Below are 72,089 nucleotides of genomic sequence, written 5' to 3'. Positions count from 1 at the left end.
TGTGTCCTCACGGTAACTTTGAATCATTACATTCTAGGTTTGTGTTTGCAGCAGTGAACGTTTCAGTGTGTGCAGCGAGTCACATGGCCTCTCGAGATTTTATACCACAGATCACCCAGGACAAAGTCTTATACAAAGGACGCAGTACACCAGCCTTCCTGAACCGGTTTATTATCTCTGTGAAGCGACCTTGATCTATCGATTCTTATCTCGAGTCATTCACAGTGCTGAAAGGCCCATTGAATCATGTCAGTCATTTCAATATCGCACTTCTCCTGTGGCTTTCGTTCAGTTTTGGGACAGGCCCACATAATTGGATTTCCTAACCTCAGACTGCCAACAATGCCAAAGAGGTTTGGGGAAATTAAAATCTTCCTTGTGCAGTGAATCAATATCAAGAAAACATCCCCTCCACACTCTTAAAATGTGCTACACATGCACAGAAAAGCAATTAACCCACTGCAGGAATTGATTTGGTCCACTTCAGCTTATCTCTTTTGGCATGGCCAAGCTTTTACATTCCCACTGGGAAGATCAAAAGTTTTTTTTTCTTGTTTCAAACCTGACAACACCACAGGATTAGCGCTGATTTTATCTTCACCAAGCAATTACCTGCTATGGTAATCAATGCAAAGCTACTGTCTTTAATAGTCCAGCATCGCCTCTTTGGCAGGATGTGCAAATTAGAGTGATTCATCAAGACCACTCTGCATGGCAAGCAATGCTAAATCAATTAACATTAACTGCAGACACACACTGCTGCTGCTAACTTGAAAACTCACTAGCTCCTGTATTCTAGTGGCTGTGGAGAGGCCTAGTTATATATTTAGTGTTTGAAAAGGAAATGTTTCAGCCAATAGCCAGGAATAAGTTAATTAACAGCAAGAATGAATGTTTCACCAGTTTTTATTCTGGCATAAGAAAACCCACACAGACCCCACATTATGACATTGTATTTCAGTTTACTACATCAACAAAATGTCATAATGTGGTGTAGCCGAGCCGAAAAGTCAACAGGTCAGAGAGACGTGAAAAAGCCCATTCATTTAGAAATAGTCTATCTACCCATGATAGAAGCACAAAACTCCAAAGCCAACAGCTTCACGTGTTTGCTATGTTTTTATAGCACTTGGTCTCATGGGCCGAGTCCAGCAGTGCTGCACACGGAAAACGCAGTTGGTGAGTGTCTCTCGCTCTTTGAACCCCCTTGTTTAGAAACGACCCATCACTACTGCATACCAGTCACACTTCTCTCGTCTGTAAGAGAGCTGCTAAATGACTTTCTGTTTGCAAAAACTTGCACAATGGTGTTGCTGATATAGAGGCCATCTGTTGTACACTACTTTTGACAACGCATTGTGGGAATCTAGTATGTAGAGTTTACTGACGCAGCCCCGTTGAATCCGTCCAAGCTGTGTGACAGACTGCCGTGCTTCACCCACCTCCTCTTTCACTTGCATATATGAAAGAGGAGGATTTTCCAATTAAAAACCTCTCTAAAAGGTTTATTTTCTAAACAGAAAACCCCTGTTGTTATTTGATGTATGCATTTCACATATTGTGGTAGAACAGGTGCGACACATTCCTTTTTTACACTGCAAGTGATGCTTTGTAAGAGGCTAACCAGGAAGGTGTGACCACTTTTAACAGCTTTTCCTCCAAATATATAGAATTCATCCACAAAATGTAAACGGTGATTTATTATTAGTAAATATACCTTACAATATAAAAGGCATATTTCCTGTACTGCACTATACTGTAAGAAGTGTGTGATCTCAATGACAGCATTTCCATTAGATGTAAAGTAAACCTCTGGCTAACGTAAAGTTGGCTTTTTGAATTCTTCGAAAGAGGATGGTTCAATGCTAGCAACAGCGACAACTGTTTTAACAAGTTATTCAATATGTGTTTCCCATTGAAATAAGACCAGATCTTCATTTTCATTATCTTCTGTCTTTACAGTTTCAGTTCAGTTGTTTATTAGGATGTGTTTAAATTATGACTATTGTCAGATATCCTCAGTTTAGCATGCTGTTAATCTTCAGTGTAACATCATGTTATCATTTAACTTTCTACTTTGAGCGAGGAAGCTCGAAATGTTCAAACATGGTGAATGTGAGTGCAAATTAAACTCCCCTTATTGCTCTGCAGTCATCAAATATGCATGGTTTAAAAAAACAAGGAAGCTGAGAAATCCACAGAATGTCATGGAGGCACGTATCCACCTCATAGCAGAAGAGTCTGAAATTTATTCAGACTAAAGTCTCTGAGCTGAGTAGAATTAGAGGAGGCCTCTGAGTTATTAGATGGGGTTGGAGGTTAGAGAGGTAGCCTCAGAGAAACTGATTATCTCCAGGACAAGAGCTTCTGCTCCAGTGAGCTGCAATGAGCACATCTGGCCATTCTTCCCTTTTCAAATTTGCCCTAAATCTTTTATGCATGTGCACCAGCTCATGGAGAAAAAAAAAATCAATAGCAATCCCACCTGTTTTTGTCTCTGGGTGACACCCGTCAACTCCCGCAAATGTAACGCATCACATTCAGAGTTTTTTTTAGACAAGCACGCAGCGGCTTAACAGTGAACAGGAAAGAGTGGAGACAGGAAAAGTCAAAACAGGAAAAGAGCTGTATGTTTCTATATCTGACAGGCTGGAAACATTCACAGGAAAACAGAGAGGGATACAGAGAGCCTGGGGACACTTCCTCTTCTAGTGTCACCGTACTATCTAAACTGTGTTGTGCACAAATCACAGACTTCAGGAGGTAGTCAGGGTTCACTGTGAGGTTGAGGCTTTAAAAAATGATTTATTTCAATCAGTTTGATTTATAGCATTGAAGCTTTGAAACATGATGATGCAAAGACTGCACAATTATAACGATGTATCATACGGTTTTAGCACAGTGTGAGGGGATAACTTTGTAGGGAACCGTATCTTTGTGTTTCACACAAACTTGATCCTTCAGAAAACTTCCTGAAAATTTTAAGAAAGGTTTATGTGTGCATTCATTATCTTGATATTACCAGGAGTTTTTCCCAGCAGCTCGCTTGTAAATTTTCCAGTTGAAGTTTCACTGCAGATGTAATATTCAGGAAAATTAACCATGAGCAAATGGGCAGGGGGCAACAATGTTTATATTCTTTGACTGGCTCATATTAAGAGCAGTCTATTTGTGTATGACGAGGTTGCTTCATGATGTTTCCTGTTCACCAGCATGTCCTTTTCCACTCTTTTAATGGTAGTGAGTATAACAAAGTACTTGTAGCATTGATTTAGAGACAAAAAGTGACTGAATTTATAGTGTCAGACTCTATTGCTTTGCTCACAATTTTATACACTTATCAACAGGGAAAATCTCGTTGTGAGCAACTTACTCAGACTTTTATGAATTATTTTGAGTTTTTCTTTTCTGCCTTTTCTGGTTAGGACAGCTTAAGAAAGACAGGGAGTGAAGAGAGGGCAGAGTGGGAAATGTCAAGCAGCAAAGGGCTGAGGTTGCATTTAAAACTCATGGCTGCTGATGCAAGGACTATAGCAGGGGTCAGGAACCTTTTTGGTTGGGAGAGCCATTTCTGGTCGCACCCTCTTCCAGAAAATCTTTGAAAAGCTGCAGAACACATTTGAACCTTCCAATGAAGGTGATGCAGTTAGTTAGTCAAGTCTTTGTCTTTCAACATAACTGATTGAGCAAAGGTATGTGGCAATCCACATACTTTTGCTCAATCTGACTGATAACTAGTAGTTATCTTATTCTTACTGGTCGTTCTAATCATTTTTTTAATTTTGATGCATTTATGGATTTAGAGCTACAATAGCAACAACTGTGTACATATTTTTATTTTTATCTATACGTGCTATTAACAGCCAGTAATTATTAAGTTGTATCCTCATTGGTACTGATCATTATCATTATTTCTTTATTCATCAAAACACACTCCTTACACCTGCTGTCAGACAGAGTTAATACAGGATTTTGTAGTAGCCTACTGCTCACCTACAGATGAAATCTCCACTTCATCTCCTCTCTATGCTGCTGTCTGTCAATAATAACAATCCATGATCACTGGGTCACAGACTTCATCGATAATACAGTCAAGACAAACGATCACAGTAATCACTCCTAATATCCATGAGAGTAGAATCAGCTGTTAACAGCCTTTCTCCCTCTCTGTGAGTGACATATGTCAGCACCGTGGACAGCGCCACATTAACGAGACATTTTTAGCTCAAACATCAACAATCTGATCTTTTACCACACAAATGCACACTCTTACACTAAACCTTACATTCATTACACACCAAAAATATTTAAATAATCATCAAATGTATCAATCATCTGAATGATAATATCGACTTCACAGCAGCAGAGTAAAAAAATAACAACAAAACGTGAACTTACCTGTTTATTTTGCTCACACAGGCCTCTGTTGATCTCTTGGCCTCCTCTCTCCCTTTCTTTACCTGACTGATACTGTAAAGTGTGAACTTGTATAAGTTTTATATGCTGTTTTTATCACCATTCACATTCTCCGCTGACACTACTTTAGTCCGATGGACGCACCGGCTTAGTATGAAACGTATCAAAGTTGATTGTCATTTTCACAGTCCGACCTTCTCTCTTGCTGTGCCAAACCAGATTTCAGATATTCAAAACTTAACTCATGCGATGAGCACAAAACTCTTGCTTCAGGTGTCATAAGACCGCACCCAGATCCCCAAGAGAGGAAAGTGGAAGGCTTGTTAAGGTAGAGGGTAAGCACCAGTACATGCTGCATCATAGAGGCACGATATGATCCATATTTAAGTTGAAAAATAGGCCTATTTGTAAAAGTAAAGCTAGAAGTGAATGAAAGAGCTACACGTTTTATGGATAAAATACACAAAACTATCTCAATATAGCATTACAAAAAATATTCATTGAATGTTAATTAAAAAAGTGTCCTTTATTTTAAATTTGCCACAGCTGCTGAGAGCCACTTGGGAGGGGCAAAAGAGCCACATGAGGCCCCGGAGCCTCCGGGGGTTCCTGATCCCCGGACTATAGCTTCTGTACATGGAGAGGGCAACATAACCTGCAGCCAGATATGATACCCCAATTAGGAAAATATCAAGGGACACCCATCCTGAAATTTTCTAGATTTTTTTCAAAAGCTTCAGAGATCACTGTGAATTATGTTTTTGGGTTGTCAGTCTGTGTGGGCCATTCTTATGAACTTGTTTTTCTTCAAACTTAGCACAAATTTTGGAGATCAAAGGGATGTATTTCACATTTGGGATGAGCCTAAACTTGGATTTGAGGGTAAACTAGTCATATTTGGCAAGACACTCTGGCTGCAGATGGTTCATCTCTCACAGACCGTTCGTCTGAGACACCATATATCTCAGAACACTACATTTTTCAAAATAAAATCAGACTTAAGTTCCTAGTTTAGGGTTAAGGTAATGGTTAGGATGCTAAGGGGTATATGTCAAAAACCTGACCTGCACGGCCTAACTACAAAACATTTAATAAAGCCAAATACACCGTCTGATAACACGAAAAAGCTCATCCTTTAGGAAAAGATCCTAACACAGCAAGCATAACTTACATAGCTCTGTTAGCTGCATAAGCTATGTATATAATATATAACAGCTACATAGCTAACATAGCTAAAGCTAAGCTCACAAAGCAGTTAAGTAAGCTACCAATCAACATTATCTTTGTAGCTAAATTAGCTTAATCTACATTTTCTAAAGCTAACGTAGCTCAAGCTAAACTAACAAAGCGGCAACGTGTTTTCTTCTGATACTTCTTTTTTAACAGAGATGTAAACAGATGTCAGGCGACTACAATTCAAAGTTGACATCTTTTTTTACTCACTGTTACATTAATGTAAGTAGTATTTAACATTATTAGCTTAAATAAAACTTACTTATTTGGCCTTAAGTGCCTTATTCTTGATTGAAATATGCTGCTGTTGCTAATAACACGTAAGCTAGCAAGCGGATGCTAACACCAGGTAGTGTTTGCTTACAGTGTATTATCCACTACGTCACCAATGTGGCCATCATCGAGGGGGAGAGTGTCCATCGTTCAAACTTATTCTTGGATGGTTTTCAGTTCACTAGTAGTACATTCAAGTATACTTCTTAGTGTGAACACACTTTGCACACTTAAGCACTCGAAAGATTAAATATTTAGTGTAGAAGTATACTATTTGGGACATGCAACTGTTTTTTGTTTTCTTCTGGGGTGGCTACTGTAGAAACATGGCGCAGAATAACGGAATCTGTGAAGAGGGACCCTTCTTATGGATAAAAGGCATAAAGGCATCAAGGAATTAAATTTTAATTCAAAAACAAATAAAATGAGTTCTATATGTTAAGGTGCATAACACTAATGTAAAAAATACACCAAAATATTTTGTTCCATTATTACCATTTTTTTTTTCCCAACATGCTACTACTTTTTAATGTCCCAGTCTATATGCTTGTGTTTCCTATACATGTGTTACTGTACTTGGTTGCAAAACCAGTTTCCCCTTAGGGAAAATGAAGGAGCCTGGTTATGTATGAAATCTATGCTGTAGTGGCGTACACCATCAGTAACAGTACTTGTGCATTAGTGTGTCTATATGGCTCTGCCATGCTCCACCTAAATACACGTTTCAGGTCCCATTATGTTCTCTGCTTGCAGAAAACCATGGCAACTGAAACCAAGCATAATATGCTGGAGCAGCAGTAGATTAACTGCCATTTCGGTAAAGCAGAAAGGAGAGGAGACATCAGAGGAGGTGGAGTGTATGGCCATTGAATCAGGAGAGGCACAGGATGCAAAGTTCTACTCAAGATGTGGATGAGGAAATGCACTTTGATGTTTTTGGATGTTGGCAAGAAGGTTTGATGGATTGGTTTGAACTGTGTAGCCATTTATCTCACAAATGAACACAATATGTCAGTGAGACTGGCAGTGACTCGATGCTACACAAAGGACCAATCACAGAGCTTGTGGGATATCTTGTTTCGACGCATAATCCAGTTTTTTGAGGAGGTGCACGTTCACAGGCTTCTGTACAGGTTAGGGTTATGCAAACGTTTCATATATTACAGCATGGATTTGATACAGAATGCACTCAGCAGTTAATCAGCTTTGAATATCTTTTAATGGAAAGTAGTGCTTATAAGGCGAGTTTAGCACACATTGTATCTTTTCTGTTAAAACATTTCCCTCCGAAAAAAGGAAATGAAAGCAAAAAAGCCTCTGCTTTTATGCATAATTTCAAGAAAGACATATCAAATCAGATCATATCAAATATTCATCACTGCACTCCCACATACTGTGTAAGTGAAATTAAATAATAACACCATTTTAGGGCAGAAATATTTAGCCTGAAATGTAACAGAAATGTATCTAATTTATCAGACTATGGAACAGCATTGTTAAATTTTTAGTTGACAAACAATTTCATTTTATTTTACATTTAAGACATGAATAATTCAAGATCCAAGAATAAAGGAAGTCCTTGTTTTTGGTCAATTATTCAGACCTCATCCATCAAATTCAGCTGTCCGCTGGTTTACTGTCCTGTCATCCCATATCTTCAACTCCAACACATTTTCTCGTTCCTGTTCGATGACTCTCAGGGCCTCACACATGATGAAACTGTCTCCTCACTGCTTTTGGTGTGGGTGGATTACATCAGTATTCCCCGTCCTCCACTCTACAGCAGACGCTGGCCGACAATACAGACAGATTTATTTTATTCTGTGCACTGTTTGACACAACAGGGAGTCAAATCTGAACCATATCCTCCGTGCTATTTGGTAATCCAAACAGATTGCTGGATAAACACTACCCAGACCGAATCTGTGGCACAACACTTTCTTTGGATCAAGCCCCGAGGGGGAGAGATCAGCTGTGCATTCATCAGCGGCCCAATTTGCTTCTTTATGAGGCCGAGGCTGCTGATAAGAGACTCTCAGGATGCCCAGTGGATGTATACTGATGTATATCAAACAGCGGTTTGATAAACTCAGGGTACTTTGTGTCAAAACGCCTCTAATTCTCATGTTTGGACATGAAATGACTCTCTTGGCTGCTGTAAAAGTGAAAATGAAGTCGTTATGATTAAGTGCAAGTACATGAGCAGAATGTACCTTCATTTCCTGGATGATTCAAGATCAGATTAATCTGATTAATGGTGCAGCAAAATCAACCCACACACTTTAATGACAACACAACAGTAATGGAGGGAGGTTCCAGGGTAATCTTGCAGATAGCAGTAACACAAAATCCAACTTTAAAAATTCACCAATTTGAAGTTACTCATTGAGTTTAACAGTTCAGGAGATCCTTTTAGTAGCGTCTCCAGTTTTTTTTAGTCAGGTTAATATTATGGTAGATTGATGTTTTCCTTTTGTCATGAAATTCTGGATGTTTTTGTATCTATTATGGACATTTAAGAAAAAAATCTACTGATGAGAATTATGAGATATGGTTAAAGTACTTAAAAAGCAATTCAAAGAGGTATTCAAAGCTTATGGTAACCATACACCCCAATTTAACCAGAATAGACTCATTTTTAGGGTATGTGTCCCATGCCTTGAAAAAGTCTAAATTCATTCACCTTGTCATCGTTAAAGGTCAGCAAATTTTACTTTCTTAAATCAAGTTTGTTTTGGTCTCAGAAGTCCCCAAAATACGCCTGTGAAGTTTGTTGCTGAAAAAACACTCCAGTGTTTGGTTTCGACCCTCTCAGAACGACCTGCTTCTGTGTCTGTGGCTTTAAATGTTAATGAGCTGTCTGACTCCGCCCCCGACCACACCCCTCTCAGGAAATTGATGTGGCTTAATAGATGGCAGCTGAGAGGAGGATCAGGAGATAAGGGCGGAGTTTTCTTCCAAGCGAGGAGTGCCAATCGAATCTGGGGGCGGTGCTAACTCTCCACATGACATCATAAGGGGAAAATCTGAGAACGGCTTGTTTCAGCACACATTTTCTGAAAGGTCGAGGGAGGATTCTTTTGGTTCTTGGGGGGATTGTGGACAGGCCCGGAGTACATATTTTTTTGTTAAAAAAACCTGAAAACCCTTTAAACCATTTCTGTGTAGCTTTGGCTGTATGCTACCGTGTCATTGGCCTCCAAGATTTTCCAGTTCTTGCCTCATTCATTTATACCCTCTACCTTAACAAGCCTTCCAGGGCCAGCTGCTAGGAAGCATCCCTGCAGCATGATGCTGCCACCACCGTGCTTCACAGTGGGGATGATGTGTTTGTGATGACACCAGTGGCAGCTGGTGCATTTTTTTTAGGGGGGGGGCTACAACAAAATCCCAATTTGATATGTCATGTATGTAAGGTACATCAAAAGATGTTACTACACCAAGAGTTAAGTTATAGTAATATGCCTTTTTTACATCTGCATTTGGTTGGTGAACAAGTATTAAAATAAGATGGCTATAATAAGGGCCATCAGCAGCCACAAGTAACTAACTCTTATCACAGTCAACTTAAATGTTTAACTTATCAGGTATAAGGTGCCAGTAGTCACTGCTTCAATAGTGACTGGCTGAGTAAAAAAAAATATATACTAGACCTGAATGCAGCAAAAATGCTTAAACCCACAAAACTATTATTGATTGATTGATTTACTTACTTCTTAATATTGGTCACAGCTTTGTTGCTTCATCCTGACATCTGGCCAGTCAGGTCCACGCTCTTCTTTGTCCTCCTCTCAAGACACCTTATTACTAAACACTCCACTGAGTTTTCTTATTGCATTTCACTGTCTTCCTAGCATCTCTCCATGAGCTAACTAATGAACACATTGCCTTGGATCTTTTTGTATCAATTCCCTTGCTTAGACTTTATAATAACCTTTTCTCTGGAGTATTCTCTTTTGAAGATGGTGCAATAGTAGCCAGGAATACTGATTCACCAGTGACTGGACCTTCCAGAAACAGGTGTCTTAAAGGGAATATTCATGCAATCATGTATTTTATCTCAAATATTTTTTTAATGACATTACTTTGTAGAAATCTGTTTTCTCTTTGGCATTAAAGTTTTTGTTTTGGTCTAAAAAGCCAAATTATATTTACCATAATTGATTTATAAAATCCATAAAAGGATAAAGTATACAAGAGGATGAATACTCTCTTCTATAGGCACTGCATGATCTGTGAACCAAATGAACATTCAGGACTGGTTGTTTGTATGCATGACGTGTATATTATTATCTGGAGATGCACAGTTGAGTGTCTGAGAGTAAATCCCTTGTAGCCCATGTCCAACACTTACCTCAGTGAGCTTTTAGATCAAGGATTAGACAGTCTGTCATAAAGTCACAGTGTCATTCTGCTGCCTGTAAAAAGACACCTTATTATCATTTTTCTCACCAGCTGGACATTTTTTACTGAATGTAGATAAGGAGATAAACAGAAGGTGAAAGCTGCTCACAAATGTAACCAGAGACCGGAGCTCGTACACACTGTTTGCAGAGCCTCACAGGGGCTTTTTCACTGTTTAACGGAGGATTTCCGCTTGGGAGCTCTCCCCTATGTGAGCATGCATGCCAGCCCATTTTCTGCAAAGATAACATTTACTTTGCTGCAGGTGGGGAGTTAGCAAAACACTACGTGATGTGAACATGCCGCAATACATTTCCCATAGATGGAGGGAAAGAACTAATCTGAGAAAATCTTGCCGTTTCTGCCCTCGAAGAGATGAGACTTAATGGAACAATTTGTAATCAAGTCACATCACATTCAGTCCATAGCAGGTGGCTTTGCAGGACTTCTGTTTCAATCATTTTGCGGCTCTATCTTTGCTCAACATTAAAAGTGTATTCAGGGGGGTTTTGCACACTGAAGGGGATGAGCAGAGCGCCCACATAGGAACTGAGAACATGTCAGATCCTGTGCCGGATCAAAGCAGCCATCACTCTTGCTCTGTCGGTGACGACAAAATGCAGACTGTCACATCTGGCTTGCTGGCTGCTGCTGCTGCTTCTGGGAAAGCTCAAACCGCCTCTGACATATTTGTTATCTCTTCCATCAAATTATTTCCTTTTTGTAATTCCTTGCTATGCTCTTCTTAACTCTATTTCTGCTTTCTTCTAATATGAACATCAGGTTGAACCTTAAGTCACAGATCAGACAACTTTAGTGCTTGTACGCCCCGCAGGGAGAGAGAGAAGGTGAGATCAAAACAGGATGTCAGAACCTCGTGTTAGGGAGTGTTTATATATTCAGGGACGTGAATATATACTGAAATTGCCTCAGCCTCGGCAAACAGAGTAAGACCAAAGGGTGCCTGAGATAGAAACAAATTGGTTGGAGTAAAAGCTTCTATATGTAAACACATGGCTCTGTTTATTGAATTTAAAGAAAGGCAGCGTCTGGGTAGTGCTGTGATTTGATGTGTGTGCAGGGAGTTAGTGGCATGTTATACTAATGAGATGTGATTGCTCCTGATCTCATTGAGGTGGCAGAGTTTCTTCTTTCATGCCAACTTAATGTTTGAGAAGACAGAGCATGTGGATGAACAGCTGACATCCATCCACGAGACTTTTAAGGCCTGAGAAAAGATCCAAAATATCACAAAGCAACAGTTTCTCTTTTTCTGTTTTTGCATATAGAACAAAGCCAGAAAATTCAGAACTGCTTTTTTTTGACTAAACAAGTACTTTTGACAAGGCTTGTAATATGAAGGGAAAACGTGAACTGGCTGAATCTGTCCCGTCTGGACGACAGAATCAAAAGTGTACACAAGTGATTAAAAATACATCAGCGTGAGCAGCCATCCCCCGACTTCATTCCCTGTTGGTCCCAGGGGCTTCGGCGACTGATGCATTAAACAATCCAGTATTTGTTTTTGTTCAGCACAGGTAGCTTCAGTTCCCATGAGAGGTTCTCTGGTAATGACTGAGCGGAGAAAGAGCGTGGGTGTAGGGGTGGGTTGGGATTAAAAGAGAAGGGAATAAAAGCAAGAGCAGGAGCTAATCACCAAAGGCTAATTAGGCTTTTAAATTTATGCAGGAGTGTTTCAGGTTTCCAGTCTGGAGAGATTTCATGCAATCTGTGCGATTTCAAGGTAACTCAGGCAAAGACTGATGTTTATTAATGTCAAATTACTGTTGTGCCTCACTTCTCGAGACCAGATGATGAATTTCAGACTTGGAAAGTGCTTTAGGCTTTGGTTTAATTAATAACAGGAAGTTTGGAAATCAAATCATTTGCCTTATAGCTAAAAGTTACATAAGGAAATCAATATCACTCCAATCTGGAGCGGAAATACTGTATCATGCTAACGGCTAGCAACAGGTGAGCTTATTTTTGTATAAGACCCAGTGTGTTTACATGCATAGTAAGGGGAATAATTGTTAGAGTTTAACTAGGCATTTAATTGGACTACTGTCTTTGTCCCCGTATAGCACAGCAGGATGATCAACTTCTTGGGAGTATGTCCACCTCTGCTGCATTAGATGGCAATATGCCCTCTTTTTCTAGTTACAATAAGCCTTAGCTGGCCTTGCCATCAAGTTTGCACTTTCTATCCTGGTTGTTTGTCAAACAATGAAAACTCGACAGCTCTGTACATTTCATAATACTTTACGCTTTACTCTCTCCACAAATGCTATTCCTCTAGCTTTTGGTGATGTGAATGCAGATGACTGTGCAAGTACTGCTATGCCACGCATTCATGCTCGTCCACTACTGGAGCATGTGGAGGACATCCAGTCCAGTTTGAGTCCAACTGAGGTGTATTAAGCATTAACAGTATTCAGTACTAAAAATCTCAATAGGCTTCAAGGCATTGTAAAAGTAAGTAGGTAAATTTCAGGTGCAACCCATAATAACCTTACTCATTTGTACAAAGTTAGGACTCTCAAGAAGGCCCAGTCAATCCTGGCTGATCGTAGCCTTTGTTTAAGCTGCTACTGTCCAGGATTCAGCCTATCTGCATGCCAAAATAAGAGGCTAAAAGACGTATTTGTCCCTGCTGCCACTGGCTTTTTAAATAATGAGTTATGTGCCTGCTTTTTCCATCTATACATTTTTTTGTTGGATTTTATTTTTTTGCCCACTGTCTCACTGAGCTTCAATTTATTGTGTCTTTGTGATACATTTATGATTGGCCTGGATGTATGTTTGACTACTGACTGCAAAAACAAGTTGACCTTTACAGGGATGATAAAATGAACCTTGATACATGGAAGAGTAAATCAATCTCCAATTGGTGACCGCCTGCCCTCTCTGCGTCTCCTTGCTTCCGGATGAGCTCCCAAATGACTTATTTTGAGCCAGTTTTTGACTAAATGCATTATCAGGTATGTTAGTCCAACTTTGAGAAATCAGATTTGGTACGACTACAGACAGACTAAAGGCTCATTAGTGCTCTACATCTTAAATGCATACAGGTGTGAGACATGGACAGAGCTCTTTCTAACTGAATGTCAGAATTCTGGCTGAAACAGCTATTCTAGCTCATTGTTGAGGAAAGTTTATTACACCAGTTTTTGGAGATTTGTCGAAGTCCAATCTATGCATGAAAGCTCAATGTGCCCATTCTATCTGGAGATGTTCCTGTCTGCAGAGTCTGGTTTTAAGAAGTCATTCAATAAACTGCAAGGTAGAGTTCCTCCCTACTCCTCCTTCCAAGCCACAGAAACAGGTTATTCTTTCCCTCTCTCAGTCTGTCCTGGAGTATTCTCTGGTGCAGTGATTTAAGAAGGGCATGTTTTAGGTCTACCAATTTCAGCCACACAGATTCTCTCAGCTCCCTCTGTCCTTGTTGATTTTGTTACTCGCTCTTTGATTCTGTTAGCTTGTGGTTTGAGTTCCTCTCTTCAAAGTGATAAATTATAGTTTCAGATCAGTTTTGAAGTCCTGAATAACCTTAACTACGTCATCCAAACTTAAATTAATTACTTCAGCTGTTTCAAACTCCATGTGTTCATCCTGTTTAGAAACTGCTATGCCAAACACACCTTTCCTTCCTTGCCAGTTACAATCAGGTTATTGTCTTTCTGATCTTTTACTTTCTGATGGTGTTTCAGGTATATGTATGTGTTTTAACTGCCTGAATGTGGGGATTCATTGAGTATATCGATTTGGAGCTAGTTGTTTATCTTTCTGATTGGGTCAGCCAAACAATCTCCAATACTCTATAAGGAAACGGCACCTGAAGAAATTACTAACTCCATAGATCACAATCACTTGACTAACATCTTAAGTCTTGTTTATTAAACACAAAGACTGAAGTGTAAAAATGACTGTTAGAGGTAGTACAAGTGGTAAAGTTCATCACCAGCATCAGTCAATTCCTGGTTTCATCGTAGGCTTTCAAACCCAACCAAAAAAGATTTGTCACATTTACACATTGGAACAGATTTAAAAAAAAAACAAAAAAAAAACAGAGAAACATTTTAAAAGGTTTCCTTAATGATGATCATGCTACAATGAAACTAGCTAAGCATAAAGCTAAACAAGAAAAAGCCCTATTGCATGCATTTAAAAGCAATGATGCCAAACTACTTCTTCAGTGACTCGTTGCTGTTGTGGCATTTCTTTTAAGGCCACAAAAGGCTGTGTCATATAGTGCACTATATAGTGAATATGAACATTTTTAGGGGTGTTTAAGTCCTGGGTGAGCATTGTGAGTGCGCTCATTCTATCCCACAATGCATTGTGAAAAGCAGTGAAAAAGTAATTGTCACCAACCCTGCAATATTTGAACATATTGCAGGGCTGATGGCAAAGAGAAATCTACAGTGAAGGAAAACTTACATTAAATCTTGACTAGAGTTTGCCAAAAGGCATGTGGGAGACTTCATGGTTAAGTGGGAGAAAGTTTTTTTGGTCTGATGAAACCAAAATAGTGCTTTGTGGTCATCAGACAGCATTGCACATATGACACCATACCTACTGTAAAGCACTGTGTTGGCAGCATCATGCTGGGGATGCTTCTCAGCAGCTCACTTATTATACAGTAGTGTGCAGAAGATTTAGGCATGTTTGGGCCGAAATTTGAGGCTGAAGTAAGGCGTGTAATGGTGAGTACACCCACCTGAGGTCCCCCATCAGACGGGAAGGAGGATTGACCATGTTCTGGGTGTCTTTGTACATTACCAAGGGGATGGGAAAATAATCTGATGAAACAAAACAAAAACCACAACTTTAGGGCGGAGTTATGGGAAGACGTGGTGCTTAAACATAGCCTAGGCTACTGTTAGGGAGGGTATGAGGGTTGCTTACAACCCCCTGGTTGTTGTATGTATGTTCTAATCCCTTGAAACCTGATGGTGGTTGCTGGGCGTATTACCAGGGATGTAATAGCCTGGACAAAAGAAATGCTGTTAAGCTCGACCTTGGCGTACATGTCAAATGTGTCTACACTGACTCTGGGCGCCCTCCCTAACGTCTTCAGATGTGGAACATCAGGACTTGTGAAGAACCGTTAGCGCTCTACATGCCTAAAGCTTCTGCACAGTACTGCACATTACATAGTAATGTACACTATATTTCCGAAAGTATTCACTCACCCAATCCAAATAATTCAAATCAGGTGTTCCAATCACTTACATGGCCACAGGTGTATAAAATCAAGCACCTAGGCATGCAGACTGTTTCTACAAACATTAATGAAAGAAAGGGTCGCTCTCAGGAGCATAAAGACATGGATGAGAGAGTTTGGTGTGGATGAACTTGACTGGCCTGCACAGAGTCCTGACCTCAACCCGACAGAACACCTTTGGGATTAATTAGAGCAGAGAGCCAGGCCTTCTCGTCCAACATCAGTGTGTGACCTCACAAATGCACTTCTGGAAGAATGCTCAAAAATTCCCATAAATACACTCCTAAACCTTGTGGAAAGCCTTCGCAGAAGAGTTGAAGCTGTTATAGCTGCAAAGGGTGGACATATGTCATATTAAATCCTATGGATTAAGAATGCAATGTCACTTAAGTTCATATGCGAGTCAGGGCAGGTGAGTGAATACTTTTGGCAATATAATGTATAATAAGTGACTTGCATGGTCTTTAGAGGCATGGTTTTTAATCTGCTGAGGTTGTCCATGATGTTGAAAGCTGCACTGATGAAAAATCCAGGATTTCAGTAAAGTTAAAGTGGTCCTGTTTGGAGGTTTAAAAATATTGTCACCCTACCCTTACCAGAACAGTATTTATCACTCCATCTCTCCAGGGCTGAGTCAGTAAATGTTATTCTCAAAATGTCAAACTACCCTCTAACACTGGGATTTATCATGTGCCCATGTATTGATCTTTTTTGTTTTCATGTTTGCAACTTAAAACCTGCTCTAAACCACAGCCTAAGTCCATGTTCTGTCATTTCACTGTTGCTATTTAAGACCCCTCACTTGTATTACTCCTGGAGACCATTTGTGAATCATTCTCAGACCTTAAGCCTCAAACACAACCTGCTTCCCCCAGATTAAATCCCTGCCCTGTGGTCACCTTCCCCACCAGCCACTCGTGCCTCACTCAATCCTCAGCAGGCTTTGTGTGTGTCATGACTGGAATAGAGTGAGCCTCCTTGCAGACAGCCCTGTGGGATCCGAGTCCACCCAGCTCCTTCCTCCATCTGTTTCCTGTGAGTAAACCCCTGCTGTGGTAAAATAAGAGCGGCGTATTTGGGGAAAGCATCAGGCTGAATTAGGAGTCCTAGCACAGCGCACAATCAGTGGTTCCACTTTTCACTCTCCTTCATGCTGGGACTCACTGTGCTGCTCTTCACACACACAGATTCCTAAATATGCAGAGAAATTCTGTCTCCCCTCTCTAGCCCTTTTCTCATATGCACTTCTAAAAATTTCTAGAAATTGTGAGGACAGCCTGCCCATCTGGGGTCTCATGAGGCAAGATGGCATAATGCAATAGAGGTCACAGCAGATTGATTACAACATATCCAGAGTGGTGAACCAAGATTCTGCCACTATGGTGACAGTTTTACCTTCATAGCAATGATCAATGTTGCCCCTAGGTTTTATTGCATTGCATAAAAATTATAGCCTACTATTACATTTTAGAGGCAGACTATGGTCTCTGACAAACCGGGCATGGGATCTATTCCCATTTCTGGCTCTGATAGTTTTTTTTTTTTTTTCTAACTCTCTCTACATATTTCCTTCCTTCCGCTATCCTGTCCTGTCCAAAAAGTCCTCTTTTGTCTGTTAATACTGTGTTAGACAAAAAAAAAGAAAAGAAAGCAGAAAGAACATGATACTGAATTAACCAGAGAATAATGGTTTGGAGATTTTCCAGACTCAGGAGGCTAAGAAAAAAATATGACCCTGTAGAAGTCAAAGTGTAATATTTCAAAATATCCAGTGTTATAATGAGTTTTTTAGGTATATTACTGCTTCATGCAAGGTGACTTTTACACTACGGGCCCAGTCCCAGATCTGTGTGCACTTGAGCACACAGATTCGTTTTGGTCAGTGTGAATGCAAATGAACTGGGCCAAGGCCCACTAGAGGAGTTGGACTAGTATGATTCGAATGAGATATGAATGCAATCAAGCCCAGATGTGGAACAGAGAGTCACATCAGTCCCCTACTGGCCTCTGACAGTCCCTGGACTCCACTTTGCTCAAATAAACCTTAAAATACAAGGCTTATGAAAATAAAAAAAAATTATTTGCTTACATGATGAGTCCTATTCCATATATAAAGTTTGGCTCTGTGCTGCACCTGCACCAGGTGTGTGTGGAGCACATTGCTGCATGTTTTAATCGTCTATGCCACAAACATTGCACCAACATTGCTGGCACATTTTGCCATTTTAACCTTCTTGTGCATCACTATTGCAGCATGCTGTGTTCAGTCATTTCAATTCCATAGCCTTGGAAAACTCCCAACAGCACAAAGTGCAGAAAGCTCGTCAGGGTAGTCAGTTACCGGCTCAAGCCATGTCTTTGCTGCCTCCCATTCCTTGTTGTAGCTGTACATCTGTTTCTTTTTTGCAAGTATATCCGCATCTTCAATCCACATTTGTGCACAAACTGAACAGACTAATACAAAAAAACAAAACTTCTTCCAGCGGGATTTGTGGCTTTTAATGCTTATCACTGATGTTTAGGTGTCACATGACCAATGTGATCAGTGCATGATGGATAACTTGCTGTGTCAGATGATCTGATGCAGGATCAGTAAAGAGTTGTCTTGTGATTACAGAGAATTACATCAATATACAGGACAAGGAAAAACGTGGCGCTGCTGCTCATTCCTTCTCCCCTGTCTTTGTGGTTTACTTACCCGCTCTGTGTAGACAGGACTTGTTGTCATCTGGTTGGATTGAAACAAGTAACAAGCCTGTTTTGACAATGCCAGTGGTAGAAAGTACAGATGTTAATGTTCTAATGTAGGGAGGAAAGGTCAAAAGTCATCAGAAAATAAAAACTCAAAGTCAGATACCTTAAAAATCTACTTAAGGTCAGTAAGTATTTGTATTCCATTACTTCCTACCTCTGACTGCATGTATTCACACTGTAAACATGGCAGCATGGTGGTGCAGGGGTTAGCGCTATTGCCTCAGCAAGAAGGTTCCTGGTTTGAATCCTGGTTGTACAGGGTCTTTTAGTGTGAAGTTTGTATGTTCTTCCAATACATGTGTGGATAGTCCAGGTTCCTTTCAAGACATGCTGGGTTAATTGTAGGTGTGAGTGTCAGCATGACTGCTTGTTGGTCTCTATCTGTCAGCTCAGTGATTGACTGGCGACCAATTCAGAGTGAGCCCAGCCTCTTGCTCATTGACAGCTGGGATCAGCTCCAGTCCACACTAGTTCACCCTGGCCTGTAGTGAAAGGTTTGAGTAAGGCTAGCATTCACACATGCAGTATACCCCAAACTTTTGGAACACTATCACAAGTTTTAAGAGGGAAATGTCTATTGTTTACCTTGTCTGGCCTTTTTCAGACATGAAATCCTGAGCACTTGTAAAAACTGTAAGGACAAACTGGTCTTAAAATCCTCCTGACTTGCCTGTACACAAATGTGCCTCACAGCAGGAAACGTCCTCTACTGAGCAAGAGGTACGTGGTGTAACAGGAGGCAGGAAATGATATAAGAACACAACAACAATGGCAAACAAAGCAATAAAATCTGACACTGTCACGAAAATCTTTGTCTTGATAACAGCATAGGGTAAGTTCACCGTACTCATGGTATCACCAAAAGAATATACTGGCATAATGGAGCAGTCTTATTACATGGAGGGAGATCATGTCATGTAAAACATAACACAATACAATACAATACAATACAATAACTTTATTTATCCCCGCAGGGAAATTCAATTGTCTGGAGTCTCTCTCATCTGTTTACGGTAGAATTGCTGATGGTATGAAAGATTTTCTAAATCTTTCTGTCCTGCAGCGAAGGGATAGGAACCGTCTACCACCGTTGTTTCAAGGTAGTGGTCACACATTAAAAATATCAGTGTCTGCCACTTGGAAAAATCCTGGATAAAATCAAGATGAACAGGTTGACTGCTGAGGCATGCAGCTAATCCTGAAGATTTTGAGGTAAAGTTCAGTACAACTGAGAAAAGGCTAATTGTCCATTTTCATTGTTTTTTCCACCTCTAATCATTTGTACTGTCATCTATGATGTGTTTTTCTCCTGTTGCTCTCCTCCACCTTCATCCTCCTACTTTACCATCACCTTTGGCCCCTGTCTCTCAAGATTGTACGATCCTCCTCCTCCTATCTGCCCTTGGGGTAAGTCTCATGAAACCACCCCTTTATAGATTATTCAGCTTCCTATGAGCTCATTTACTTGCACACCCCACACATACATGCACTTGCAATGGAGAAACCCCGAGCCATCGTGCACCCACTTTTCTCCTACCTCTCCTGGCAGTCTTATCAATAATTCAGGCCTCACTGATGGCAGCCCTAGCAGGGTGAGGCGATGGAGGCAGCTCGGGGGCTTTGAACAGAAGGTCAGGTCTCACCAGGGCCTCTGCAGTGGCATTAATTAGATACTTCCTGTTGCACTCTAAACAAACATCTCAACACTAGAACTGCTCTCATTACCCTTCCCCTCACAGCAGGTCCTGACATATCCTGAAAATAACACAGACAGTTACCCTAACTGCCCACCCGGGAGGGTCCCTACTTCAACACCAAGCCCCTCTTTGTTTTAAAAACTCACATAACCTGACCTGCTTCTGTGTCCCAAACCTCTGCAGCATCTATTCCTATTTCCCATGAATATCTTTACGCTCTGCCTCGTCCCGTTACACCTCTACCATCTGACCTCCAGGCTGACCTCTGATGGGCTGATCCCACCTCTTACCAACCCTTCGTCCTCACTGCCCACTCTCCTACTTTCTGTCTCAACAACTCATTACAAGAGTGATGGCTCACTCAGGCTGTCCGAGACAGCCGCCTCCATCCTGATCTAAGGCCATCCATCTCTCTGCCCAAAAGGAGAAAGGAGGGAGGAGGGCGGCAGTAAAGAAAGGGGGTGTAAAAGGTAGACGGATGTATTGAAGAAGAGATAAAGAAAATGAGACAAAAAGTCTTGTTCTTGTTGAAAGGATGATGGAAAAGAATATTAATGTTTTTTTTTTTCTGTAGCCTATCAAACTACTTATGCAATGCTGACAATATTTGCCTTTTAATGCAGAAATACCACAGAATGACTCCCTGAACTTGATACCTGCAAGCCAGAAAGTGGATAAGTCTGTTGCAACATTTCTGTTGAAATATTATGCAACATTGAGTCCTTGCTTTAAATATGCATTATTAAAATGCAGCATACACACATTGTTATACATGAGGGTTTAAAAGTGTGCAGACATGCCAGCAGCTATATGAGGCTTCACAGCAGAGTTTGAGCGTGTGTGTAAACATGCTTAATATCAGTATGTTTACACACACAATTAGGTAGAAGTTCAATTAGAGCACTATTCAATCATTTTATTGGGATCTTGTCCTTGTTGCAACCAGGAGAATTGATTTATTGATGGAAGTTTGTCTGACTCCACAGGGGTAAAGGCAATTTGCCCTCTTTCAGCTACTTACCCCTGGATCTTCTCCTGTTTGACCCGTGATGCCACATAGGAAACAATCAACATCAGCCATTCTACACTTTCCTTTTACATGTTTCAGCCCTTCCAAAGGCACAACTGTGTCTGCTCTGTCTAAAAATATGGTTCTTCCTCTAGAATCTGGTATGTAAACACAAATTTTGTTTTCTGTTGCCTGTTTTCTACTTAGTAATGCTGGTCAGATATGTTTGTTTTATTCTTTTACTGATTTCATACATGAGCTGTGGTCAATATATTTTTACCTTTTAGAAAATAAAATTAAAGAAAAGCTCTTTCACGTCAAATGGAAAACAGATTTCTACAAAGTAATAACAGTAATGTAAAATAAATGACTGCATAAATATTCAACTGGTGCAAATAGACTCACATTTAGTGAAACGGGGATCACCTGAGTGCAGTGAATGTGTCTCAAGTGATTGTAGCATAACAACACCTGTGTCTGGAAGGTCCAGTCTCTGGATAGTCAGTATTCCTGGCTACCATTACACCATGAAGACAAAAGAACACTCCAAGCAACTCAGAGAAAGGTTATTGAAAAGTACAAGTCAAGGGATGTATACAAAAAAAATACCAAGGCACTGCCTCTTGGCAGGCCTGTAAAGGTCCAGGATAATATGAATGCTGGAAATGATAGAAAAATGCAGATAGCCAGATAGGTACACATGCTAACCCAATGGACAGGTGTCGTAAAGTTAGATGCAAGGACTCAGTTTTTAACCTATATTTCCCAACAAATTGAACCAGACTTCTTGATTGAAACCCAGCTGGTGCAAATACAGCTAATCCTGTTGAATATCTAACATAACTCCAAAAGGCTATAACACTAAAAGCATTTATGAAGTTGCATGTCATACAACACGCACCTTTTAAAAGGATTTCTGCCTTGGCAGAAGAGGTGGACTAACAACCTGCGGTGTCATGCTCCTTTCATGGGTATAATGAAGCCAAATGAAAGGTTTATAACCAGGTTTTCAACTTTGATTAATATATTGACTTATATATTTCAGGGAGCATGATAATACCTCCATAACAATAGATAAAGTTACAGCTGTTGAGAGTCAGAGGAGCCCTCCAGGAAGAACCTTGTGTTTTATCAGCCAGTCTACAACAGCCATAGGGGATGTCGAAGCGTTCTGATCTTGTCGTAACTCACCCTCAAACCAGTGTACGTATATATCTTACTACAGTGCCCAAGCGCAGACATGCACATACTTCACCGCAGGCTACTCAGACAGTTTATCGCTGAGACGGCCAGACAGGGTGCAGAGCACACAGTTTGCCTTGAGGTATTCCTTGGGCTTGTCTTACCAGTCAGATAAAGGATGAAGGGGTTGTCTTCCCTCCCTGCATAGTAAGTCTGATTTAAAGGTGAAACAGAGATACCGCTCCCTCCCTTGATGCCTCACCTATTGATTGGAGACTAGCAGGGGGAATGAATTAGCTGGCTATCCATTGGTGTGTTTTTAAGATCCAGACGGGATGCTTAATATTGTAATTCACAGAGTCTTCTAGCTTCTGAGGCCTCCAGCATACTGAACACCCTTCACATGTTAATAGAGACCATGTAGGTATTATGTAGCTTTCTTTTACTCTTAATTTTCAATGTGGCAGCGGTGGGGCTACAAGTAGAGGGATTATTTGTTTAGGAGCATTTCTCAGTAGTGTTTTCACAAGCTTTGCTCAAGTTGTGCAGGAGAACAAGTTATTCCGTAGCTCAGCACAGAAGACCTTTCTACTGAAGTACCGCACAGAACACTGCAAAGGATTTGAAGTCACATCAATACATAGATGTGTAGGTGTAGCCAACAGAGTTAACTTACTATTTCTTGAGCTGATGCCTCAGACTTCTTTGCTACAGAGGAGTATAGATGTCTGCAATTCATTTCACCGTGATGCCTTACAGATGGTATAATGGCAGCCCTATAAAGAGGACGAAGATCCACATGTTTAATTTTACTCATATTTCCTGTGATAACAATGACATTTTGATGTTTTTTCTCAATATCTTTTCTTGATTTCAGAATAAGTATGCTCCTTTCTCATGATAATGACGACATGTTTGGTAATCTTGAAAGGCAACTGAAAGGGACTTGTTTTGCCAAGAATATCAGCATTTTATCCAAAGAACAGTCCAGATCTTCAGAAGGCAACCCAAAGTTACAAATTATCACAGGAAATCAAGTCATGAAAAGGAATTTAAGCATCAGGTTGGTACAAAAAATGTTTATGAATAAGAAAATTTGTGAAGATCTGGCAGATTTTTCATGGATGTAGCCCACATTCTCAGCTCTGCTGCTCATCCCACAAATGCATTTTCCTTAAAAATGTGGCACCATTTAGGAAATAAACAAGCTTTTCAGTGGTACGTGATGTATTGCAACAGCAAAGAAATAATCTACCAAACACACGTCCTTACTTTTTGTGCTAAGTTCATTCAGACCTCTCTCTACTAGCATAAAAAGCAATAGGACAGTGGTAATAAATCCAAAGGTCTAACAGTGAGGACTTGAACAAAATTGACAGCAGTCACGTGATTCTGATGGCACACACATGTCCTTTGGGGGTCAAGAAGTGGGGGACAGCCATTAGAAATGAATGGGACGGATGCATTCTAGGAAAACTTTGTAGATTAAGGGATGTTTGTCAAATGATTTGGGTATAATGGCAAAAAACTTGAGTTCAGCTTACTTAAAACTGAAGAGGTGTTTAATCAACTCAGAAAAATAGAGGTGGAACAGCTATTTTGTATTTTTAAGTCAACACAACTCGTTTTTGACAACTTTTAGTGTTCTGTCTTACAGTATAGACTGTCTCTCTGACAGGAGTTTGATAACGCAGGTGATGTCTGTGTACATCTACAAAAAACAGAAAACTCCTATATCATTGCTGTCATGTGCAAACTTGCATTTCAAGATTACATTGCTTTCATTTCAGCATAAATCTCTATGGTTTTCTTTTAAATTAACTTTATTCAATACAATAATAAATTACATTTTAACAAGGGGTAAAAATGCTATTTGAAATTATTTGAAAGTCTTTGTTTTTTAGAGGATATTTTATGTTACATTTATGTTTCCTGTTTTGCACCTTTATTTATTGCTATTTGATTTAAGTTTTTTGTATATAAGGAGTAAGTGTTAGCTAGCTTATTGCACTTTGCAAATACCTTTTCCATGCCTATTAATTTGAGCTTACATTCATTTTGTGTTGTCACACAGACACATTTCAGACCCTGATTCTCTTTAACCCTGACCTCAAGCAGACAATTATTGGTTTTCATGTGTCAATTCCCCCAGGAGGCCATGATTTCTTTTTAAATCCACTGCTGAAAAACAAAGGCTGCTGAAATTGGATATTAATTGTGTTCCATCAGAGTTGATTGCTGTGGAGGCGTGTGTGTGTCTGTTTGCATGGCTGCACAGTGTGTGCCTGTGTGTGGTGGAAAATTGTGTGTATGTGTGCGTGTTTGTGCATGTGTGGACACCACGTGGGCTCGTGAATCATGAATCTATTTTGGAGAGAAGCAACACTGAGCGTATAATTACAGTCATCTCTGTCAGTGACGGGAAGACTGATGGAGGCCAGGACATGATGGACCCTGCAGGTTGATTGAAACAAATAAACAAACAACAAGTAAAAAAAAAAAAAAAAAAAAAACTCAGAAAGCAATAACTTGTATTTACACAAGTTCACGGTTTGGAAGTGTAAAATCAAATAGAGTGAGACTGTGAGAGCAAACCAATCTCAAGATCTCGTTTCCAGGGATTTAGGTGGGATAAAACTGGTGGAAATCAAACAATAACCTGGCTTCTCCTTCAAGGTTTGATCTACTGGGAATTGTAGCTCCCATCCCTGAATGTTTCATGAAGACTTCCCTCTCATTGTCCAGCGGAAACAAAGATACCAGATCCAATATTACTGAAGAGAAACAACATTATACCTCTTATAAGGTATGAAACTGTTTTAGACAAATGTCAAAGGTGTAGTAACCTTTCCTGGAATATCCACCTGATTATTCGCTATGAAAACCTCAATACTGAATATATTCTCTCTGTCAAGGGGATAAATCTCTTATAAAACTATCCACCAGGCAAGGTATGATACATAATGTATGGTTTCAGCTTAGAAATCTGATTGTTTTTGACTGCTTACCCTAGAAACAGAATATATCAAATATTGCTTTCTACTTGTGTGTCCACAAGAGTTTACTTGATCAAATAAAAGGCTTGATTTTGATATCTGTGCTTTCCATTGCTTTTTGCTATAAATTTTTCATAACAGTAAAGCAGAGCTCCTCAAGGCAAATCCTCCAACAGACAAGCATGTTGAGATCCACGGCAAGCCAAAGTTGAGTTTCAAGCCCTCCCTGCAACATCAATCAAAGCAGACTCCAATGGTATCACCAGTAGTTGTCAAATTACCGAAAATGACTGAGTACTTACTAAAGTAACTGAGACAGTGCATTATAAAGGTAACTAGTTATCTGGGAAAGTAACCTCAGTGTTTTTGTTCCATCAACACATACCATTATTAACATTATTTAAGGGTTGTTCAGATAATGAATTCTCTAGGCTTTATGATACTTTTTAGGCAGTCAGATACCAAGTAATGCGAGACAGTCCGGCAACAGACAGTACATCTCTGAACGCCAAGCTAAAAGATCGTTTAGCTGGGGCACTGTCTGTTTAAGATCAGATATACATCCTAAAACTTACAAAATAAAATCAGATTAAACTTGGGTATAGGGTAAGGGTTAAGATAATAGGTAGGAAACTAAAAGTTAAAAACCTGATCTGTAAATGCTGATTACAAAATGTTTGATAAAGTTAACAGTCTGCTTACGATAAAAGCTCATGATAGTGGTGGGTCATTTGTGCACGAGTTGGTTCACAGAGCTGGCTCTTTTATGTGAACGAGAAGAGCCGGATCCCGTTTGAGAGCCATTTTATATCATTATTACTTTTATTACTTTTATGTATGTTTGTGTGATGTGATTGATTAGCTGGATGATCTTTTCTACTTAGTCTTCCACAGACACATCTCGCATAAGGTGCACAAGCTTGATAGTATAACATACTATCTGTCATACAGCCCAGCCAGTGAGCAGATTTCATTTGATCCGCAAGGTGTTTTGGGGGGCACATTATATTTTAAAAAGTAATAGCGTGTTATTTTCATCAATTAAAAAAATTGAGCACAGTTGGACAAAAAATACCAGCACAAATATCAATCAATTCCCATCACTACTCCATGAAAACATGCTAACGCAACAAGCGTCGTGTCTGTGGCTTTGTTAGATAAGATAGCTAACAGCTTGGAGCTAATTAAGCTACATAGTTAATGTAGCTAAAGCTAAGCTTACAAATCAGCTATGTAAGCTACATAAGCTGTGGAGCATGGGCCGACATAAATAAAGCCATGTTTTTTTTTTTTACTAGCAAAGGTTCACATCAGTAGAGGGGGTGGTCTGTTATATGTGCCAGTACTGGTGTCTACAACTAATCCAACCCAGAGCTGGCATCCCAGACCACCTCCATATGCAGTCTGAACTATTGCATTTTACACCATTTTCAGTACACATTGCACCAACCTTGGCCCTGTATTGCTCCTGCCTCCTGATGGCTATCATCAAGACCTGCACCAGGCCCATGCCCTAGTCCCACCGGGTTCCAGGACACCCAGTATGCACTGAGGTGGATCAGGCCTGGGAAAGCATGCTAGGAGAAGTGTAGCTGTTGTTACCGTATCCAGCAGTTGACCCTTCCCATCCTCACTCTCCTGAGCATATCAGCGTTACACACATTTTAGTCAGGAGCACTTTTGTCAAACATTTAATCATATTATTGAAAATGGATATACAGTTTTACTTTGTGGAGAAGGCCATGCTCAAAAGATGCTGCCTGAGTAAGTCAAGCGGCATGCTTTGACCTTCCATGAAGTGCATGGCTAGAAGCCCTTGTATGTATAGATACATTAATGACAATGCATATTGAATACAATAAAATTAATTCAAAAGGAATTAATCCATAGTAGCATGAATATGACTATGAGGATGCAACACGCTTTATGCTATAAAGGAGGAGGCTGGGGTGGAGGGGGTTCAGCTTTGTCAGCAGCAGCAGCATGGTGCATCTGCATTAATGAAAGCAGGGACTAGTAGGAAGTACATCATATTTGAATAAACTGCTGTGTTGAAAGAAAGAGGCATGATTAGCTGTGGGAGCTGGGAGATGATAATCAGAATCAGCTGGCCGTCAGCTGATTGCTGCTGGTTGTATGACTACCAAGTCCATGAACTAACACTACGCCTCATTGTCTTGCCAGTGATAACCAAAACTGCACTGAAGTCTTCACAAAGGAGCCCAGCTGTAAGACTGGGAGGACCAACTTCCACGCTCTGTCTTGCACTGTCACAGATTCGATGGCAGCATCCTAGGCCTCCCTGAATGCTTGGATCTTTGTTTTGGCCCAGGAGATCCGCATTCCCAACATTTCAGTCTCCTCACCCAGTTAAGAGCTCCTACCAGGACATCTACAGTCATGACAAGGATCACAGCATCATCAGAAAGCAATCGTCCAGTCCATACGGTGCTGAAGTGGGCCAAAATGCACCCCTGCCTCACCCCAGGATCAACTGAGAGGAAGTCAGGGATGGAGCCACTGCACTTTATAGCACTGTCTGAAAGCAACAGGTGTGAAAACGTGACCTCCACCAGCCAGGTGCAGTGTAAATCTGTGGGGAGTGTACTGACATACATACAGCAGTATTAGCCTAGCAAGTCAGCACCACTTTTTCCTGGAACAGCTCTGGTCCTTGGCCTTGTTCTGGTACATTATGATGTATTTAGTCTATTGTAGAGGTAGAGGGTAACTGCTGTTGCTATATTATATATCCATGATAACCTGTTCAGTCTGACATGAACACCCCTGTGGCTTCAGGGTTACAGGCTGAAAATGTCACACCTGGGCATCATCTGACCCCTCCTCTCTCCTCATTTCCTGTTATCTCCACTTTGAAATACAATAAGATTCAAAAGACTGTGCAGGGTTTCTTATGATTAAAACATAGTGCACTGATTCCTGCATATCTCAGAGCAGAGGTCACAGTTCCCGTGTTTTTAATCTATAAAACAGATTTTAACAGTCCTAGCTGATTCCTTTCTTAATCCTCCTCTGCTTTTAGACTTCAACTCAGCACTGCGTCGTGAGAAACAGGGATTCTCTCTAGATGTTTTATTCAGAACAAATCTTGTTCATTTACCAGTGAGCTTCATGCCAAGTGGACTGAGTTGTCTTTAGCTGTGAAACAGAAGTGTGGAAAAAAATAACCCTGGAGACAGGTCAGAAAAGGGCTGTGAGGGGAAGCGTATGGCTGCCCTTAAATGAGCATGCATATCTGTGTGCAGTGATGCATGCAGGGGCAGCATGTCTGCACGTGAGCATACTCAAATGTTTAATTTGCATCTATGCCAGAGTGTAAATTATTTGTGGTGAGACCTTACTTGTTTGATTGTGAATGTTTCAGCTAGCTCAGTAAGAGCTTTGATTGAGTGGATATGGATACCCTGACCTTCATTACGAGGCCACACAGCGATGGCAAGCAGGGGTCAAACACACGCTGCTAGCAGTGCTGGGGAGGAGGAAGACTTTATTAGCGATTACTGCAGAGCCCCAGAGGGAGCCAGCTTCAATTACTGCACACAGCTTGCTTTCTCAGGCCATGGAGGGAGTCTGTACACAACTTAGCCTCATGATACTACATCTGGAGGAGATCTCCCCTGCAGAGTCAACCAGACCTCCAATAGACTTTAGCAGAGAGGAGGAGACACTCAAATCCGGGGCGAAGCTGTGATCTGAGAGTAGCATGGAGGGTAACGCTACAACTCTTTATGACGCTACAACTCTGGGGAACTGTGGGATATATATACACATGTAAAGTGTTATCTCTCATGTTTGTTTTTTCTTCCATCCACCTGCCACTTCCAGTCTCTTCACCCCTCTCCTTGGTTACGCTCTTCAGTGTGAGAGTGTCTATGTGCCAGCCTGCAGATTACTGTGGCCTTGTTGCAAAACCCCTTTCTCCTGAGTGCTTCAACGAGCTAATTTCCAGTTTCCATGGTCACAGAAGAAGCTGTCAGTCTTAGTCTGTCAGTTGATATAAAAGCAACCCATCTATTAGAGCGCTCAAACATGCACTGTCTACACACAGCTTTGCAAGCAAACATCACACAGGAAATAACACAAATGTACATGCAGCGCTCATTTCAGGCTATTTAGTGCAAGGATAGAAACCATGAAAGGGCGAGGTCTAATCATGCTTCCTGTTGATTCTCTCTTTTTGTTAACTCTTCAACAGATTTATATTTCATCAACTGATGCATCAATGATTTGAGGGTTTCGTTTTTTAAACACCAGCTGCTGGTGCGTGAAACGTCTTCACAAGTGCATGACATGAGGCTTGATATGTCAATATTTGAGTGACAAATGGAGCTTCAAAGCAAATATGTGAAAGATATGAGACAGATTTTTTTTTCACAGCATCCATGATGATTATGTTAATGAGAAGCTGAAGCACTTTGGTATGGATATTAGTTGAATTCATCATACTTAGAATAAGTCAACAAAAGCTATATTTTACAGCAGACATGCATCCATGCTTTTTCTGCTGCATCTACACATTAGAACAAGAATTTTTTTGCTACTATCAAGATCTGATCTTCAGTATCTCATCACCACAGAGTTGCAAAAGCACAACAGATTAATAGTGGTTAAAGGGATATTTTGGTATTATTGAAGTTGGGCTGTATGGTACTTGGCAATAGAAGTGCCATTAGTCTTCAGTGATTTCAGAGAGCTTTGCCCCTTTAAATATGGCACACGTGGAGAAGCGGGGAGCAATGTTAGTAAAAAAAAAACTGCAAGAACTGATTTGAGGTTTGGATAGCTTTGCACCCATACCGCTTTTTTGCAGACCAAGTACAGCAAATATGTATGTTTGGGTACTAATACATTCAGAGTTCTTAGTAATTCCTTCACAGTTCATTTGCAGTGTGCTCCATTTTTGGATTCCTAATTTATAATAAAATATCTAGAGAGGTCTATCAGTAGAGCTTCAGCTTAGTGAGCTTTAGCAAGATGAGCTTTAGCACATGAGCCTAAGCAAACATAGCTAAAGCTAATATAGCTTCATAGATGATATACTGTGCTTAACAAATGTATTAGACCACCTGTCATATTTGTCTCAAAGACCTTCCAGCATCATGAGGTGCTTTAATGCAGACTCTTTCATTTGCAGGGAGCCCTCCACGTTTTACCATTTTGAACAGGAATGAGGGATTTCAAACTGAATTCACCCAAATTTGAGCCGGCTCACTGGGCTTCTCTGAGAAGTCAGAAATGAATCAAGCATAACATTCAACCACTAAAACTAATTTTTCTGTTCAGGAATGCAAGTAAATAACTATAATTTGACATATTAATCAAGAAATATTAATATGCTTTACTATTTTTTCTTTTCTTTTTTTTTGTAAATCAGTCAATTTGAAAATTCATGGATTCCAATAATGATTATATTTTAGTATTGAAAACATCATTTTGGTTAAAGAGGTTCTACATATTGGTATATTAACATAAAAATGGTTTTGGTAATTACCACTTCTGTTAATTTAGGGCAGCTGTGGCATAAACCTTATTTTGGTTAGGGTTAGGGTGGTCTAATAAATTAGTTAAGCACTGTATGTAGCACATAGTTGCTTTGTGAGCTAGTTTTTAGCTATGTTGACTATGTAGCAAGGTAAGTTATGTAGCTACATAAGTTTTAGCTAAATTAGCTTTAACAACGTGAGCTTTAGCAACATGAACTTAAGCAATGTGAGCCAACAAAAACATAGCTAAAGCTAACTAATCTTCATAGATAATGCAATATGTAGCTTACATAGCTGCTTTGTAAACTTTTTTTAGCTACGTTAGCTATGTAGCTATGTAAGTTAAGTAGCTACCTTTTTTCTAGCTAAGTTGGCTGTGGCACCGTAAGCTTTAGCAATGTTAGCTGTAGCAATGTTAGCTTTAGCAAAATTAGCTTTAGCAACGTGAGCTTAAGCAATGCGAGCCAAAGCAAATATAGCTAAAGCTAACTTAGCTTCATAGATAACTATGTAACTTACATAGCTGCTCTGTGAGCTGCTTTTTAGCTATGTTATCCAGTAGCTATGTAAGTTATGTAGTTACATTATCTGTATTTCAGCTAGCTTTAGCAATGTTAGCTTTAGCAATATTAGCTTTTGCAACATTAACTTTAGCAATGTCAGTCTATTCAAACATAGCTTAGGCTTAATTAGCTACATAGATGACATAGCTTACTCAGCTTATGTAACTGCTTTGTTACGTTTTCTTTAGCTACATTAGCCACATAGCCCTCTTAGCTATCTAATTGCGTTATCTACGTAGTTTCTCAGCTGATAGAGCTACATTTTCTGCGTTAGAATGTTATCATGGAGGTTGATTTTTTGTGAAAACAAGATAATCTTGATTAAATTACTATTTTGTTCATATATTTAATAATTGTGATCACAATGTCAATCATAATAATCGTGTTAATAATTCTTGACATAATCAAGGAGCCCTACTGGCTGTTTCAGTTATTGTCAATATTAATATGGCACTTTGTTGTTCTTAAAAAAGTGGAAGAATGGGATGGGTAAATGTTTTTGTGAATATAGCTAGGTGAAAAACCTTTGCTGTTATTGAAAGGTACCTTTCAGGGATTTTTCTAAACACAAACAACATTTGGTATGAGTCATTACAGTGGTTTCAACTAAAACCGCTCCAGTCTGAATTCAAAGCTAAGCTCTCCAGCAGTATTCTTTCTCCCACTGAAGGTTTGCAGTTGTGTTGTTTTGGCAGACTCCACGCACAAAAAGCAGAGGTAGTTTGATCTCATCAAGTCTGTTATGTCTTGTAGAAGAGAAGAAACCTTCAAACTCAAAGACGAAAAACTTGTGAAATTCAAATTCAAGACTGAAAATCGATTTTCTCCATCCAAGAGGAAATTGATTTAAAGGGGAAAAAAATAACTTAAAGAAAGAATCAAAGAATTCTTTGCAGTGCGACATTTTTTGATGTCCACTCTGCAGTCAGCTCTTTCACCATTGATTTGATGTTGCTGCTGCCAGTCTCAGTGTCTAAATATGTGTTATGTACAGCTCTGTGCTGTGTTATGTATTTTGTATCTGTTACAGTGCATCCAATGGCTACATTTACTGTAGTTTTAGACTTGTGCATTGTCTCTTTATAAATAAAACTCAATAAGATAAAAGGTCAAAAAATATATAAGGCATGCCAGCAGTAGAACTGCCTTTTGTGGGCTGACACAGATAGTGTTTTGTCCAGGTGTACTGGTGATGCATGCGTCATAAGGAAGTGCTAAGCCAGGGTTGTCCAAACTTTTTCCACTGAGGGCCATGTGGTGGGGCCATTTTCATGTTCTTCATCTTGAGGATATCTAAAAACAATAAAACCAATCTAATATGCAAAGATATGCCAAGTTATTGAGTATGCCTAAATGGTTAACTACTGACAAGGTAAACAGACAATCATTTTTTAGCATTTTGGGAGGCCAATCAGATTTCAGGGGGCCCTTTTTGGAGCTGCCTACCACTAGCCCTCCCCCTGAAATGTTACAGGTAGTGCTATTTGCTGCAGCAATCCATCAGGGATTTATAAATCAATGTATTGTTATGATTTTGGTTGCAAATCTGTTCACTCTGTACAGTATCCCAAGACAGTCACAACAAGCATATGAATACATTTTTGTCAAAATGTTTGTCTACAGAATTGACGTGGTAGCACTGCTTTGTGCTGAAACTGCAAAGTTCAATGCAGTCAAGCAGAATCTTCATGTTCAAATGTGGGTAATTTTATATAAAGAATTTGCTGAGGGCCAGTCAAAAATGGGCCATGGGCTGCATTTGGCCCCCTGGCCATAGTTTGGACACACCCCTGTGTTGAGCTAACTGTGGACATCAAGCGTCATGGACACTGGCTGCTGGGTGTCCTGAGGGAATATTATATGTGAACTTAGGCTAAAGGCTATTATTTCTTAATAAGCATGTACTGGTGAGATTATATAATCTTATCATTTGTCAGATGTTTCCAGGGCTGCACCACTGCCAGACAAGTTGAGGGATGACAGTGTCTTTCAAAAGTCTTTCTGTGTTGCACCTGGTTTGGTATGCTTCTGTGTATGTATGAGATATGTAGCTATTTATTTTGGTTTTACACATTTTTGTCTTTAGAGAATGTTTCACAGCCCTACAAACCTTCGTTATAAGTGCAGGATATATAAAGGTACATTCAACATGAGACCATACCAGACATTTTGGAAAGAGGTTAATTCTGTGTTTAGGTGATTACTGGTAAACAATTTTACAATTAACAATGAATTCACAAATAACTCATGTCTGATCTGTTACTCGATTGACTCCTGACATCCTCTGTCTCCCCTCACAGACACTCACTGGCTGCAGGCCTACCTCTGCTCTCAGACTACAAAAGGCTGTCTGCTCCTTCTCTCTGTCTCGTCATTGATGTATGGTTACTCTCTAAAGTTTCGTTGTTATTCCTCATGAACAAGTTTTCATCATATGCAGGCACAGGAAGCTTATGAAAGATCCTAACGAAAGAACATGCTTTTAAGTCGTATCAGAACTTTTTATAAGGTTTTAAAATAGCAACAGGAGTAAACTTTTCAACAGGGAAGTCTGTAGATCAGCAGATGAATTCAGCAGTTTAAGACGTATTTCAGAACATTTCTTCATGTTGGTGACTATACTCGTCTGTGTGTCTGTGTGTGTGTGCACTCTCAGGAGAAGCGCCCACAGACACAGGCAGGAGGAGAGATAGAGAGTATAGGTTGTCTTATTAATCAATCCTGGATGGTACATATGAAAACAATAATCATAAAAATACAAAGACATTTATGGCTTGTTTTTTCATCTGGTTTACGGCGCTCCAGTGGAAAGAAACTGTAGAAAACAGTGACATATGAAAGCAGTGCAATTGATTAGCATTCAGATGTTTTTATGGAATTATGTTTGTGTGATTAATTAATCAAAATTAACCTGTTAATTTGACAGCGCTACTTCAAAGTCAAATACCTGACCTGAAAAACCTTTTACAAAATGTTGAATAGCTTAAAGCCAACTAAACAGTCTACTTGCAGGAAAAGCTTGTTCTTTATGAACATAGCTAACATAGCTAAGGCCAAAGTTACATATTAGCTACATAGCTTACATTGGTACTGCTAAGGCTATGTTAGCTTATGCTACATTTGCTATTTATTTATGTATTTATCTATTTATTGAGTTAGTTTGTTGCTAGTTAGTTATTTGTTTTGCACAAGAGTTAAACAACTTGTGACACTGATACCTCTTACACAGGGAAAGAGTAAAGTGAAGAATGTATTGGTGAGGTAGAAAATCCAAGGGTCTTATAATAAAACCTCACCATATTATCATTAGACGTTGTAACAAAGGATATAATCAAAATACATTTTAAATAAAAAATGCTAAATTTGTGAAAGCTAATTCAGCTACATTAGCTATGCTGCTATGTTAGCATAAGCTACATTTGATAAAACTAACATAGCAACATAAATGATGTAGCTTTGTCAGCTATGTGGTATCAGTATAAGCTATATATGTTAAAGCTAACATAGCTACATTAGCTATGTAGCTACATTAGCTATGTTAGCATGAGCTTCATTTGCTTGAGCAACAATTGCTCAAGATACAAGATACATTAGCTACATAAGCCACATAACCGACACTGCTAACGCTAAAGTTATGTAAGCCTATGCTACATTTGCTATGTATGTATTTATTCATTCATTTATTAATTTATTTCATTGCTTGACTCATTTATTCATTTTATTTATTTGCACATGAGATATACAATTTGCTGTGACATCACAGGGAAAAAGTTAAAAGAAGAACTGTGCTGGTGAGGTTGGAAATTTGCGGGGCATACAATTAAACCTCACTATATTATTATAAGACTTTGTAACAAAAAATATAATCAAAACTTAATTGCCTTTTTTTTAAAGCTACATTTTATATATAGGCTACATAAGCTACATTGCTACATTAGCATTTTGTTTTATTTTTGAAATGTTGCTTGAACTGTTATTAGGTTATTTCATAAATGTAACTACCAGGCTTTAGGAATAAATCTTTTTTTTTTTTCAATGACTAACATGGAAATGCAGTTTACTGGAAAATCACGTCATTTCGGTCTTGACTGAGGCAGCTCACAGCAGTGGTCACAGTAGGGATCTGTGCTCAAACTCGGCTCTGAGAGCTGTGGTCCGCTGCCCTCTCATATTAGTGGCAGCCCTAGCTGATGCTTTTATGGCTGAATGGAAGGAAATCCAAGCAGAGTGTCAGCTGTTGAAATAATCAACGAACAAACTTGAAGACTTTTGAATGTCTGAAATGCTTTAAAGTCTTGAGCTCAAACTACAAGTTATCACTCTTTCGGGACTCTTTGGCCTGAAAGTTTGGATTTAGAGTTCATTTCAAGACTGGAAACAACAGCTGAGAAAACAGTCTCATCAAAATGTCCACCAGCTGCTTCTGAGTTTCTTTTCCAATCATAATATCTTTATCAACAACTGCTCGCTACTTTCACCTTCATTATTTCTCTGATTTGTGCTCTGACTCATTTTTGGATAGTTTATCTTCAAATCCCCCGAACATCATGAAAAATGAATCCCAGTTCTAAAAAGGAGGATAAAAATATCTATCCACCCATGTCTGGATCCTTTGGGCTTCCAAGAGACAAATACAGCGAACAGAGCCAGCAGTAAACGCAAACATTTCTCTCCCTTTTGGAACAGAAAGAAAAAGATAAGGATGAGCGTGGAGTGAAAAAAAGACTTCTCAGTGCTGACTTTGAGAGAAGCTGCTACCCTTGGTAAAGTTGTATTTTGCTTTTATCTGGATTAGTTCTCTCTGGCTGCCTAAATGCAGCTTATACAGACACTGATAATAGTCACAGCCCAAGTACTTACTGCTGTTTCAACACAATGGAGGAAACAGCCTTTTAAAAATCAGCAGATCATGTCCCATTTTGTTTTTGTGTTGAAATACTGCTTCACGCTGCTCTGAGAGCAGACTGAGGTTTATGTATTGAGAGCCAAGTGCAACAGCGTCCACGCCAATGACGTCTTCTCTGTCCGCAAGAGGCTCAACTACAGCGCCTGACCTCCCAGTAATCCATAAACATCTCAGACACAAACTCACACACACATGCTTACAGAGAACCCAATCCCCTTTTCCGCACATTGGACAATTGGATTAACGCTTGGACTGTTGGGACTCTTTCCTTCATGGCTTACAGCACCTGAAAGTGCTGCAGTAGTGTCATCCTCAGTGACAACAATACCCTGCCAAATGAAACAGAACCAATGCGGGATAGAAATGTGCATTTGAAAGCACAGAGATCCGTAGTGAGAAGAGATTGTCTCTGACCACAAAAAACTCCTCCAGATAGGAGGAAAAATAGCTCCCTTCTCCTCCAGAAAGCATTTTCCACCTGGTTAAGCCACACAATCTACCTCGATGTGAGCAGAACGGGGAAATCTGCTCCACAAAGATGAGGCGACTGAGATCAAAGCAGGCGCAGAGCTGCAGGAGAGCAGGAACCAAGGCAGCACGGGATGTTCTGTGCCGACACACTGAGGCCACAGTCCCAGAAACATCAGCTCTCTCTCTCCCTCTTATGACAGAAGTGCATGATGTTGCAATAAAGAATGAGCGCTCCAGAGAGCAGCACTGTCTGATTGTTTTGGGCTGCATGCTCCAGGGGCAGTGGTGAGAGGATGCATTTAGAGTTGGCAGTGTTTGGGTGGGTTGAGCATCCTGGCTGCCCACATTGCTGGGTGACCTTTCAGTCACGTCCTGAATTGACAAGTTTGTGAAAAGGTTCTGCTGTCTTGCTGCAGATCTCTGGGAAAGCTGACACTGATGAACACCAGAGGGCAAAACAAATGCAGAGAGAGCAGGAAAGGAAAATGGGCAGAGGAAGAGGAGAGGAGGGAAAAATGTGGGTTGTTTAGACTGAGGAGTGCTGGGTTTCCACAGATGGAAAGTGAGATGTTGAAGTACTTTGTTCATAGGAAAGTTTAGTTTTCAGTCATCAGTGCTCTTCTTGAAAATGTATCTGTCAGCCTGATTTTTCTTGATTTTTCCCTCTTTTTCCATGGCTTCTTCCTCCCTGCAATTTTCAAAATACACTCATATCTTTTAAGAATTTGAGGGGAATTTATTTTCATATTTATCAAACATTAAGATGGATTGTAACCCAAGTGGATTGGGCACAAACTGATGTCAGTGCATAAAAAAAAAAAAAACATTTGAACAATATATTCAGCCAAGACATTCATGACCTGTTCAAAAGTGAAAGATTCAATGTCACTCGAATGTCTATTGTAACCTCCTACATCCCAGCATCCCCACATATGAGGACATTACAATTTGGGTCCCCTGCTCATTTTTCTTAATTTTGCTGAACTTAGACCTGTTGGCCTTATTTGTAGACACTTTGTCGGCCATCTTGTGGTCACAAAAGCCCATTAAAATGATCAGTGTACAGCCAGTCTCAACACAAAACTGGTCAAGGTACAAAAACTCTTCAAATATTATGATTGAAAGCATTTTTTCTATGTTTGGCAACATTTGTAGTTTGATTAAGCTGGAAATTAAATATGTTTTATCAAGAGTATCAAGCTTCAACACAGCAAGTACTCATATGAGGACACTGGAACTTTATTACCATTTTAGCGTAGCTTAGGCAGATTTTCGAAGGAACCAACTTGACCAACCAAGAAACCTTCCAAGTTCAAGTGGACGAAAGTTCTTTGGTTTGATGAGACCAAAATGGTGCTTTTTAGCCATCAGACAAGCCGGCGTGTTTGGCAGACACCAAACACTGCACATCACCACAAACACACCATCCCCACTGTGGAGCACAGTCGTGGCAGCATCATGCTATGGGGAAGCTTCTCAGCGGCTGGACCTTGAAGGCTTGAAAGGTAGACAGTGATTTATTTATAAAATCAATTACAGGGTAAACCATCCAAGGGATAAATACTTAAAAGGCGCTGTATCAAACCCCTAAGCAGACATGCATCTTTTACTCTATTTTCCTGTGATAATTACATACATTTTGTTTTCTTTAAGATTTTGACCTACTTACCTCTTTTGCTTGGGATAATAAAGCTGGCTTTCCGTGATAAACTGTTGTTGTTTTCTTAAGATTTTGACTTTGTAAAATGTCCTTCTTTTAGAATAAGCTTGTTTTCACATGATAATGAAGTCCTTGAGAACTCTGGAAAATCCATAAGTGTCGTCTGAAGTGTTCTGAAATTATATACTTCTCAAAACTGTCCCTTTTCCTCGCATAGTTTATTCCACCAAAAAGTCCAAACTGAAACATTTTTCTTTAAATGACTCAAGTAGCTGAAAGTTTTCAAAATTTAGGTCATGATTTCTCTCAAAGGAGGTAGTGGTGGGTCCTGAGGATAGACCAGTCAAGAAACACTGTTCTTCAATATAAAAGGCGTGTTTGATTTTACTGCAAGACATGTCTCTCGGTCAAAATAGGACGAGAAGATGATAGAGAGCCATATTTATCTTGTTTTAGCACATATGGGTGTATATCCACTTTGGGAGAATATGTCACAGGCGAGATAAAGAGCATGGTTACACTTCAAGTTGGTGTTTTTCAAAGTAAAACTAGACATTTTTCTTGAGAAGCTTATCTTCTGCTGCCTTTATTCTGATTTCTGTTGGGTCTCAGATCAGCTATACCAGGGATGGGCTTCTTTGGTTGCAAAGAAGGCTGCATTTAGTTTTATTACAATGCTAAAGGGCCAAATTTTAATAGATTATTTGATATTCTCAGTTTAAACCCTGTGATTACTAATAATGCAATGAGAGGAAGAGGAAGAAAATGTTGCTTTCATGATCATTTATTATGCCAACATTTATGTCTTTGACCTCATGTGCAAGTAAATTGTTAAATTTAATGAGGAACACAAAATTAAAATCAATTCTAAACTGTTTTTGAGAACAGTGAACATGATAGTTACTTGTTATTTTACGCACAGATTTAGTGCATTAAGTGATGCATTTAATAAAGTTTTACAGAAACACTTGCAGACAATAAAATCAAAAAGTAAATAACACAAAAAACAAATGAAAGAAATTGAAAAAAATAAAATAAAAAAACAGATAAAAGTAAAATATATCTAAATAAAATAAATAAGAATAAATAATGAAATAAAATTTTAAAAAATCAAGAAGTCAATGAATTAATGTCTATTTTATAATAATAAACACAGATTACGTATACAATTTTAAAAAACAGAATAATATGTAGTAATCAAAAGAAGCTGAAAACAAACTTCAAATTGCTTTAACCCTCTATGGTCCGCAATATGATGCCAGGTGGTAAAAAAAAAAAAATGTTTTTTTTTTTTTTTTTTTTGTCATAAAATAGACTCAATAAACATAATCTAAGGGAAAAAATGTCAAACATTTTGAAGGGTACTTTTTGGGGTGCATTGCCTCAAGGCAATGCCCCAGTGCACCATTATGGAATGGAATGAAAAAGAAAAAACATAATTTAAAAATTAAAACAAAACGTTTTTTAAAGCATATTGGAATTTCAAAGTAGCTGCAACAGGTTGCAATTCATGTTATTTGAACTTTAATGATGAAAATAATTTTTAAAAATATCTATCTTACTATATTCTGGTAATATTCGTTGCTGTACATTTACCTTCACTGTCCTCATCCTGATCCACATCACTTTTCACTTTCCTCATCCTCATTCTCATGGTGAACAATCTTATTGTGCTTGTCCTTGTTTTTATTTCAGTAATCACAGATTTATACTAAAATGCACAATACCAAAATGTAATGGTATCATTGTGCACTCCATCACACATTTTTTCCAGCCTCAGAAATATCTGGAAAATATATTTTCTTGCAGTTCTTTTGCAGCACAATGCCTGAGCTGTTATTTTATTTATTTATTTATTTATTTATTTATGCGTGAGAATGTCTGCACAAAAAGTGTTCAAGTGGCATCCAGAGCATCATATGACAAGCAAAAACACTTGTATTGGTTACTTAAGGTCCTGTCATTTTTTTAGAAGTATTTGATCATACTTGGAAATGTATTATGTGAGTGCACAAGGCCAAAAAGTGGTATGTTGCCTACAGGCAATACTGGACCATAGACAGTTAATCAAATTAAAAAAAAAAAAAAAGAAAAACTAAGTGAAAGAATTGACCTGCATTGAGTGAGGTGAAGGGCTGCATGTGGCCCCCGGGCCACCAGTTGCCAACCAATGGGCTATACAATACATCAAGTCACTTAGAGGGAGATACATTGAGGTGAAATGCAAAGAGACAGGGATGTGGTAACAGGAAGATGCAGCAAGCATACACCCGGGCTGAAACAGCCAGAACCAGTATCCAACAAGATTTATTTGCTAAATAGTTCATTACTATGTCCTTTAAAGGCACATGGTGGCATGAGGGGGAAACATTGTTTAAGATATATCACCAGCCATTTTAGCTCACGGTTAACTCACCTCTATTTCCTTATCACTAGCAGCCTCCCTGCACACATGTATACCAGTCCACAGTAAGAGAGCTACAGAAATGATGTATGGGCTGCTGTTTGCATAAGAGGCGGGCAAATGAATTCCAATATTAGGTGGTGACTGAAGACGTGTTGTTAATGCATAATATGAGTGCAGTGCTAAAATGTCACTTGGTATCCTAATGCTCAAAACATCCTTAATTCACAATGTAAACAGGGCTTCAGAGTAACCAGATGTTCCCTTTTAAATTTTATTTTCATAATTTAAGTTCATGGATTTTGTTTTTTTATTTAATTTAGAGCTAAAATAGTCTTGTAAAGAGATTTCAGTTTCATTGCACATAAACAGGCTGTAAGAACTGTCCTTCAGAAGGCCACTTCACCACAGACACATTTTCACAGCCTGTACTTTTCTCTCTTACTTCTGAAAAGAGCATGAATCAGTCTTTCTACTTGTACTGGGGGTGGTTTTTCCACAAGTGTCTGTTCTTCTTACTGTAGTTGAGTATGTGGACTTTTACCAGCTTGTTTAGTTTTACATAGTCTTGTAATTTCAGTGTTATGACAGCTCAGACGGCGCATAAAACCAAAGTTATGGCTTGTAATTGGGAAGGGCAAAGTGCTCCCTGTGGTCTGTCGTATGAATCATCCCATCTTAATGCAGAACCACAAAGTCAGCTCATTGATTGCTTTCACTAACTTTTAACCACCGCTTTTCCTCAAAGACCTCCTCTTTATTTTCCTCTCTTCCCCTTTCTCACCTCATCACTCCAACCCCGCGGCAGTGCGAGCATGCCTCAGAAAGAGTGTCAGAGTTGACTTGCCTCAGCACCCAGCGCCATCTGGCCTCTCCCCGCTCTGCTGATAGAGACATCAACGCTGACAGTGTGTGAACAGCCTCTTGTGGATTTGGAGGGATTGTGCAACAACAATAGGCGTCCACTTTACACGGGACATCCAATCAGGCAGTTTCATCATGTGTTTGTTTTGTCAGACCTTCAAAAGAGGGGTTTGAGCAACAAGAATGTAATGAGGGCACTTGAGGACTCTCTGTTCCCAGCGCTGTTACTTTAGAGATTCTCAGGCATCAGCTTCCCAGCTCCGAGCTGCAAACCAACATAATTAATACTTGAACAGACCTGGGTGTCTGTTCCTTTCTTGTCTCTGTAATTCTCCTCTGTTTGCCTCTCTCTTTACTCTCCCATAATAGTTCAGTGCCTACAGGTCTTCATTTGGGCTGGTTCCACTCTTTCCCAAGCGCAGTGGGTGTTGATGATGATGATCCACTTTCTTGCTCAGTAGATGATTAGATTTTTGCCACTCTTTATTCTTTGTGTTTAATGTGCAATCTGTATTTTAAGATTTGAAAATATGAACTTGATGGCTGTCATAGTAAGAAAAAAAATTGTCATCACACACATTGTAGACACATTTTGACCATAAGTAACAGGAACTTTTTGTTCCAGGAACGAAATGGTTCCTGAGGCCCAATGTTGTCTGTGCATGGTGCACCACTTAAAGTCACTGGAAGATGATGTAAATTAGGCCAATGATATTTGATGCAACTATCAGAAGGCATAAGCATTTGTGCAACAGTTAGCCTGTTAACACTTCAATCCTACTTTAAAGAATTGAAAATGGACAAATTGAATCGAAACAGAAAGGAGAGAAACGGTATCAAAGTGGACTCAAAAAAGGCTTAAAATGACTCGACATGTTGACTTCTCTGACATCATCAGGCTGTGAAAAACAGTATTGAAGCATGGTGAAAAAGTCTCAATGAGAAGCAAAAACCAACATGAACTTACAACTGAACAACTTCAGTCGACTATCTTAGTGGCCAACCCCCAACTCTCACACAGTAGAGCCTAAATGATTTTTCTCAACAAATCAGTGGAGATTAGTCAGCATTACTTAAAGCGACATCACACTATCCAACCAATCAGCAGTGGCCTAGAGCATCTTTAACTTCCTCCAGCACTGGAAAAATGTAGTTTAATGTCTCTTTTGGTCTTTAACAAATGGCTCTAAAATCCTAACTGACCAGGATAAGTTGATAAGACCTACATGCTATAAAGGTAAATAGTAGTGCTTAATGTCATCACAGGTTTTCTTTGCATAGGCTTTCAAGCAGTGACTGAAATTTTAGCATGAAAAATTGAGTAACCATATTTGGACATATGTAATTTAGGGCAGTGATCAACTGGCGGCCTGGGGGCCACATTGGTCCCCCCGTGTCTTCCCATTCAGCCCCCAGAACATGATCAAATTCAAAATATTTCCTGGTGAATGACTTCATGTTTCGTCCATTTTTCAGAAATCCACCTGTAAGCCCTTATTTACAAATATGATGCATGTTAAACAGGTATTTATCAGTCCGTTGTTCATAAAAAGTGCCACCTTCTATGGAAACTTTCGGCTTCAGGTGTTTTGGGAGTGCAATTTTCCTGCTAGGGTTTTTCATTTATCACTACACAGCACAGCCACAGAAACATTAGTTAAAAAATATCTCAGTCGCCCCCTTGTGGCTGGCTGTGATATAGGGACTTATCTCACAGTTAGAGCATAAATATTGTATATATTTGAAAGAAAATACAAATTTCTAAACAAAAATATTGGTATTGGACCATTCAAAAAAATTCATTTGGTTAATATGAAAGTTGCCCCCAAAGTGCCCATTTAGGAAAAAACTGGCCCTTTTGTGAATGTAGTAACCTCACACAGCAGATGGATACACCCGTTTCCATGTTTCTCACTGGCAAATCCATCATGCAAAGCTCCCGTCTGAACCGTTTGAGCCCTGAAATTGACAGGACCAATCAGCAACAAGGGGCAGTAATTTCAGGCGCAGCAGAGTCGTGACGTATGCAAGCAGCGACAAGAGGCCAACTGCAACTGCGGTGGAAGACATTAGCGTGGATGCTGCTAAAGCACCAGTTTTATCAGAACTTGAAGACATTTCTTTGTTAGAAGAAGAACAAAGAACAGCAGTGAGTTGTTTTATTTTCAAAAACGGCAAAAGTCATGTACTAACAAGTCTACAGTTGCCATGGTTTGCATTATGTAGTTCAAACCAACAGTTTACTTCTTCTGTAGGCGCACAGGCGTGCAGCTCGGTAGTGGCTACGTCACGTTTTATTGCTCTGATTGGCCCGTTAAGATGTGATGGACGGAATGTTCATCTAATCATCCTCCAAGTTTTTTTTCAAAGGCTCTGCCCTTTCCCAGACACTGTCTCTGAGTGGTTTACAGATGGATGGGTGAAATAAATCCATCTGGCGTGCCAGGTTATGAATGTAGTTGATGACCCCTGATTTAGGGACATAAATGTCTATATTAAATACCTGTATGGACAACTAATTAGTTGTTCAAGGTATAAATAGTAAAATAGGTGTGATTTTTGGTCAGTTTTACAACCTTAAAACACTTTAATTATAATATGCGGTTAATATCAGTTTTTATTTTTACAGTGAGCCTTATTTCTGCTTGAACTTTTAATATTTGTAATGGTTGTAATGTTATAATGTCTATATAAGTCAGTGAGTGGATTAAACATGCAAATGATATAAACTGCCGTGTGTACTCAAGAGCAGTCCCTGCTTCCAAAAGCTCAAGTTCACTTTCTCCCAAACTAGGTTTAGACCCTTGTTCCTGCATTAAACGGGTTTCCCCAGAAGGTCCCCGGTTCCTGGTCAAAGTTTCAACTGTTCAAAAGCACCTTTAGTGGCAAAAACCAGCCAGCAGTTAGTCTAGCTTAGCTCAGCACTGAAACTGAAAAGGAGTAAAAATAGTTCCTATCTCTGTCCAACGGTGCGCATTCAATAAAATGTTGTGTCACCATTGTTTACTCAACAACTTAATTGTAAACATAAAAAGGGATATTATAACACTTGGCTACTGACATCACTTCCTGGTTGTCTTGTCTGTGAAGTCAACAGGAAATCAAAACATTTATATTTTTAGTTTGAGGATATTTTTTAATAGGTTTAGGCTTCATAAATATGTTAGCGATGTTTTGTTGCAATTTGCTCTTTGTTTTTACTGTGCCCTGCTATGTTAGCACTTAGTTTTATTCTTTAAAAAAGGCCCAAATGGGGAAATTTAAAGGACACTTAACTTTTGTGTCCTTAGAAACTCAAGAGTCCCCCTTTCCCTTCTTTCATCATCGATTACACTTTTCCTTATCTCACAACTCTTTAATTTACACTTTAACAGGTTATCTGAAGTTCCCTCTTTTCCATAATTAGACTATCTGGCAATTTGCTGTTTTTTGTTTTCCATCTCAGCACCACTCTCTCCCCCTCTTTAGAGTCCTATTTTGTTGCAAACACAGCCAACAGCCTCAACTCCCCCTCTGTGTTCCTTTGCAATCTCATTTTCCCTCTCCAAACTGCTGTAGCAGTTTGATTTGAATGCAGAACTGCAGCTTTTTCAGTCACGGTCTAGCTGCAGGCTGCCTATTAGATCAAGGTCTTTTGCTTTTTCATCTTTAGACAAGAAGAAGAGGAGGGATCTCCCTGGTTCCTTGACTGAACAGAGCCCGGAGCTGCTCGGCCTTTTGGCTTCACCCAGCACATCATCAAACGGACAGTGAGAGAGAGGGAAGGAACGAGGGAGATCGAGGAGTGATAGACAGAGATGAGATCAAGGTCCCGGCGGAGGCCAGCACTCCCACTCACTCTGTGCTGATGACTCACAGAAAGGATATCTGCTGGTGAAATCTCACCTCCTGCTATGTTCAAACACAGGGTTAGCAGCTTGAAAAACATCATGATTTACATCACTAACTGGATGCTGTAAACAAACAGCCATTGATTTCTGTCAGATACAAATAAATAAATACAAATATGGAGCACTGGGCCATATTTGATTTATCCATCTTTGATGTTGACTTGTGAGGTACAGTCTAATAAAATTCAAACATCATAATGATTTCGTTATGTGGTCAGGCTAAGGGGCACTGAGATACGAGTCTGACTTTATGTGTTTACTACAGGATTAAATTACTGTTATAAAATGGATTATGAGATGTAAATGTGAGGGAGCAGGTGATGTCTGCAGTCATAAATAAAAAATTGGATCAACCTTTGATGGTCTAAAGATCCCTTTATCACAATAGTACCTACATGATTTGTTAACCTTTTAATCCAACAGCGTAAACTATAAAAGTGAATAACATAGTTTTTTTGTCTTAATTTCAAATTCAGATCTTAATGTCATTGTTATGTACGGTCTGTCTGAGACACTACTGATAACTGATTAGTATTATTTAAAGGTTAATTTAAAAGACATGTTAAAAACAAAAACATTAGTCTGCTATGAAACATTAGTTAAACCAGAAGGAAGATTATAGCAGTTAGTTTTATTGACCATAAAGTCAGAGTTAGAGCCATAAAGTATTGGAAGTGCATTGATACACAATGTGGACAAAAATATTTGACCATTACAGCAAACAGGGCCTGGAATGACACTGTATGCAATTGCATGTGCTTTAATATGGAGTTGCCCCCTTTTTGCAGCTATAACAGCCTCGGCTCTTCTGGGAAGGCTTTCCACAAGACTTGGGAGTGTTTTGTGGGAATTCGCACGCATTCATCCTGTAGATTTATGAGGTCAGGCACTGATATTGGACGAGAAGTCCTAGTTCACAATGTCCATTTTAGTTCACCCCAATGGTGCCCAATGAGGTTGAGGTCACGGCTCTGTGTGGGCCAGTCTAGTTCTTCTACACTGAACTCATCAAACTGTTTCTTTACAGCCCCTGCTTTGTGCACTGGGGTGCTGTCATGTTGAAATAGAAAGGGCCTTCCCCAACCTTGCCACAAAGGTGGAAGCATAGCATCATCCAAAATGTCTTTGTATGCTGAATCATTGAGATTACTCTTCACTAGAGACAAGGGGTCTAGCCCCATACCATTACCCCTCCTCCTCCAAACTTTACAATTAGCACAGTTCAGTCAGGCAGGTAATTTTCTCCAGCACCGCTAAACCCAGACTCACCCATCTGACTGGCAAAGCGTGATTCATCCCTCCACAGTTCACGTTTTCACTTCTCCATAGTTCAGTGTCAGCATGCTTTACACCACTCCATCTGAAGCTTGGCACTGGACTTGGTGATGTGAGGCATGCATGCAGCCGCTCAGCCATGGAAATCCCTTCTATGAAAGTCTCTCCGCACAATTTTTGTGCTTACATTAATACCAGTGGAAGTTCAGAACTCTTCAGCTATGGAATCAGCAGAGAGTTGGCGACTTTTATGCTCCATGCGCCTTAGCAGTCATTGACCCCGCTCTGTGGTTTTACATGGTCTACCACTCCGTGGCTGAGTTGCTGTTGTTCCTAAATGCTTCCACTTTCTATTATCACTTACAGTTGACTGTGGAACATCCAGCGGGGATTAAATTTCACATCTTTTCCAAAGGTGGCATCCATCACCGTATCATGCTTGAAGTCACTGAGCTCCTCAGATCGAGCCATTTTGTATCACAAATTTTTGCAAATGAGACTGCACAGCTGGGTGCTTGACTTTATACACCTGGCTCAGTTCAATAATTAACAGTTGTGGCCAAATACTTTAGTCCATATAATGTACGAGTGTTTTTTTTAATACTGATTTTACAATATGGCTAATTACTTTAGAACAACAAAAATAATTTTCTTGAATAAAAGTAAAGACAAAAATGAAGACTTTTATTGACCAAATCTGAACTAAAATGTTTCTGAGGTTTTTTTTTCACCAGAACCAGGGTAAAATGACTGAAATGTGAGTAGGACTAAAAGTCATTTTAATCTTAAGACCAAGACTTAAATTCAAATAGCTGCTAAAACTGATGATGGATTGTAAAAGAAATAGTTTTGAGATGAGTGTGAATAGCCAGTGTAACTCCTGCTACAGTCCACTGACCTAAAAATGGCTTACCTTGGCCGACCTAAGTCTCATTAATCTACCTTCCTCAGCTAAGCTCCTTGCGTATGGCAACAACAGCCCATGCTTTCTCATCTAACTCAAACGTCCCACTACTCTCAGCGTTGTTCCCTGAAGGTTTTTGGCAGAGTTCACTGTGACAATATGTCAAAGCTTGACACTGGCAGCAACAAAACTTTAACCAGCTGTAAGCATAAATGCAGCATTGTCTAAGGTTGTAAAACATTTAGTCAGACCGCTGAGGAAATAGGCTCTAAATATTGCTGCTCTGATGTTGCAATGAGCCTTTGGTGGAGTTTGGCACATCCGTCATTTGTCACAGCCACCACCCATAAAGGTCAGGAGAATTTTTCAGAGTAAGCAGCATGTAGTTTTTAAACCCGATAAACTGATTGAACTTCTGGGTGTCTAATAGGTTGAAAGATGGCTTTGTGAAGCAGATGGGTATATAGACTGTTAACTCCAAATGTACAGAGAAAAACATTAAGGCTCTGAGGAATGCTCACTCTGGCTCATATAGAGGGCTGTGTCCATCTAGTGGTCAGGCGTGAAATTGAAATGGCTGTGACATAAAAATAAAGTTATTAGAAGTGTGCCACAGGAACATAGTGTGGTTTCCTGATCTGTAAATACACACATCTTGACTGTGAATCATTTCTGTTGTACTTCACAGCATGGTTTATTTTTATACGGCTGTGTGCTATTAATTGGAAACAATGACTTCAATTAGCTATCAAAGCAACACAAGAGCAAACTCTTTCATCAAACAGTGTCTGGTTTAACCACCATTTTATTTGGCATAATTTAAAATCATCTCACTGTTAGTTCATTTATACAAATATGCTTTTGTTATATATAAAACAATTACAAACAGATTTCTACAAATCAAGTTCCCAGTGTAAAGGCGTAGTACCACGCACACGGTAGCATACAGCTCCGGGACACAGTCAAGAGAGCCCACAGATGTATGTTCCACTTCAACAGCATTATCTGAGTGAAATCAGGACACGGTAAAAATACTAACTCACCACAGTTGACAGTTTGACATGTTGTGCACTTACATTCAACCCTCCATACACCCCATCTTGGAAATTCTCACACATCCTTTGGCAGATCTCAAACCGCATCACTGTTGTTACACCACATCTCCTGCTCGTGCTGCGCTTCGGGTATTCTAGACTTTACACAGGCCACAATCTAGGTTGACTTAAAACACTCCCCTTGACAAGCAAATGAAAATAATAGCAAAAAGGTTGCTGGTATTACTGGCAGCTTGAAGCACAACCAGTTGCTGCTAAAAAAAAATATTTTATAAAACATAAAAATCTTCAGATGGGACTTGGCAAGTACCACAAGTGCAGCTCTTGTGGACTGTATGTGCAAGTTATGCTTGTGCCTTTCCCTCTCTGCACCGTGCAGCTAGGATGTAAACCACAATCTGTTAAGAGCTGTGGGCCCTCTGCACCCTGTTTCATGTGCTCTTTTTCACAAATGCACAGAGACATGTTGCACAAGATGTCAGTTTAGCACCTGTGACTTTCAAAGAGGGCTGCAAGAACTGTGAGTGTGAGTGTTGACTAGCAGGACCTAAGGCAGAGAGCTTCTGAAAAATAAAAATTAAACCCACAGCTAGTTTAACCTGCTTTGAAAAGGCCTTGGTGGCATTTGCATCTCTATAAGAAAAACCTTTGGGGAGCACAGCTTTGGTCTTTGGTTTAAATAAGGCACCTGACCAAATATAAGGCTCCTTCTATATTGTACTGTTTTACAACACAAACTGGGCTGCTATGGCATGATGCTACTTCCAAAATGAAATCATATTTCACAACCAAAACTGAAGGAATAAAGGTGTACAGAGCCTAGCACAAGACAAGTAAAACAGATTCCGGTAATTTATTCTATGCTGAATTAGTTCTGCAGTGGTCATTTGTCTGCTGACCTGAAATGTAAGGCAACAATGTAATTGACAAGTGTAGCAATGTTGAGTTGTGTTTTTTTCTTTTTTTAAATTTGAGTATTGATTATTACACACATTTTACTGATCAAATGAACTTAAGCTATTACAAAAAATATATTCAACTTTGGCCATAACCGCACTCGAGGGTTAAAAACATTTTAGGAAAATCATTTACAGAGTAAATTCAATATCATTAGACAAAATAGTCTCTTCGACCCCACTGTGTCAAAAGTCATTCTTAGGCATGTTTTAATGGCATTCGGTAAGACATAGACAAAGGAGTACCCAACTTCCTGATATGTCAGCTTGATCCTGTACCAGTGAGGGTTAATTTGGCAGAGGCCTCATGACACCTGCTCCTCTATAACTGAAGAGGGCAAATGGTCCGCTGCTTTTAATGGGACCAGCTTATCTTCAAAGGCCCACTGACTCTTCCATGCGTGGCAGTGAGAGAGCAGTGCAAGAGGCTGGAAGGGCAGCCTGCCAGACAGCTTTAACATGCCAGACTGAGCACGAGGGGGACCGAAGCTCAACAGTTTAACCTCTAATCTGTGCATATTGGGTATGGGGTACTGGCATTTGTCCGGAAGTCATCACACCTCGTCTGGACTCAAGCTGCTTGAAATTAAAACTTGTTCACCCTCCACTTGGCTGTTTATTACATCTTAATAGGCAAGTCAAACCATTTTGATGGCGACACTGCTTGATACTCATGAGATGCAACCTTGGTGAGAGTATGAGGTAGTCATTATTTCTCCACCTGAACAAAGGCAGATCTCTTCTCTCCAGTCGAACAGGGTAGCTTGGTTTGGATGTTGTTATGGCTTCTGACAACCATGATCAGCATTTTATAAGGCTAAGCAGAGAAGCTATAAATCTAGAAAAGATGTAAAATTGGAAAGAAGTGTAAATATCAAAAGTTAAAATGTAAGAAAATACAGGATACGGTCAGTTGCTGCCATCTTGGCATAGTCACTTTGGTGATGATGGCAATGGAGTGAAATCCTCCAGGAGATGATTAAGGAAGAGAGGACTGGCAGAGGAGCTGAAAACACAGTCTGCACTGCTGTAGGTGGAATAGCAGCAGCCAGGCGACGACCTTTGTTCCTCAGCCTTCCTTTGCATCTGTGGATCTCCATCATCCCTCCCTACAGTCCAAATCTGGGAACCCTTTATTACAACAGCACGCACTTCTTGGGGTTCTTTTTCGTGACTGGATACAACACTGCTCTCACAGCTTCAGCAAAGACCTCCCTGACGCCATCCTGCAGCAGAGCAGAACACTCCATGTATTTCACAGCCCCTATCTGCTTGGCCAGGGTATTTCCCTGCTGCTGGGTGGTAGGGGCCAGGCCCTGCTCCTTCAGCTTCTTCACCGTTTCTGCATCGCCCCTCAGGTCTCTCTTGGTGCCCACCAGCAGGATGGGAACATTTGGGCAGTGGTGAGACACTTCAGGGTGCCATTTGTGTCTGACATTAGCATGGGAGGAGGGGCTGCCAATGGAAAAGCAGATGATGAAGACGTTGGTCTGGGGATAGGAGAGGGTGCGAAGGCGGTCGTACTCCTCCTGGCCTGCTGTGTCCCACAAGTTAAGGCTGACAGTGCGGCCATCAACACTCATCTGAGCACTGTAGTTGTCAAACACTGTGGGAATATACTCTTCAGGAAAGGCATTGGTGGTATAAGAGATGAGTAGGCAGGTTTTACCTACTGCCCCGTCACCCACAACCACACACTTTATGGTCTGCATCCTGCCAACGACCACTGGGGCTGCAGCACCTGACAACAGAAAAAAAGGGCACCTGAGTCACTACACTTCTGCACTCGCTGAGGCTAATTATGCTTTCAAACACAACTGTAAGAGGATGACCAAAACAGTGGCAAATGGTGAAAATGCCGACCAGGAACTCGGTGTCAGCTTTCTGTAGTTACAAAGCTTTTCACCCAATTAGCGGACAAGCTAACGGCCGCCAACGTTAGCTCATCGGCGTAATTAACGTTACACAGGTTAGCAACAAATCAAATTAATGACTACTAACGTCAGTAGTAGAAACAAAGGGAAGACCTTTGACGAAGCACAAAGACTGTCGAGAGTAAGAAGCCGTTTTCGGGCGTTTATTACCCCAGTGTCTTCACTTTTGATACTAGGCGTTCCCCCAATAGTTAGCATCAAGCTAAGGAACTAGCGCATTTGGTGGCTAACATGCTAGCTACTTAGCAAACAAGTTGAAAGTTTATCTTTAAGCCACTTGTCAAAAAGTTGTGTTTCGGTTCAAACCAACCTCCCAAAAATACTCAAAATATTCTTATACGTTCTTAACTGTGTTTCAAGAGTAGTTATTTGCTCCACACTTGGATATTTGAAAGATTTTGTGACTTACCGCCACTTGGCTTTCGATCTCTTTTCGCTTGGTATAGTCAATCACAGCCGCATCCGGGGAGCTGTCCATTACGTAAAAGTCGACGCGTGGAAACACGGCATTCTGGGAGTTGTAGTTTTATTTTGTGAGCGTCGTTCAGCGACACTAGATGGCGGTGCCAGGCTTCCCGCTTTGTTTAAGGTTTTTTCACGAGCTATATCCACTGTAAACGGTCAGTGTAACTGTTGTTTTGATAATATAATGCAAAACTTAAACTGGGGTTTGGTATAGGCTGGATGTGGTTGGGTAAAGTAAAATTTCTACAGCTCAAAGAGCTGGCGCTCATTTAAACATTAAATCCACAAATAAGATGGAGAGCCTTCTACCTAGCATAGAAGCACCAAAGGAATTTATAATTGCACTAAGGATATTTACAAGCAAGGAAAATCTATAAACAACCAGCTTTTTCTTAACAGACATCGTGGGGGGCAGACATTGAAATAAATTACAGTAAAATCAATATTTTGGTCTGCTTTACATGTTCTTGTAAAATATTATTTCCTTCCAAAATGAAAGGACCTTATAGTCTTTTGAGATCAGTCATAATCACCTATATTAATGCAGCCACAGGGGAATGATTCTCATATAGGTCATAACTGGCCAAAAACACATGCAGGAAACAAATCTTCTGTGTAGATTCCTGGAAAGGGAAACTGCACTCTTCTTTGAGCCTTTTGAGGAGAATTTATGCACCAAAAACTTTTTTTTTTTTAAATCAAGATAAGACTGTTCAGTATGAGTTTACCTTGAAGGTTTTATTTAAACTGTAAGGGGGGGGGGGGGGTAGGTCATGCCCCATGGTGACCCAGGTTCAAATCTAGCCTGTGTCTCCTTTTCCCCGTGTTTCTCCCCCACTCTGTCATTCCTATTTCTGACTCTATCCACTGTCCTACTCCATCAGTGAAGGCAAAAAAGCCCAAAAATATATCTCAACAAAAAAAATGGTTTGCTATATTTTTTTTCCCTCTCAAATTTTCTGAATTTGATAATCCTCCCAGGGCTGGATGGGAAGCTGTAGGGGGTCTGATGTGGCCCTCGAGCCACCAGTTGATGAATACTAGTATAGGCTGTATGTCTACCTGTCAAAGTTATTATAGTTAACTAAAACTAACCAAATAACTAAAACTAAAATTCAAAAATCAATATAGTTAACTGAAACTAAATAAAAACTAAGTTTTACCAAAAAAAAACAAAAACTAAATAAAACTGTATTGTGTGCTTACAAAACTAAAACAAAATAAAACTGGAGAACAAATATTCTAAGTTTTAGTGACTGGCACCTTCACCCAAGTCTGGGGAGTGTAAAATTGCCTGATCTGATTGGTTGAGACTTCACATAGTGGTAGTTTTATGTCTGAAGTTGTACTCAAACATCATCATTAAAAAATAAATGATAAGTGAAGATTAGCCTGTTTTAATATGTTTTTAAAAATGAATGACGCTCACTCAGCCCGACATCTATCTGTAAAAAACTAAAACACTAAAACAAATAAAAACTAAACTAAAACAAAGCATTTTGCAGAATAAAAACTAAACTAACAAACCAGCAGCCAAAAATAATAAAAACTAAACTGAAAATCAAACACAGACAGTGACACCGAAATAAAAATAGAAACTAATGAAACCCCAAACTATTATAACCTTGCTACCTGTAACAATGTCTTAGATTAGAATTGATGTTTATTTTTTAAACAATATTCTAATATTTTTAGGCCTAGAGCCACACACAAGTATTTTTTGTTTATGTCAAACACAGTAGAAAAATACCCCAATGACCAGCGGAAATTTCCCTGAGCAAACAAAGCTTTATGCAACTACCACGTTAATGAAAGGAGTTCGGCATGTTTTCCCTGCAGCAAGCAAGATTTGTTTTCATAATTACTTTAACAATTATTTCCAAAAACACAATTAGGAGTGTGGCCCTTTTGCTAATTAGTTCTTTAAAAAACACTGCACCAACGCAACTGACTTCATATCCTGCCTCTTATTTCTAATGATTTCCCATCTAACACTTTAAATCCAACCATCAGTCCTCGGTATGACCATTAAACCTATAAGAGGAGTCTGAATGCATGGACTCCTACGCAGTTTCTGTTCTGACTTTACCCTTCCTCTTGAACTTGCTTCATTCTCACTAAATGCCACAGTGTGTCACTGTGTGTGTATAGAAACTGGTCATAAAATCTGGTCTCTTGTCTTGTGGACCTCATGCGCTCTTTGGTTAGCACTGGTCTATAAGCTCATATATCACTTATTCACCTTTGGACAAGTCATTCTTCTCACTAAGCCAGTGCTTTCAAATCTAAGCAGAATATAGCAGGCAGCTAAAAGAGGGATCACTTTAGTCAGCTCTCCCCTGCACCCCTGGAGACCTGTTGATGATGTCACCTCTATACACTGAGGCAGGTTAAGAGGCCAGAGCTGACCGACAACCGGACACTCGAGAACACAAAGAGGCACCGGTTTATTGCCTTTCCCAAGAGGTTCTGGCGTCACTGCGGCCCTATAAAAAGAGAATTCCCACTGGGACCCTACACCCACAGTCACCCTCTACCCCAACCCTTGCACCCCACTATTCTGCCAGGAGATTCCCCGGGACGTCTGTTGCATTTCCATGACAACAGCCGCTGACAGAGATGGGGGTGACTGTGTCAAGAGATGCAGCAAGAGGGAGTTTGTTCGAGAGGGAAATGACAGTGACAAAAAGGCACAAGGCAGAGAGATGCAAGATCAGTTGATAAGGAAGAGTGGGGATCTAGAAAGTGTCCTCAAAGCCTAAATTTAAACCCTGATAACAAAGTTTAAAACAACACAGTCACTCAACTGATGACTCTTTCCTGAGAAAAAAGACTAAAATTCATATCACCATCTTTATTCATCTTCTTTTTTTATAAATCAACATAATACAGTGAATAACAACCAATGCTATTCAATAAAGTTATAGAATCTTTTCACATAAAATCACAAATATTACAGAAAGCATCTCCTGACAGCCTCTTCTTCAGTTTGTAAAGTGCATCAAAATGATAAGACCTCTGGAAAAAAGGATTCATATATTGTACCGCATTCAGGCCAGATTGAAGGACAGCTTAGTGTGAAAGGAGGGTCTCAGTTTGCAAAACATTTGGGCAGTTTACTAAACAAAGAATTCCTCTTTAATGCAAGAGTGTCCCAAATTCCTATTCTTTCAAGCACACTCCTCCAGACAGGCACAGAATATAGATGTCAGATCAGTGTTGACCTCTTGTATATGAATCAGTGGGTCTTTTTTTTTTAGTGTCCTTTCGCCTGCAAAGGACAACAGAGTGTGTAAAAAGAGGTAGGATTTGCAGCATCTCCTGTGAGATGAAGCAAATGAGATGATAACGCCCCTATTGCTTCCAGTGCAGCTCCATTTCACATATTCAAAACCCAAGAATCCAGGAATGCATTAAATTTTCATAGAAGCCCAGAAATCTGACTGATGACTCACAATCTTCATGAATATTCAGGCTGAAATTACGACTGACATCCATAAAGGCATGAAAAGTGTGAGAACACTGCACAGCACAGGCACTTGTTGACTTGCGTCACCTCCACAGCGGCTGAGCTGCAGCAGCTCGAGGCATTTTGGGACCAGGAATCCGTGAAGCTGAGGGGATTTTTGAGCTAACAGGAGAGCTGCTCGTGCTCGTCGTCTTTGCAGTTTTATTTCGAGCAGCAGATATGACCGCTGTGCGTATGGTTTTTGCTGTGGTGGAAGATGGGCTATGTGCAGTTCGAGGCTGAGGTGTTGCCTGAGTCTCAGAGTTCGGGGCCAGACGTTTCGACACCCGCAGAGGAGCCCCTCTGATGAAGGCTGGCTGGGTGCTACCTGAGATTTTCTCTGGTAAGGATCTGTCTGAGGTCCTGCGAGTTAAGGTGGGCTTTCCAGGGGTCTGATGCTCACTTACTGTCCTCTCCCGTGTGCTATGACCGCGTTTCACCTCTGTCTGAACAGCAGCAGGTCGTGTGACAGGAGAGGAGCGCATGGATATGCTGCGTGGAGTGGATAATCGGCTAGGGGTGGGTGGGGTAGAAGAGGTTGAGGGTCCATTTGAAGCCTCAGTTTTGGTGCGCACCCTGGGAATCCCTGTCCCATTGGAAGGGCTTGCACGTGACACAAGCCCTCTTTTGGCCCCTATTCCACTCCGCACAGGGGTCTTCACAGCTCGAGGCTCCTCCTTTGATGCAGGAGGCCCTGGTGTTGTCCCCTCTCGAAGGTCAACCTCCCTTTCTTTCCTCCACTTAGAACAGAGGCTTGGTGTTGGTCGAGGGAGGGGGGAGGTCGGCGGCGATAAGGTGTCATAGGATCGGAGACCTTTCACTAGAGTGTGGCACTCGAGTGATTCACCCACTCGAGAGTATGGCTGCACCATCTCCCTCTCAGGACTTGGCAGGTCAGAGAACTCCTCAGGCTGTGATTGGCTGAACTCTGGTAAACTGGAGGGCATCCAGTTCTCCTCCACAGGGGAAGACACCACGTCTGTCTTTGAGTGCTTTGTTAAACCCATATCAAGGGGGGGCATCACAGTATTTGTTGTCCTTGCTGGAGATTCTCTTGCCTGTGGTTGGGATTGGACCCTCTCTTGAGCATTTATTGATGAATGTGATTGGCTCTCAGATTTGTGGTGCCGCATTGACCCAGTATTAGAGTTACTTTGAGAAACCTCTCCCCTAGTGTGAGGAGACTCAGGTAAAGACCCCTCAAAACAAGATCCACTAGATTTACTCTGAATAGAGCAAGTACTGTCTGTCACTGATTGGCCAAACTTGTATCTATGAGGGGAGGTCTGGCTTTTAACACACAGGGCAGGGGCATCAGGGGTGACAGCACCAGAATCAGAACACGGACTGGGAGAGGATGCAGTACTCATTGAAACCAAGTGTTCATGTGAAAGCTCTGCCTCTTTTCTAAGTGCTGTCGCCTTTGGCTGGCCTTGTAGAATGTAAGAAATGCTCTCAGGTCCATGTTGATTGACTGTGAAGCCACTGCCAAGCTGAGAACAATTAAATGTAGCAGTGTCCGAGTCTCGAACCAATTCTATACTTCGGTTTGTCGCTTTGCTGTACTGAGACCTAACCCTCCTTCCGAGAGCAGGTTCTCTGTCAATGGGGGAACATGTGTCGTCGGTCTCTGGGGAACTACAAAGCACAGCGGAGCTCTCATGGTCAGACGAGCTGTTGGAGTGATAACTGGCAGACGTTGGGCTACTGCCAAGCTCAGGGAAGCTCTTCAGCATGGATGAGTTTTGGAAATGGGTGTCATTAGGGAGGTTCTGGGAAATTCTGCGGGAGTCAGAGTTTCTCAGGCTACGTCGACTCCAAGTGTAACTCAGATTCCTTTCCAGTAGTTTCTCCAATTCATCTTGGTTCTCCTTACTCTGAGGTTCCCTAGCAAGGCTGGGGCTCAAGTCCAGCCCTGTGCACACGGCCAGAGAGCGACGTTTTTCCCCAATCTCACGTTGGCGTTCCAGACGTTTCCGCTCCTTCAGCTCCCGATCTGCATTTTCCTGTGGGGATAGGATAAAATCATCAAATTATCATTTATTCATCTTTGTCCTTGTCACAGTTTATTTTGAAAAGCAGATATGTTCATCAAATCGAAACCATACCTGGACAGCTCTCTGAAAGCGGTGGCAGAATGAATGAAAGACCCTGCAGGCCTCTTCTAGTTTGAATGTGCTGTCATCTTCACAGAAGAACTCCACCAGCGCCTGACTTGACATCCTCATACCTTCAACTTCATCCTCTGCCTCCTTCAGACGTTCCTCAGCCATCTTCATGCAGGCAAAGAAAACAATGTTGGCTTAGAAGAAAACTATTTGCCTTCAGATTTCTTATCACTTTTCAAGATGAAAACAAACCAGTTGTAGAGAGGGTCTTACCTCTAAGAAAGGTTGTGTATGCAGCTGAATCTCTGCCTCTGTCTGGATGTTTGCCTTGAGGGACACCACTCTGCTTTTTAACTTGGATAAATCCTCAAGCACAGACTCCTCAGACAACCTACAGAGGAAAAAAGGGCATTCAATTAAGTACTTTTCAGAAATAGAGGCTTTTAGAACAGTTCTATCACAAAAATAGGTGCTAAATAAATGCCAATGATCTAAAGTGTTGAGGGAAAAAACTACAAACAAAAAACAACTGCACTGCATGCCCAGTATACTTTTGAAGGCAAAACAAGGATGGCCCTTGCAGAAAATCTCTCCAGCAGAGCTTAAATATTGGCTTGGAGTACCAATGTTGTCATGACCCAGTTTCACTCAGGCAGCTAGCTATTGCTAACAGCTGGGTGCCTTGTTCTGACACATGACTACAACAGATTTACATTACAGCATGTTTGGTGTTTTGATTCCATTAAGCTGATCGTGCATCTTCCTTAAAAGTATAGGATTTGATGAGGTCTGGAAAGAGACTGACCTGGAGGCGGAGCCAACATGGCCTAGTTGGCTGGGAAATGACAATAAACTCTGGTCCTTTTTCACAGCTTCCTGTGGAGACAAACACAAACGATTATTCAGCTATTGTCTCAATAGAAGTACTAATGTTGACAAAATCATATGCTCTATGAAGCAGTCTGGCCTTGGGGCTTAAAAAGCGCTTGTAGTCTTATGACTTTGGGGTCAGAAACTAATATTTCCTTCACAAATTTCCAAAAATTAGAGCTACAAAATTTTTTTTAAATAAAATACTTAGGTAGCCCAGCAATTCAAATACACCTTACACTGGTGGTAGGGATGCACAACATTGGATTATTTGCTGATGTATGCATATTGATTTTAGCCCAAAGGTCATTATAGTTAACTAAAACTAACCAAATAACTAAAATTCAAATTCAAAAATCAATTTCGTAAACTGAAACTAAATAAAAACTAAGCTTTAACAAAAACGAAAACTAACTAAAACACAACCATACTGACTGGCACCTTTACCCAAGTCTGGGGAGTGTAAAATTGCCTGATCTGATTGGTTGAGACTTCAACTAGAGGTAGTTTAATGTCTGGAGTTGTACACAAATATCATCATTAAAAAAATAAATAAGTGAAGATTAGCCTGTTTTAATATGTTTTTAAAAATGTATGATGCTTACCCAGCCCCAACATCTAGCTGTAAAAAACCTAAAACTAACTCTAAAACTAACAAAAACTAAACTAAAACGAAGCATTTTGCAAAATAAAAACTAAACTAAACTAACAAACCAGCAGACAAAAATAATAAAAACTAAACTAAAAATCAAACACAGACCGTGAAAATGAAATAAAAATAGAAACTAAAAAAAACTATTATAACCTTGTTTCAGCCGATACAGTATTTACATATGGTTTTCAGACCAAAAAATTCCATCCTTTGAACACATTTTATTGTTTAAGGATGAACAAAAAAACAAAGCTGAGTACTTAAAACACAGTTTAAAGTCAAAAGATTGAGAAAGAACAAAAAAAAAAGACCTCAACTGGTTTAGGTCTGTTGGTCTAACCTCATACTTTAAAAACGTATCAATACAATAGGCAAAAATTAATAGTAAATAGTTATGCTGATATTTACAGCCCAAAAGTTGTCAGAAATGATGATGTCTTCCAATACCAATAATATTGTGCATCCCTAGTTGGTGGAAATACCAATACTTTTGGCTGACTGCCAAGGTCAGCCCTACATATGGGTATGTAAGTCCCTCACTGACTGAGTGACCGACTAAGTGAGTGGCGATACTTTCAGAGCCGTACATACAGAGTGCGCTAGGGGCGGGGTTCGGAGCACTTTGACTCTTCTACACTGATTGGCTGAGAAAAATAATTCCAGTTCTACTAAATCTACGAGAGTTGTAGAGAGCCACGAAGGAAGTTGACCAAAGTGACCATATATGGTTCTTTGCTCCATAAAGGGTTAACAGGAAATCGTGATCAAATCTTAAAAAAAGGATGTCTGGAACTCAAACAGGTGTTTTAAACAACTTTTTTTAATCCAAGAAGGTGAAACGTCACTCTCTTTCTGTTAAGCAAACTGATTTTTCAAAGAATATTTACTTTAGCATTAGTGAAAATTTTGTGAAAAATTTCAAATCTTACCATAGCAACAAAATGCAGCAGGTTCATGCCTGGCTTATTGGCTTTGGTATCAGCCAGTTTAAGCAGCGATGAGATCCGGAAACCAGCAGCATTCCCTGCATATCCTCCCTGAGAAACCACATACAAGGTCAGAAACACACACATACACACAGATAACATGTGACAACTTTAAACAAACAATGATACAAAATCCAGGTGCGCCGTCAGAGTGACGCACCTGAACTAACACCCAGACCCCATAAGCAAGCTGTGTATTGTACAAGGATGAAAAGGACTGAATCTGCTTTGTAAAAGAAAATTAAATGGATGAAAAAAAGCAACACTCACAGCATTCATATAGTTTCCTGCTTTGAGCACCAAACGTAGGATGGAGTGTAATTCAGGACAGCTCAGCAGTTCTAAGAGAGTCAGAGACAGAGATTCAATGTAGGCCCTCAAGACTGAAGAATGATAAAGATAAATATGAAAGCAGCAGACATGAAATGAGTTTGAATCATCATTTTAAAGACACTTAAGCTGAAGTGGAGTGAGGAAGTCTTTTGAAAGCCAGCTCTACCACTTAAAACTGAGTCAAAGTAGAAGCTGTTTAAAGGGCCAAGGCCTCAGTCTTCATACTGGTGAGATACACGACTCCCTGCTGTTAACTTTACCTCTGGCTGCCTCTCTCAGACATCTGGCTGCCACACACAGAGAGGTCACTGCAGGGTCGAACTCTTGTTGCAGGATCATGGCATCCAGACGCAGCCGAAAGCTAATGGAAGAGGAAAGAAGGGGACGGATGGATGAATAGGCGGGGGGAGGGTGATGACGGACACAAAAAGGCACTTGTGATCAATCATTGGTTAAACAAGCACATCATCGCAAAGTGAATCACATAAAGGGGCAAAGTTTCCTTTACTTTTAAACATGGAAAAGGAGCCTGATAGCTAAAATTGAAAGTAAAACTGTTTGGAAAGTACTGTTTATTAAGTAATAACATAGTGTAGAGGTATGGGTGTACCTGGGGACTTCTACCAGCAGCAGAATAAAAAGATCAGGCTCTCCAAGCCAGCTCCTCTCCCCACTGAACCTCCTTAGGCGAGACTCCTGAGAGAGAACAGATGCTGGTTGAAATCTGGAGAGTGAAAAACATTCTGGCACAACATGCCGTCAACAGTCAATTCCAATATCTCTCAGCGTGGCCCTTCTCCGGAAACAGACCACATCACACGACATGGTGTAATGGCAGACTCTTGATCATCCTAACCAGAGCCAGATGATGAGTAAGAGGAGAGGAAGAGGGGAGGGGGATAGTTGCTGTTGTATTTGTATGCCAAAAAAGGCACTTTACCTCCTCATTGTCAGGCAGTAATTTACAGAGCTCTGTGAGCTTCTCTGCTCCGTAACGGTCCCCAGCACCCTGTCTGATGTCCTCAACTATCTCCTTAGCAGGCCTGTGGAAAAAATGACAGATTTTGAGTGTGACATCATTTCTCTCACACAAAATCCCCCAAGCCCATATGCGTTGAGCTCTAACAGCTTTCAGTTTTGCTTTGATCATATAATATTTACACATATCCTGTTCTTATCAGTAGAACTGCCAAGGAGTGAAGCTTAGTTGGGGGCAGAAAGGTAAATTAAACTCAGAGAGGATGCCTGAAAGGGCCTTGTGATGTCAAGGTGAAAGACCATAGACTGAATCAAGTGACTTTCTGACCTCTGACTTACTTTCCTCACAGTGACACATCTGTCCTCTATTCCAGCAGTTTTCCATTATCCTCTCCCACTCCACCCACATCTTACAAACCACCACACCAGCATACAAGCTCCATTACATACATGCTACTGTGTACGCCTTTAATTCAGCAACATAAGGTCCTCATTCAAAGCTTAACATTTACATCCACGGCTCAGTCTTTGACACCAAAAGTTCAGGATGTACCAATGAAAAGATTTAATGTTGATCCCCTTTTGATAACAGAGACGTTTAACACTATTGTGGGCCATCCAATATGTCCTGACTAGTTCCTCTGAAAACAAAACACAGACTGCAATGTAAACAGAACCATCATATAATAAGGAAGATATTAAAGAAACGTCAAGGGCGCTGATGTTTGTCAGTACAAAACCAGATTTTGTTTAAACTACACCCACAATTCAGCTCTGTCTGTGTTTAGAACAAAGTGAAAATAAGATCCCCAAAAGACAGATGTTTGTGTACATAAGAGGCTCTTTTCACATAATGGTTTGCCCTACATGTCTTGACAAATCTGCTCTAGTGTAGAGTCGCTCTTCAGTGAAGAGGCACACAATTGACTGAACACTGCGTGCACACGTGGAGGCATGAAATTATGGCACCCAAACAACTCTGTTGGTGTAATTATTTCACCCTGCAACAGTACAAATGTCATTAAAGTTGACATCAAAACATTCGTGAGCCTTTTCTATCACTAAACTGTATCTAGGCGTGTTTTAACGATTATTAAACAGCCCTATTCATGTAAGGAGGCACAGCTTTGTTTGATCCGGGCAAACATGCTAAACAGGCTCTGGTGGAAGGATGAATTTGACAAGCTGCCAGCGGGATGTCTCTCTGCAGGGGGTAGCTTTAACATTAGACCCTCTTTAAGAACACCAGCAGGTGTCAACTCTGACTCTTAGAGCTAAACCGGTAACAGCTCTTACTTCAAGACCCCCACTCCAGCTGCACCCTCCCCTACACCTGTCTCCTGGTAATATACTTAGATTCCCCCAATCTCACAGAAGACTTCCTCTCTTCTGATGGGACTTCACACTGCTGACACACAGACACCCAGCCATGTTTGATATATGGCCACACACTGCACAGTTCAAGTGAGGAACAGTTCCCCTGGGCACACTTGTAACCACTTCTGTTTCCTGCTCTTAAAACAACTCTCAGCTTTGATTGGTAGTGACCTCCAGGAAATTTAGACAAAGAGGTTGAAAGCTGCCCCTGTTCAATAGTAGCAGAATGATTTATTTAACAATCAGGGAGAAAATGGTCTTTTTTAAGCTTTCCCAAGTTATATCTTAAGAAATTAGACATTTAAAAAAATCCAAAATATATAGCCAAAGGCCACTCTGATGTTTTGAAATAAATTATTTTGTTCAACCAACAACCTGATTCGGGTTTTTCACAATAAAAGAATTTCAAATTTTGATGATACAAGTGAGGATCAAATATTATCAATACATGTTTTGATGCAATGGCAAACACAAAGAAGTCCTTGGTATCCAATACTGGGAACTGTACTATTTTAAGTATCAAAAACAGGGTTAGGTTATCCTGCCAACATTTTCGTGCATTTTAACCTGCTTCCATCATACTTGTGTGATTTCATTCATGTGAAAAGTTCTGGAAGCTACAGTTATTGCGCTGTGACTCATTCACAAAATATACTTTTGCTTTCTGTCCCCCAAGTCCATCTTTAGTAGGATAAGAGGAGTTTTGGATATGCTTCTCCCACAGCCTGGAATCTTCTGCAGGAAAATATATGTTTGGGAGAGCTGGTCTCTGTAAATTGTTTTAAAAGTAGATTAAATGTCTTGGAGGAAGATGCATCAGTTTGTAGATGTTATTGACTGATGACTTTCTGCTCTTTGACTCAGGATTTGGTTGATCTATGCTTTTAGTGTTTTCATATTTAAGGTCTGTAACTCTGTGATTGTGCTGCTACCTGTCTTGGCCAGCACACTCTTTCAAAGGAGATTCTTAATCTAAATGAGGTTTTCCTGGTTAAATAAATTCAAATAAATAAATAATTTCTGTTTGCCTGCAGGTTTAATGGAATCATTCCTCATCTTTTTATGGACTTGTTAAGTAGATTTAGTGTTTTTAGAATGTATGGTACTTTCTGAGCATCAAAATAACAGCTCGTATGGTTGTTAGACCAGCAGAATCAAAATGGAGAAAAGCTTTGCACACAGGAGCACAACCTGTCCATCAACATTTCCAAACAAAACTCCCAAACACTGTCTGACATGCAAAAACAAAATCTTTTATTTACAATGTTTTGGTATTAGAGCTCCATGGGAGGAACTGCTTTTAAAAAAGGGCAGGACATCTTGAATAGGAACTCGCTACACACCTGTTACCAACCCACTCATCATAATGATGTCAGATCTAAATGAGCAAATTAACAAACAAACACCAAACATCATCCTCCTGACTGAGAGAGTGAATATGATACAGGACTACCAATAGCTTAACATGGAATTGTAAACAAATCTTCAATTTATAAAATTAAAAAGATGGCCTCAGGTCCACAAAACACTGCTGATCTTTTTAGGGAATATAATATTTTGGGGGTATTTTGAATACTTTAACTGGGATTATTAATCATCCAGTTTTTTAAATCTACTTAAGTGTTTCTTTTTTATGTCTTTAGATCATAATTTAAGTTGAATAAAAAAATTGGAGATTCTGAGGAAGAGAAGCTGATGTCTTTTTGTTAATTTGGCAGTTTAGATTCCAACAGTATGGTAATGACTGCCTGGTTGCAAGAGTTAGACATTTCCTTTATAAGATATCCTGCCCTTTTTAACAAAGTGGTTGCTAGATGAAGGTTTAAATTCCAATCTTTGCAAAAAGATTTGTTTTCAATGCAGACAGTGTGCAGAAGTTTTCTTGGCATATTTTAATAAACAAGTGGAATAAAAAGAGCATTACAGCAGGAAAATTTTCACAACATTGGCCAAATCCCTTAGATATTTTGTTTTTTAGTAACACTGAACAGGAAGAGTTGGCAAATCTAATTTTTTAAGATGAAACCTGCAAATTTTTTGCATTTTTGCTTGGAAAAGACTGAACGACCACCATGGGAGAGTAGCAACTTTCTTTTGTTCCCCAAATTATCACCAACTTTTAGATCATACAGTTTGAGCTCTATGTATAGGCATGAAAAGGCTTACATCTTGAACTGGCGTAGAAATATCCCGATGTTCATGCTGCGTTTGGAGTCCAACAAGGAGATCTAGAAAGAAGCAAAAGGCACAGTGATGAGGGGGAAGGTATTGTTACTCATGGCTGATAAAAACAACTACTATCTCTGTGATCTCACCTCCTCAGGACTGTCCTGTGGGGATCTACAGCGCAGCAGAGCAGACCTGCGCCTTAAGGTGCCAGTTCTGTCTGGAGGCTTACTGTCCTTTTGACCAAACAGCTCATCCAGAGAGTGGAGATCTATGGGGAACTCATCTTCACCCTGGCCCGCACCGCTCCACACGCTCTTCCTCCCCTCCACCTTCTCTTTGGGGATCCGCTCCCAGTTTAGCTTCCTTAGCCGGCTGCGACGGGCGCTGTCTGTCCGGCTGAAAGGTGAGGAGGAGGCAGGTGGAGGTGGCGGTGGAGGAGGTGGCGGAGGAGGAGGAGGAGGCGGTGGAGGGGCTAGGGGAGGTGGCGGAGAAGCGACCAGCACTGGACGTGAATCCATGGCTGTCACTTCCTCAGCTGAGGGAGGTTCAGGCAGTGTTCCATGAAAGGCACGAGGTTCCTTGAAGGCAACACTCAGGTTGATGAGCATAGAGGCTGCGTGGGGATAATGAGGGAGGGGCAAGAGTGGGTGAAGGGTCTCCGCTCAGTCACTGTGACGTTTTCTCCGGATTCCAGTGACTCAAATTCAAAGGTCAATCAATGCTTCCAGCCTGGGAAACAAGAAAACAACGAAAAGGCTTATCTTAGTCATTATTGAACACAAAAAGAGACAGGAAGTCAGGGTTATGTCAGAGTGTTGCAACATCAGTCCAGTCCTAGGCCCATGACCTCACCTTTACATGCTTGACACCTGGCTGTGTTACTCCTTTCATTAGCATGACTCTGCTGCATTGGCTGATCTAACAAGTAGCTGCAGCTAAAAATGTAACCTCTGGTTCAACTTTCCATGGAAGTTCAAGGCATTTTGAGGGAAAGTACAACTTGGGCAAAACGAGCTCTCCTTCTCTCTTTGAACAGCTTGTCCCATCCTGTTCAGATTCACCTCACTGCATGCACACACGCCTGAGCCATGCACCCTCTCCCTTCTAATTAGAATATATGAAGACACCAAGGCAAGAGGAGATGAACAGTTAAGCACAAAGCTGAGAAGTAGAGGGGTCTGCAGCTTCAGAACTCGTGACTTTGAATATTTCTCCTTCCTTATTAGACATTCACATCTGAAAACTGGTTGCACGCATCTACACTGGCAAGTTTGGAGCAGGATTAGTAATGCAGTAAGAGATGAGTCAGAGGTTTCAGGTGTCTGGTTCGAGGGGAAAGTCTTTAATCATGACACGGTTCTGTGCTTGGTCTGAAAAAAACATCCCGTCCTCCCTCGAGATTTTAACATGAATCACAACTTTTGAAGGATTTGTTGGAAATGATAGCAAAGCTGTTTCAGCGGATGCCGCACGAGCGCGCTGCAAAAGCTGACGATGATGGTGATCTCACCCTCCATCATTTCTGGAGATATCTATCTTCACGAGCGAGAAATGATAAGACAATTCTTGCTCAAGTTTCAGAGGAGTAAAAGTTGTGGGCAAACTAATATTATATGATATGCTGAATAAAGAAGCGTCCGCCATGTTATCGAAATAGACTATTTATGGAACTTTCCGGTAATTCTGAATTTAGTAGCCTATCCTATGACTTTACCAACAAAACAAAAAAGGCATGCGATAGCCTTCCTGTTGGATTTTCAGTCGAACTTATATGTTTATCCAACTCAAAATTATCTTTCAGAACGTGCCAAAAAAGTTCAAGCAATTATCTCCTAATTCGAACAACCCAATCAATTTTTTTCACTTACCTGACTCAGACGGCTTCACGTCTCCAGCGACGTAAACCCACAAACACCAGCCACGGTTAGCAAAGTCGTTTTTTACAGCAAATATCGACAAATTTAAGCTTCCATCACAGTTTTTAGTCTCCTGTACCTTCTTTATCCCGGTAACTTGCGCCGCTCCATTCGCTGCAGTCCTCCTGTCTTTCTCAAGTTGCAGGGAAACTTCCACACAGTTCAGCGGGAACGCGCAGGCGCGCACCCGCACGCTGATATGCCTTATTGTTACCTCCCAGTTTTCCCATGGGCGGATTTCAGGTTGTCAGGTAGGACCATACAGAGTTTGACTACACTTTATCCTACATTCAAATTGTTTTTATGTGACGTAATTTCTACCATGTTTACCTCATTACACAAAATAGGTTGTTAAAGTGTCACATAATCAGTGTCTGTAAGTTTCAAATTATGTTGGTCTATTTATTTCCGTTACAGATATCTTTTGCATCCTGCTTGATACCTCACTATTTTGTAGTTGACCTGAACGGTAGGTTACGGTGGCCTGGAAGAGCAAAATAAAATGACTGTTTCTGAACAGTTTTACAAAGCTTTATTACAAATTTATATTAAGCTTAACATTTTTTACATTCAATAAAACAAATTTATATTAGTAAGCAACTTTTGCAAATGATGAAACAGTTTTACATTTTACAAATTAAATGTACAAAGAGTCCAATACAAAATTACAAAGACTAAATATTTGCAAAAAAATTTTTACATTTAAAAAACACATTTAAAATGTGAAAAATACATTTGAAAGGTTACATTTAAATAAAAAAAATGAACAAATTCACAAAGCACCAAACACTTTAATATGAGCTAAGACAAATTTACAAGTTTTATAACATTTTTTCAAATTCTAATATGAATATTAAACAATGTCATATAGAAGAGTAATGTGCCAAATGCTGCAAGTGACAGTTTTAAGTTTTGCTGAATTGTTTCAGACTTTGTGATTTTGTATCAGACATTGTAAATTTGTTTCAAGTTTTGCAAATGCGTTTCAGACTTTGTAATTTTGTAATGGACTTTCTCATTTGTAAAAGTGTTTTGCTAATGTAAATTTGTTTTATGAAAGGTGAAAGTGTTTCAAGCCACTTGAAAGTGTATCAGAATTTGTAATTTTATATCTTACTTTGTTAATTTTTTTCAAGTTTTCTAAAAGTTTTTTTTTACTTTTTCATTTTGCATTGCACTTTTAGGCCACCACAGCTGTTAAAAAATGCTTAACTAAGCACAAAGAATTAAAAAATGAATAACACATTACTTATATTTTATGAAATGTTTTAAATAAAAGACATTTTTATGAAATTCTTTTATTTAGTTTCATGATTTTTTTTATTTATTATTATTGTTGCATTTGATTAAGTATTTTTATGTTTCCTATCAATGTTATTGCAGTTAACCTTCAGGGCCACCATACATTTTCAATTTACAGATAAGTCTGAACATAAAACCTTGCTATCTGGATTCAGGAGCTGTATTTACAGTCTGGCAGGTCTCTGTTTCAGTGTAATCATCACAGTGGGCATGCCTGTGATCTGTGAATGGTGCAGAAGGCCTTGATCAGGCTAAGATGAGAATGCTGATGAGAACCTCAGAGAGCAAACAGATGGCTATCAGACATGGGAAATGTTGTCCACATTTCATCCCTGAACTGAGGGCAGAGTCTAAGTGAAAGCCAAGAGACTGGAAGCCCCTCTCAGATGCTGAGAAAGCCCCAGGTGCTGGGATGTAGAGACTCATAACACCCACCTTTCATCTGAGGTGCTGGAGCAATCCCGGCCCATGTCACCTGGAGCTCCTCGGTCCAGCTCAGGTAGCCCCTGTTCACAGGCTGTGCTGATGGACAGACATCATCACTGCCGGGCTGTGCAGTAATTAGGAGGTTGCGACCCCAGAGATCTGGCCATTGTTGTGGCTGTGCAGCGGGGCATGTTGTAGTGTACCCGTGCCAGAATAAACCTCTCTCAGGAAACTTCACTTTCTATTCACTCACTAAATTCTCAGAGTACAGGGCACTTCTCAGAATACAAGGAAATGCCACCGTTGAGAGACAGCAGCTTTATAGTTCCATAAAAACCCTGAACAACCCTGCACAATTGCACATATTACACTGACATTCAAGCAGCACAGACATTACAACAGTGATTAATGAAGAATAAGGAGTTAACTTGGCACCCCCCACTTGATGCACCAAGACGCTTCAATTGCAAGGAGACAAAACAGTGTGTGATGTGTTTACAGGCGCTCTCCCAGCCATCCCCCCTTTTGCATAACAGTGTGAGCTTCAGAGCCTGTGTTTCGCACAGCCCATTCTTTAGTGAATGAATGTGCATTAGGGTGTTCATGTGTGAGAAGGAAATGTATGCATTCAAGTTTAACTGGAATGCATGCATAAAATATGTTAGAATTAAGCTTTTTTATTCATCAAGCTTTAAAAATACTCCAGGAAACCAGCTACCTATTTCCTTTTCATAAAGAAGTAAGCATTAACACTTTCCATCCCATGAGTCTTTAAAGGCTCGGGGCTTGAGTTTGCTGGTGGCTGCAGCAAGTGTTAGCCTTCGCCATTTTCCCTCATAATCTCACTTTGAAGTCTCAGAGAGGTTACGTAAAGGTGAAGGCTATTAACTCCCTTCTCCTCCTCGAGCTTACACACATAATCATAGGTGTTCACATACACAGAAAGCACACTCGTTTTACATACTTCTCTCACATTCTCTACAGTGACCTCTGCTGCAATCGGTTTTCACACAGCAGAAATGAACCCGGATATACTGAACAGAAATCAATACTAAAGATTTTTGTTACCCAGATGCCCCATTTATAAAGCGTGTAAAAGTGGCTGTAAAACTATTCCATGTGAAAGTATTGATAGAGCTGTATGGGGTGCTTAGTGTTATTCTGCCTCTGCTGAGTCTGGTTTGCCTCCTGGGTCTTGGCTGTTTCCAGAGTGGGGTAAATAGGTCAGTGTGACTGTGGCTCTGCAGGGGTTTTAAACACATACATAGACATGTCATGTGTGTGTAAAGGAAAGGAAACGGCGCATGCATACACACACCTGGGTCTGATCCCAGACTGGGACAGTAGGTCTGGGGAGGTATTCCTAATCAAACCCAGCTTCTTCTGATCTCTGTAGTTTCCCAGCTGCACTCACATCACGTGTAGCTATCCAGAACAGCCTGACAAGGATCTCTGGCTTTGGTCAGACTGCCGAGGTGATAAGGAGAGACAGCGCGAGACAGACAACACAGACATACTCTTACACTCTTTTCTGAAATTCTCTCACAAGCATGCACTCATTCAAACTGGAACATGACTGCACTACACATGAGATCATGTGTCTCCACTCTTACACATGCATATGTTATAAATGATGGGGACAGAAAACCTTCCAGTCACTGGTGCTGCCGCTGCTGCAGAATGGGGCTTTGGGGGTTCGCAGACAGGCCAGATGAGACAGAAAGATGAGACGGCTGTGAGTCAAAGTTGTCCACAGAGGGAAACAATGCTATGACAAGCTGAGGAGACTTTCCCTTTTTTGTGGTTTTTGAAAGACCAGACGTTTGTTTTTGCAAGTTCTTCTCCTTCTTTACAGCATCCCCATTTCCATAATGTGCTTTTTTAACAACACTGACTGCAGTCTCTGTTCTATTATTGATCAAGTTCGCAGACAAGAGGCATAATTGAACCCTGTATCTCACTTTGTTTGCATAGACTGTCCTAAGTACACAGCTGATACTTTGCCGTGTTTACCTAGCTGTCTACTGTCACAACAAACGCTCGAGACATGTGCACACATTGTGTTTGTGTTGTGGTGTAAAGTTAAATTCACCAGTGGGGGAATGCTTGTGGCGATGCATGTGGTCAGTTGTCCTTGTGCTTTGTGTGTTTCTGTGTGTTTAAATTAAACTCAGCAGGGTGGAGGGGAGGCTGAGGTGCTTGTGGTCACTTGTCCTTGGGGGGGGGGGGGGGGCTGGGTCAGCGCTGTTTGTCTTTGCACATATGGCCACTAGAGCCACTTCCGACTCCAATTAGGATTTCCTGAGACTCAATAAAGGGGATTATTGGCCTGCAAAAACACTCGCCCAGACTCTCCCACCCAGTCGCCTTCCTGCCTCAGCTGCTACGGTCATAACAGCAGTCAGAACTACAGTCACACTCCACTAGAAGCTCACAATGAAACTGTGACGTACAGTGACAGAGACCAATCAGCCTCTTTATTCTCCTTTTCCAGCATGTCTTTGTCCCATTTTGGTGAAAAGTAAGACTCTTCCTCTATTTAATCTCTGCTTTATAGTCTCATTGAATGTAAAATGAATCAAATGCTCCATAAATGATGTCAGCAAGGCAATAGAAACCAAATTTCTCTCTAACTGGCTGATGAGAGACCACAAGAGTGTGTGTACCAAGATGGTGTTTGGGCACAAAGCCCCGGTGCAGAGAGCAGGAGAGCCTGGCTACACAGATGGGGGGGTCCTGAGCGTCTGCTTGTGTGGCAAGAGTGATCACACAGTTAATATTCAAAGGGCCGGGTCTGTTGTAAAGAAGCCACTAAATAGAGGTTGACAAAGCGCGTCGTACAAACAAAGGCTTCTCTCTAAGTAGGCTGTGTATATAGCACGAAGCGTAGTGAACGGATGGGCTTTGCTGGGGTGGTCATGTATGGAGTCTATAGTGAGTTATTAAAGCAGGGCCTCCTGCTCTTTCTCCCTCACCATCACAGTTAAACTCCATAATGCAAACTCCACAATGCATTCTTTCTTTTATGTCTTGCCTTCTTTGGTTCCATTTTTATTTTTGTCTAGGTTGCAAGACAGAATATCTTAATTCTTGCATTTCTGATGCTTGAACTCATATTTATCAATTTAGATAGCTGCATGATTTGTTTTTCCTGTATTGTATAATTCTCTGAAGCTAATGCTTTCAATAAACTGTAGTATCTTCATCTGACTAGTGATTGTAAGAGCTACGTGCTTCATGATGAGTAAAACCTTGCAGATTCTGTTCTACATCACCAAACTCACACACAACATGCACGTACACACACAGTTACTTCAACCATCTAAACCTAATTATTCTCCCCCAGCGTCGCTGTGCCAACCAGTGATGTCACCCACAGGGAGACAGTGGGGCCGTTGGCTCGGTGCCTGAGGGCGGCCATG

At 40.3% G+C, this 72,089-nt stretch overlaps 2 protein-coding genes across 3 annotated transcripts; both read right to left on the bottom strand.

Annotated features, from left to right (window-relative positions):
• Positions 1-48,419: 48,419 nt before the first annotated feature.
• rhogd (ras homolog gene family, member Gd) lies at positions 48,420-52,052 on the bottom strand. Its single transcript, XM_041797112.1, has 2 exons — positions 51,987-52,052; positions 48,420-51,384 (listed from the first exon to the last, which is right to left on the bottom strand). The coding sequence occupies exon 2, from the start codon at positions 51,353-51,355 to the stop codon at positions 50,780-50,782; it is 576 nt and encodes a 191-aa protein (XP_041653046.1). The 5' UTR covers positions 51,356-51,384; positions 51,987-52,052; the 3' UTR covers positions 48,420-50,779.
• A 2,824-nt stretch (positions 52,053-54,876) lies between these two features.
• On the bottom strand, positions 54,877-67,118 carry fhdc2 (FH2 domain containing 2). 2 transcript variants are annotated; one of them, XM_041797111.1, is made up of 12 exons: positions 67,019-67,118; positions 65,170-65,752; positions 65,021-65,082; positions 61,440-61,542; positions 61,110-61,195; positions 60,760-60,860; positions 60,437-60,507; positions 60,110-60,217; positions 58,464-58,534; positions 57,932-58,049; positions 57,659-57,823; positions 54,877-57,556 (listed from the first exon to the last, which is right to left on the bottom strand). In XM_041797111.1, exons 2-12 carry the CDS (start codon positions 65,629-65,631, stop codon positions 55,595-55,597), a joined length of 3,309 nt encoding a protein of 1,102 aa, XP_041653045.1. In that variant the 5' UTR covers positions 65,632-65,752; positions 67,019-67,118; the 3' UTR covers positions 54,877-55,594. The 2 variants fall into 2 exon arrangements, with proteins under 2 accessions (XP_041653045.1, XP_041653044.1); XM_041797110.1 differs by having other exon boundaries at positions 66,892-67,088.
• Between the last annotated feature and the right edge of the window lie 4,971 nt (positions 67,119-72,089).

Source organism: Cheilinus undulatus, linkage group 10 (assembly GCF_018320785.1).
Source record: "Cheilinus undulatus linkage group 10, ASM1832078v1, whole genome shotgun sequence".
Classification (NCBI taxonomy): Eukaryota; Metazoa; Chordata; class Actinopteri; order Labriformes; family Labridae; genus Cheilinus; species Cheilinus undulatus.
The sequence above is the reverse complement of the archived record's forward strand: the minus strand, read 5'-3'. Positions and strand labels throughout refer to the sequence as shown.

Excerpts from the sequence above, each read along its gene's own strand:
- rhogd (XM_041797112.1), bottom strand. The coding sequence starts at position 51,355 with ATGCAGACCATAAAGTGTGTGGTTGTGGGTGACGGGGCAGTAGGTAAA.
- fhdc2 (XM_041797111.1), bottom strand. The coding sequence starts at position 65,631 with ATGCTCATCAACCTGAGTGTTGCCTTCAAGGAACCTCGTGCCTTTCAT. Across the intron at positions 58,535-60,109 it reads TGCTGCATTTTGTTGCTATG|GAAGCTGTGAAAAAGGACCA; the intron begins GTAAGATTTGAA and ends TTGTCTCCACAG. Across the intron at positions 58,050-58,463 it reads CATGTTGGCTCCGCCTCCAG|GTTGTCTGAGGAGTCTGTGC; the intron begins GTCAGTCTCTTT and ends TTTCCTCTGTAG.